The 71,390-nt window shown below is 45.6% G+C and overlaps 2 protein-coding genes across 4 annotated transcripts; both read left to right on the forward strand.

The window, feature by feature from the left end:
• Positions 1-19,613: 19,613 nt before the first annotated feature.
• On the forward strand, positions 19,614-20,382 carry LOC128712954 (uncharacterized). The gene is made up of 2 exons (XM_053807818.1): positions 19,614-19,865; positions 19,930-20,382. The coding sequence occupies exons 1-2, from the start codon at positions 19,614-19,616 to the stop codon at positions 20,380-20,382; spliced, it is 705 nt and encodes a 234-aa protein (XP_053663793.1).
• Positions 20,383-46,458: 26,076 nt separating this feature from the next.
• On the forward strand, positions 46,459-56,404 carry LOC128710968 (tyrosine 3-monooxygenase). Of its 3 annotated transcripts, none has more exons than XM_053805831.1 (8): positions 46,459-46,527; positions 50,643-50,754; positions 51,107-51,161; positions 51,788-51,804; positions 52,641-53,127; positions 53,238-53,570; positions 55,169-55,295; positions 56,003-56,404. In XM_053805831.1, the coding sequence occupies exons 1-8, from the start codon at positions 46,459-46,461 to the stop codon at positions 56,402-56,404; spliced, it is 1,602 nt and encodes a 533-aa protein (XP_053661806.1). The 3 variants fall into 3 exon arrangements, with proteins under 3 accessions (XP_053661806.1, XP_053661805.1, XP_053661807.1); XM_053805830.1 differs by lacking the exon at positions 51,107-51,161 and adding an exon at positions 51,985-52,050 and having other exon boundaries at positions 51,785-51,862; XM_053805832.1 differs by lacking the exons at positions 51,107-51,161; positions 51,788-51,804.
• Positions 56,405-71,390: the final 14,986 nt, after the last annotated feature.

The following is a 71,390-nucleotide window of genomic DNA, read 5'->3' on the forward strand; positions in this document are numbered from 1 at the left end:
TCTCAACGACGGCTCTATGGCGTCTGTACTCAATGCTTCCGTCATCCATCCTTCCATCCCGCAGGGTTGCAACTCTTTCGCTGCACAGCGCCTTGTTTGATGTTGAGAAGCCCGCAGAAAGAGTGATGACTTTTGAAGTGACAGCCAGCATTGAACAAAACGTTTTACGGTGACAGTTGTAGGGAGGATATGCCTTGTGTAAAGAAACTGTCGAGAACATGTCAGTTGGACCGTTGTTGCTAATAGGCAGACGGTGCTCGTGTAGAATTGTGATTAACACTTAGCAGAAACAACATAAACTGCAACACAACTAGCAACAGGGAACGATCTCAGCGTGGTGAGACGGGTGTCTCTCAAAACATATACTCTAAATCTCATAAGCTCTAAATATAATCTGCCCATAAACACATCCCCCAATGGGTTGAACGGCATGAAATGAAAATCTAAAGGATGCTTTTACTGCAACTGCATCGGAAAACACTTTATGTAGGCTAATCAACTGAGTTTTACAAATACAATAGACCTTTTCAGTCAAACGGCACGGAGAACAAGCAGAACTGTACAAAGAAAATGTTTGCTTCAAGATTTATTGATCATCATAAAACGAAAAACATCTCCTTACACGAAATATTTATGCGAAGATTGAAACATCAAACCACGAATACGATAGACTAAACGGTACACCCAGTTACGAAAGAAGTTTTGTGTACTTCGTGTAAACAGATATCCTTCTCCGTTTTCGTGCGGATAGAGTATTCAAGTAAATCAACTGCTATTCTTGTATGTGCCCATCGTTTCCAAATATTTATTGTAGTTTTATGCTAATCACTCCAGTGTGATGATTTATGTTGTTGCCTTAGCCCCTTTTCGTTTCGCTGCGTTTCGAAAGGGTGTGATCCCTTTCCGCCCCGTGCGCCATCACTGCTTCTTTAACAGCTAGTGTCCAATCATGGAAATTGAAGCACTACATGGTTTTTTTGTTGTTGTTGTTTATAGACTATCTACCGAGAAATCTCTTACCCTTCGAGTACATGGTATTGAGTAAGTAATAAAAACACGCTTTCATGCGTTATGGCAGAATGATCAACTTTCTGGAACTACACACGCCTCAACACAGTGCCTCCACACTGCATACGAGGAAATGGTTGGGAAGGAACGTAGTTACAATCCACTTGCGATAGGAGGATTATGCAAATTGCACATCAGCCTAATCGTATTCCGTGCATAACTCATCATTCTAGCTATACCAAGAAAGTACCTCCCACTCGTCTGAACCCACTCGCACGAACTCTTAAAGGTTTAGAATGTAAAGTTCTTTGGTTCGCTGTATATATGATGCCCTATGTTTAGTGATACATAGACTTTCATTAAACAATTTAACTGGAACATGCATGAAGAAACATTCGTGTATCAATAAAAACTTTCTAATTCACTCCACTGACAAATACATCTTCAATCTAGAGGTTATATAGTACCACCAAAGTTTACATCTTACTGTGAAACACAATACGCGCAATAATTTAAAAAAAATACCCAAAATACCTAAATGAAACTTAAACTGTTCAGTGGGATAGGTGGGAAGAAAGTTATACAGTGCAAAATGCTTAAGAATAAAAGAATATTTTCCGTTCTTGATTTAAATTTTCTCTCAACCGTTTCCGGAAAGTAGCAACGTTTTCTTGACACTCTTGTCCTTTTTCAGACACGTACGCAGGGTGAACGTACAAAACTTTCCCTATTACCGGTCCTATTTTGGCATTCCGTTGGGCAAGATCAAAACCATCGAGAAAAAAACCGCCGTACCCAAACTGGCGGACAAACCTTCCTGTTGCGTCCCTAAATGCGTGCGTATGTGTTTGAAGTACAGAGGGCTCGGAACCGTTTCAAGCGATGGGACAAATTACGAACTTTTCTTTTTTTTTTGTTTGGTAAAATCGAAACGCCACAAGCAGGGACAAAATTACGTGCCGAAGGTAGTGGTTGTGCTTGATTGCTCCTCCATGCGCCTCATTGCTCGGACATGTTTGCACTTTTGATCTCGCCTATCAAGTGGAAACACATTTTAGAACAGTTGTAACCATATTACGGTAGCATTTGTTTGCAAAATCCTTTTTTTTTGCAACATAACAGCATAAGAAAATTAGGACCTAAGGATGCAAGCTAAAAAGAAAAAAAAGCATTTAACACATCGCTTAAAGTATTTGTTAGTATAGTAAAGTTAATTGTGTTCCTTGGAGACGTCTCGTATACACAGCATTTTCCAGTATCAGTAAACATTGCACACTACAACACAAAGCATATCAACATCTTTTGCATCTCATGTTCTCCGAACTCGTTACACAATGAAATGCATTTCTGTTGAAATAAAGCACAACGCTTAAGCAAGCAATGCCTCAACCTGTGCAATGTCTTGCAACCCACCAGCAGAATGTTGCTGCGTAACAATATTGCATATGAGGTAATGAAGAAAATTACCCGCTAGCAAACAACAAGAACGTATTTGTTCAGCAGAAACGAGAATGCAAATGTAAAATGAACCGTACAGCAGAACCAGGCTTGGAATTCATCAGAATGAAACTGTGTTTTACAATAGCCTCGCACTGTGCCCATGCAACCCGTAATGCACAAACAAAACGGATGTAACGAGCAGTCGCACACGGCAACGATCGATGGAAGCGTACATCCGTCTGCCGCACACAACAAACAGCTCGGGAAGAAATGTTGATAATCCAGTCAAACCAACCAAATCAACCATCCTATCTGGCACAAAGTCATGCAGCAAGAAACACTCCCAAGATCTCGTGCCCCCCCCCCCCCCCCCCCCCCAAAGCCCACACTTCTTTATGTTCTTCTTCATCTCGCCCCATCATACGGTACACGGTAGTCGGTATCGGTACCAGCCAAAAGGCTGCTGACTCCCCTGTTTCTGGCAAGGCAATCGATCTGTGCGAGAGCGGATGATAAAGGAACAGTCGGTGTCTGTTTGCAGACGAAACACAACGCTTCAAGCCAATTGAAAACGGAATCACTTTAGCTCCACCAACCTGGATCCATCAAGACACTGTTGACACACAGTCTAGATTGTGCCCGAAAGTAAAAAGTGCAGCTTCGAAAACGTAAGCGAACAAAAATATATGCACTGAGTGCACTATGCTAACCGTGCGTCTTTTGCCAGTCGTTTGAATCGGTGCTACCCTGCTGGAAGACAGTCAAAAGTAAGCCAACTGAATTAGATTTGTTCGTGTTTTGATAGGTTAATACACCGCTTTCACGTTAGTACACTGCATTGATTCTGTATATTTCTTTCGCTTGTATCAGCTGTTGATATTATTTAATTGCATTATATTTGTTTTTACATCCGTCTTAGTAAAAATTCTTATACATCCTTTTCAGATTCAAAGATCGATGCGAATATGCGGACTCACTCGTTGTCATAAACTGCACTTTAAGATCAACTTCACTACTAATTACTTGATTACATCCAGCTGCAAACGATCTCATCCCAGAAATAAATATCTCCTGTGCGCCTCTTTGGAACCCACAGTACACTGCGGGAGTGTCTTCTTCATCGTCCATTGTACGTCGCCGGGAAGGAAAAACTTTACCGAACGCAACCTTTTGCTACAAATCGTTTGTTTGTCTTTACAAAACAACCACTGCCCCGCTAGGTAGCATCACGATTGTTCTACCATCTCTTGCCACATAATTCTTGGATGTTCGGTCGGGATTCTGATCCCATCTCTTCATGGACTGACGATTTCTGATGTTTGTTCGGTTCGTAACACATGTGGAAAGCACTATTTATGGCAAATAGTGCAGTGGAAAATCTATCCCCCCGTGTTGCCCTCCCTTTGGCGGCGGTATCTTTTCCCCGGATACGACGAGTTTTGTTTGGATTCGACTTTATTTGCACAAAACAGCGAGCTTAAGTTCTGCCGCGGTTAGTTGGTTTGGATCTCCCTCACGCTTGGATATCTTATGTCACCGGAATGCCAGGAACTAAGTGTCCCTGGAGTGTGCGCGCATGAGACTGACGCCTGGTGAGGATTGCGAAATTTATCCACACTGAAGGATTTTCCCCATTCGCAGGGGACACTACAGCATGCAGGCCTGGTCCAACCATCCCCAAGGGAAAAGCTTAATGCACGGTCTAGTTGCCCGGCAGCCCACAGTTCCAATCTCGAACTTCTGCAGCGCTGTGTTTCGTGCGATGTGTGCTGTGTAGCTGTAGGGCGTTGCTTGGACCACAGCAATGCCTTCCTTTCGCTGCTTGCTTTTGTGTTGGACGATAACAAGATTTTACCGTGGGAAATGTTTATATCGCTACCGCATCGCCACGAAACCCGAGAAAGGCGGAGTCCTGGAGGCCACTAAGCGGAATGTACGAGTGTTGATTTTATGTTGACATTTACTTTTTTTTCCCACTTTCCAGATCCAATAATCTGCCCTATTTCAGGGGCCATTTTCCGGAATGGATAAACCGGGCTAGCTGCACGGAAGCCGCTGTAAGGATCGGTGTAAGACGAGCAGTCGCAAGTGCGATGAAAACACACTCAAACGAACACATGCGATAAGGATGGCAGCGAAACTTTCCCTCCAGCAAATCGTTAAAAAGCCAATACTCGAAAGAGGAAATGAAACAGCGGGGAAAACAAAACTATCCTGTTCGTTTGCTGCCCATTCCACAGCTACCTCCGAAACGAGTGCTCGTAAGACAGATAGCCTTACTTTAATGGGAACGAGGTTTAAAGTAACATCTGTTTGATGCATTTAATAAACCAGCAAGACATTAAAAGATATGAAGAAGAAGTTTGTTAACACAATCAAAGTCTGTTGTATCCTAAAGACAGCAACGTATCGTCACTTCATCAGACTATTTCAAGCAGAAGCACTACAACGAAAGTAATGAAGTTTATTATTCTGTTGTTGCAGGAGACAGTGCTAAACAACTAATGTTGAAAATAATCTGCATACTTGCCTCTATTTATAATAAAAATACCGTTTTACGACCCAAGCTTTTAAACAAGCATTTTTTTTCCGGTGGTGCAAATAAACAAAATGGCTCCAGAAGACATTTTCATGCAAATTTCCAACACCAACCCGCATGGCATGGGCATGGAAGCTTGTGCTCAAAAACGCAATCCCGTGTCGTGTGTAATCTTCGTTTCGGATTTTCTTGCCGTGCGCAGTCCATGTACATGTACCCGCTGTACACCGTACACCACCCTGCGGCGATATTTGAGTTTCAAGGATTTAGACCGTAATGATACAGCTTTTTTGATTTATGGGTGAAATTGTTCCCTGTATTTTGCAACGGTATTAAGGTGCTGGCCCATGCTAGACAATATGTTCCAGGCAGAACATGCTCCGGGACTACCGCTGTAGCAGGACGTGTTCGAGCCCTATCCCGGAAGAGCCTCCTCATTTATAGGTTCCTCTTATTCCTCGCAGGCATTAGGCATTCATTGTTGGTTCTAAACACTAATGTCTGTTACAAGGAAAAACCTGTGACGAGCGGTTGAACGAGAAAGTAAGGGAAAAATAGGGAAAAAGGTAGCAAAGCTTGAGACCATCGGTGAGTGGTAGATCGACCACGAGTCACACTGCGGCGACCACAGACGCAAAAGCATAATCTCCGGTTTGTAGCAGATGGAGCCTTCGGCCTTTAAGGCCAACATCTGCCATTGCCAGTGCCCCGTAATGGTGTACACGCACACTGCGATGGGGAGACTTTCTGTGCAGTTTGCTCCGATATACACTCACCCAGAACGGTTCGTACATCATTCGCTTGTTTTATGCACGACAGTGTATCGAGATAAAGCGATGGTTCTGGCTCTGCACGGGTATGCGGGCTGCATTATGCAAGGACGTACGAATGCATTCGCATGTGCATGTGGAACAGAAACGGTTGGCAGTGATCAGGGCACGGAAAGGAACCACTGCACGGTTAGCTCGCTGCCATCGGTTCGGACACTGGGAAAAGGACAACTTTTCACACCGGAAACACCATTTGCAGCCCGAAACACAAAGAAACCCGAGCATCGTCCGCGTAAATGCAGCCCCGGTCCAGGGACAAGACACACACTTACACCTTGACGCCTCGCTGCCTAGTGAGCTGACAGTTTGTCGTCGCCAGTTGTATCCGCTTTTGCGGTGTTTTCTCGCCTGATGTAATTAGTAGGAGAATGTCGCCCAACCGAATAAATAAGCTCTTTTCCGCATTCATCCGTTATTTTCTCTGACCATAATCCCGCAATTATTCTTCCGGAATTCATCCGCCTTCATTTGCAACAGCATCGTCAACGCTCGGCTCTAAGCTCTCGTTACTGCTACCGTAAACTTGTGAGCGGAAAGTTTAGCCGGTTTATGGTATCTTTTTGTTCGAGCTACTTATCAGCATATTTTATCTGATACTCTTTGCGCGCGGGCTGTAGTTTTTTGTGGCACCGTGCCTTTTTTGTTCACTGCCCGGTAGCGTAAGTGTTGAGGTGTTAAACGAAGTGTCAAAACTGAACACCGAGATTAGCGGTACGCAAAAAGCACTACCACAGATTTTGGAGGTTTCCGGAAACGAGTACTTGCATCGAAGTTTGAAGGAATGCATGTAGCTAATTTTCAGCAATGGAACGGCTAGTAATACCATTGTTCTCGCCACCTAATGTGGATTTCATTCCGGAACTTTTGTTACAGAAATTGGGAAAATCATTCTTTGCATCATGAAATTTTTCGAATCAACCTGGATCCTTTCGGTTCGGCAAACGTATGATCAGTACATCAAACGGAATATTCTAGCCTCCTTTCAAATGCCATGCTGTATCAGACGAACATGATTTTACTCCATCTTACTAGAATCATCCTTTTACTTCAAAGCGAACGTATCAGTCTTAATTACAAAGCCGTAGAAAAAGGACACGAAGCTACCAAAGCATCATGCTAGAGATTGACAGTTTGATTCATTTAATTTTTTTCATACCAATCGATCAATCAAATACTTCCGTAATTAGCAATTGCTTCAAATAGGAGAGACAGCTTTCCTCACAACTTGCTTACATTTTAATGATACCGTAAAACTGTATCTCGAAATTACAGTAACGATATGTGTGCCAAATACGCATTACACTTTTTACTGAACTGGCTCCTAGGTCGAACCTACCCGAACTGTCTATTCAAAGATCGGTTTTATGCGATTCCTTCACAAATAAATTCACAGAAAACATGGGCAGTGCTTCAACACAACCAGTGATAGGTAATACAAGAAAGAAAAACTGGTAAAGCTGGAATTTTATCCGCACGGTCCTCGCTAACAGGATCTCTTTTGTTCCCCAAAGACACTCGTCAGGGAATCCATTCTTTCATTGTTCCAGGAATGTAGGATGAATTTCCAGTGGATTTGAAATAAAAAGTCCCGATTCAACCGAGATGCAGCTAGATTCAATTCGAGGAACTCTATACGAAAGTACGGTCCGTTGAGCATCTATGTCTATGTTGGTGATTCAACCGGTTTAACTCGCTCTAGTTTCCCTTTAGCTCTTCGATGTGGAAAGCTAAAGAATGTAGTGCCTAAGGCGTTAATTCAATACAATTTATTCTCTGTACGCATGCCAATTTTCATTTGTCACCCTCGAGCCCTGAGCCTGACGTGTCAGACAAAACCCCACATTCGGTAGACAGTAACCTAACGCAAAAACATGATGCCGAATCAAGATACACATCCTGTTAAGCCACCTGAACCCGCCTGGGAGCGGACACTTTTACCTTTACGCTTGTCAATTAACATCATCCCACGCCTCCCCGTCGATCTATTTGACCAATTCGGAAAAGGTTCTATGTACCCTAGCAAAGCTACTTGTCGATCGTTGTGGGCGTTGCACTGTCGAACCAACTTTGAAGCAGTGTATTGATTGCCCACTTTCGGATTGCGTTTGTTGTTTTGTTTGATACCATTTCTCTCATTTCTTTCTTTTTCTTCAATCTTTTCTTACGACAACCCTATTATGGCGTATTCAACAGTTCTTTCACCGTGAACAAGTTCAGATGAGAGATTAATTTATCCGCTAAAGCTGCACAATTTCGTGGTCTTATTTTGTTTCTTATGCAAGTTTCACAATCTTACCTTGCGTGTGGTGTGTTTAAACAAACGTCTCTGTCTAAAGCCTTTCAAATATCGAATTCTCTTACCAATATATCCCCTGAAAGCTATCAAAATCAAAATGAATGTTCATATTAAGCCAGACGGCACACCATTGACAAAGGCTTTTCGGCAGCTCTTTCCTCTTCCACATAACAATTCATTTCATTTCAATACCCAAGAGAACAGACAAGGAAAGAATTGGAAAGTAATGATCATCAAACTCCACGACAGCACGTTGTTTCGCGCTTGGCCATATTTGCCTGCTGGTAATTGGTTTCCTTTTGGTTTGTCAGCAGCCTATTTAACATTGCATGAAATTACCTTCCTTATTTCGAATGGTAAGTGTGTAATTTATGCTAAAGCTCATCGTGATGCTGCGTTACGAAAGCAAAGAATAGTTCCTGTCGTTCCAGCGCCTCCACCGTACTCAAACATGCTAGCTAACACAAATTTCCTTTGGCCTTTAAGAATGGAACACACGCATATACTCACACACACACGCTCGTCTCAAATTGTCCTCCGGCACGAAGAAGCTTACCTGGAGAATGTTAAGGTACGTCAGCGCCACTGCTACATGTGCTAAAACTTGTAAGAGGTCGTTCCGGCTTCCAGCAACAAACGCCGACTACCTCAATCACAACAAAGCGGAGGAAGGTGATTAGCCTAACCATAAACACAGCCAACGAACAACATCCAAGATTTGCGTCGTGCCAAAGTGCAGCAATCAGAAACTCTACCACGAAACACCGCCAATCAGGCAACATCCAACTTTGCATATTTTGTCTCCCATGCATGCTGGCAAGTTCTCGAGCACTTCCCGCACTAAGCAGATGATAAGGCTTACGAGCGATTTGTTGATGATTGTTACCTAAGATTGGAATCCAAGCGCAGCCCGAATCGAATCAAAAGCATTTACCTACAGCCGAGACCGGTGTCGCGCGATGAGAGACGGATTTCGAAACTTTCACTAGCGCTTTAGGGATTATGGTAACAATATAGCCTGATGCGAAGACGTTCGACCGTTCGTGCCAAAGCGAAGACACATCCTGTGTGAAGAGCATTATTACCACGACATTAGGCAATTTCGGTCGCACCAGCCAGTTGTGTGCGGGTTTTCCTGGCCATACCTGCAGAAAAGGGGTACGATTGATGAGAGATGGCTTCTAACCGTAATTGCCCTAGTGGCGTGTCCTAGCTGGCTCAAAGCTTTAGAGCTTATGGGCTGATGTTACAACAAAATCCACATTCACGTTTGTTGTTGATTTATTTGGCACATTTTACAACCACCTCAAATCACGACATGCCCCTTCGTCTGGAAGGGCATGCTACGGAAGCCATTTTAACGGGATATTAAATAAGCATAAACTTTAAATGCGTTTTGCATACATCGACACAATAGGTGTGGAGCGTAAGTTTGGACCAACACTACATGACCGAGACGGGACGGGTAGGATGCAAAAAGGGTCGTAATGTCTGTGGTGGTTTGTTACGGAAATGGCTCTCAATTAACAGGCGAGATGCTACACAACTACAAACACTACGGTAGGGCACCTACTCGAGGCCACATGAACCGAGGATAAAGCAGTACACATCATACCCTCATGTTAAATGGATCAATCATTTGGAAACGTCGCCTGGTACGGGAACGGCTATAACAACATCCGGCTAGAATCGGTCCAAAAAGCCACAATGCCTCGGTTCTGCTCATTAAAGTTAACGTAATTTGTATGTCTTTGCAAGGACCTGTTTGCTCTCGTGTTAAGTTCCTAGTTATGTGTGTGTGTGAACGAGAAATAGTCCGTAGTCGTCTAGCTCGAAAAAGGAATTTGCCATTGTTTGGTGGATATTTAATATTTCAATTAGAGCACATCATAATTTACGGGAGGAACTTGATTTACACCAAGATGCCTCGAGGAACCCCGATGATCTATCCGTTGGACAAATTTATTTATAATTTCTGTGTACCCTGCTACCGGAGTCACTAGCGACAATGGGCCAATATAGCCGCACAGCCCCTAGAGCACGTTCCATGAAATAACCGCAAGCGGCGGCAAGACGGCAACGGGAGAAAAGCTGTTCAAAATTTACGTTATATCCCAAACCAACGCCTGCCAACGCTTGATGTTGGAATGCCACCGGCAGCATGATGTACGGTGCCAAAAAGTGTCCATTCCAGGGATCGGGCTGAGCAAAACGCGCCAACACACACGTATCCCCGAGTTCAGCTCGGAAGCATTCCAGAAACCAGCTCGTATGTCAACATAGCATTACGTTGCGGGTGTGTGTGTGTTTGTTTGCAGAAGTATCCCCTGCACCCGGCCAACTTTCATTTTTGAAGATAATATGAAGCATCCACTATGAGGGCTATTCATACGAGACCAGATATACGCAAAGTAAATGGCCGGTTCAGTTTCACCCTCCCAGTAGCGGGCAACTTGTTTTGCTGCCCCAGCATAAGGGTAGCTATTTTTAGGAGCAATTTTCCTGCTACAAACTGGATGAAAGCTTCATTCATTAACCGTACCAGACCACCAGCAGGGAGGTGTCTTCTCGAACGTTACGCTCGAAAACCTCTGACAGTAGATGACGGAACAAAGACTTGTGCCGTTTTTTTGCGTTGCTTTCCCCTGCTTAGTTGATCCTTTCTGCTCTTTCTTCCTGTTCTCTGTGCGCATCGGCCGCCAGCTGGTGGTAGGGCTACAAAAGTGAAATATAGCACCCACTCGGCAAGCGGGAACGGCAAAGCGGTATGATCCGATGGTATTAAATTTTCGGTTGTGAAAGGGCAAGATAATTGGACGACAGAGTGCATAGGGCTGACGGGTTCATTAACAAATTACTTTAAAGCCCTGCTGAATGTGTGTGTGTGTGTGCAGTGTGAGCTATCTAATCCGTGTAATCCCTTTCTTATTGCGCTCAATTTTCACCTTCATCATGAAGGATTGCGTGCTGTAAATTTGTTAAAGTGAATAGTTTAACACCATTCGCGCTGGAAGGGAAAAAGTGTTTCAATACGTAGTGGAGATAAAGAATATCTTATGATTCTTATCTTTCAGACATCGCTTTAGTCACTTGTGGTAAAAATTAGTACAAAAAATAAAAACCGAAGATGTGTCTATCAGCACCCACTAAACCGTCCAACAAAGTGTTCAAGTGGCGTAAATTCCAAGCAAACCGATGATAATGCTAATGCATCATCCGTGTGGTTTATTTACACGCAGACGAAATCGGATTCTGAGCGTAAGTTAAACACGAAATAAATTAAATTCTCCACCGATGCTGAATGCCGATGCCGTACAATGCACCGGATACTGATGCATGACACATGCCAGCTCATTCCTGAGAAACAAATACCACAAAGCATACACGTGCAAATGCTGCTCACTCTCGATACCAAGACTCCATACACTGCTAATGTTGCCTTCAGCCAGCGGTGAAGCCCGAAACACGTTCATATGCTCATAAACAATCGCCCTTACGACCCCAAAAAGCACCCGACACGAGACAGTACGTGTGCGTTCTCCTTCGCACTCGATGCTCCAAACGAGGTCAAGCGAGTATTTGTACGGAAATGCGGGATCCGTCACTCAGCAGCAACATGGAAACAAATTGAATTTTATTCAGCTGAAAATTTCTATTTGCATTCCATTTCGAAGGAGGAAATTGTTGTGGCCCTTGACCAGACCGGTTACTGTACCTCTCGAACTGGCACGTTTTCCTTCGCACCAACACATTTGCCCTGGTAGCGAAACTGCTACTTACTGCCTCAAGGGTGGTGTACAATCTAAGGGAAGATCTGATCTCGGCCGACCCATTACCAGTACAGCTGCCCGAAGGAACTATGCCACGCCGGTAAATACATTCTGTTAGGATGTCGGACAGCTTCTAAGAGAACCTTTCTACGTATATACCCACATCCACCGGATTCGAAATGTGTGTTTCAATCATGAGCCACTGATACGGTAGCGGTCAGCTATTGTTATCCCGGAGTCGCTTGATGGTCTGCAATCACGACAACATCCCCTCGACAGCAAACCCCAAGCTCGACCACCGTCATCAGCATCGATATATCACGCCCGTTTGCCCGCGCACAGGGTTGGGAGCTTACCAAATTTGTTACCGCACCGTCATGTCCTACGGCAAGCCAAACGCAGCCGAAGGTGGTTAACCGCCACAAGGTTCGCAAACAGCCCGAACGGCACCCCGGTCCCGGTCACGCAAACCCACCCATGCAAAGGTGAAAGTAACATATGGCGAGGCAAAATGTTGTGCTGCTTGCTATCGTTGCTCAACAAGCGATCAATGTCGACCGAAACCCAACCGTAACCGTGTTTCGCTCAATCATTCCGAATGCTGCAGACAAATAGTAAGGTTTCCTCGTCGAGCTTCCAGTGCGGAAACGTGCAGGAAAGGGGCTGCGCGGGGGGGGGGGGGGGGGGGGGCAGGGTGTGTTACACGTTTAACGGCTATCGGTATTGCGCAACCAATGCTACCCAATCATGTTGATACCAAGCCTTACAAATGCAAATAATTATTTCCTTCACTGTTTGCTTGGTACTTAGTTGTTTGCTTCCGTTGCCAGCGGTCGAAGACAGAAGACTTTGGGCATGAAGTAAGCGAAAGACGGACGGCAGACGGCTGTGGGAAAAATCTGCTGGTGAGGGATGGAAAATGGTATGCCCCATTCCATCATTAATGGAATGTTGCTAATTGCTTTATATCGAGCTCACCAAACAAACCACAGCCAACACAAACTTGTTAGAGTCTCGGTCGTTCGTGCATTTTGTTCAAGGGTTTGTTTGGCTGGTCAACTCCACGCGGCGAGCACCGTGCAGCTCTGGAATAATTGCTTCATGTTATGCGACATTGCACAATCACCGAAGCAGACGAAATGCTCCTTATCGCTTGAAATACCATTTGGGATTGAAAATGATGTAATAGAACCGGTTGGGGTTGCAGTAGGACACAGGCACTCGGTGGCAAATTTTCACAGCAGTGGAATAGCAACATCAACCCCTATTATTTTGTTTAACTGAGACCAACAACGGAAGCTTTCAATGGAGACGCCTAGTAGCTCACCGAGCTGTAGCAACAACAAAAACACACAATTAAATTTCAATATTTTTACAAACATTTTAAAGCATGTTTGCAATGAATTTGCAGTGCAATAAAACATTCTCATGAGGCAGTAAAACAAAAATACCCCGATCAGCCAAATGGAAAGGAATCACAAACAATCATTACAGCAAAACAGCCGTACACTTTCTCCGGCAATCCGATACGGCTGGATTTCGTGAACGTTACCCAAAAGCGACCATTACTAACGACCTACGGACGGCCCATCTCGTTGGCCGTGTCATCCCGCGCCGTTTATCTTGGCCGCTTATTCCATCTATCACTTACCATCTTATCTAACTTTTACGGTTCCACGCTTTTTATCGTATCCTGTTCGTTTTGCACTCGCACTCGCACCGTCCCAACGCCACCATGGTTGATGGTTGCCGAAATGATTTTTTTTTGTTAGTGTGCGTGTATACTCACACCAGCACCGGAGTCAAGTTTCGGGAACGATCGAACCATTCGAACGATTTCCAAACAGACCACTCCATCTTGTCGCTCCGCACGTCCAATCCGTAACCGGTCGGACGGTTTTCCGATTTATACGATCGGTGTGTTTCATGTTTCACCCCGGGTGCCATCAGCAAAGCGCACATCCAGCCATCCCGAATGTGTACATACCGTTGCTACCCGCCGCTACTGGCCGCTGAACCGGAACCGAAATCAAAATGCGAATCAAACGCGTGCAGGCAAAACTCCCCGGGTGGGCTTACACCAATTTAATAGAATCGAGAAGTGAAGCCAAACGGTACCAAAAACCCACCACCAGTCAATTTATATGATTTAACATAAATAGACTGCTCTTCCGCGTTCGCTTCCGGCCGCCTGCAGTCGATGGCACCGATGCCCGGCCGGGCTGGTCGGTGCTACCGGCTGGCCGGGTTTTGCTAGTCATAGTCGAGCTTTGCTCTATCTATTATCTTTATCCTCATACACATAACGGCGCTGAGGGCTACATGCATAAGCACGATATCGATGCTCTTGTTGTAGCTCGTTCCACTCCGCACGTGCTGTAGGTGCTTGGACTGAAGGTTGGGTCGGTTGTCTGTTAAACAGATTCATGTCAGATTCATCATGTTATATTCTAGGTCCCTACCGTCTATAGCCATTGTAAACCATCGCCGTGCCGTATAAAATATCGTGATACATTAAAATAATGTCGATCGCGTGGAAAGTGCAAAACATGCTCGTTAAAATAAATGCCTCAAACGGTTACGGATACGTCTAACATTGGAAGTGTTGTACTTTGGTTATACAAGACAATCGTCTTAAAACAAAATTATTTTATTACTAATAGATGAAAATTTTCGTAGTTTTTCTTCTGAAATCTTAAAACTCTGAAAAGCTTAATAACTTTAAAATACATCTGAGGATATTAGGCTATTTTTATTTATTTGAAAGTTTTCTCTTTCACTTCAGTTATCAGTTATCTTCATCTTCATACCCTCAGCCCATCAAGGGCGTATATTTATGCTATTATTTTTATACCAATCACTCTCCTTATCTGCTATCTCTCGTTCGGTTTCCTCTACAGGTGATGGATGATCGTTGCGAGAGTAAAACCGAGTGGCACAGAATAATCCCTACGAATAAGAAGAAAGTCACGGAGCTGCTTGATGGATCGATGTGATTAGATTCAACCACATTGCAGTGCACCGTTGCCTGGAACTGCTCTTTGTGGACATCAAGCTAGACAAGTACAATGTATCCGATGGATTCCACATTCTCTCTACCCAAGGGATGCAAGCTCTTGTCTTGTTTAGCTACACGCTACACGATGGTGAGTAACAAATTCGGGTTTTATATCGCATAACAGATCTGTAGTTACTGATGTCACATCATATCTACATCCTTATACCTTAAATTGGGAACTTTGGTCCTTGAGAGTTTGTCCAAAAATAGCAATAAACTAATCATTTAGACTAGAATTAACTAATTATTGTTGACCAAGCAAATAATAATGTAGCGCTTAAAACAAGCTACCGATATGGTTTATTCAAAGTTTTTTGGGGCACCACAGTAAAGCAGAACGAATCATGCCTTTGAAGCAGAAATATTCGGTTCGACCCGGAAAACTCCACGCTCAAATCAAGGCTCGATTTATGAGCCCACAATACATTTTACGGCAGCTTTGTACGGTGATCTTTTAGGCTCATTCAGCATGTATACCACCTTTTCCTTTGCCATAAAACGCAACCTTCATAAACATTTGATGACGCCAAATATTGAGGCATTTTTGTTTTGTTTCTCCTTTTTAGTCTGCAGCACACTAGTTTCGTGTGTGGTTGGTTTTCTCTCCGCATTTTACATCCGACCGACTATTGGCTGCATTGCCCCTTCGCCGTTCTCCCAGTTGTTGAACATTTGCCAATGGTTGCGTTTTGAATGGAATACCTTTTGCCTTCCCCGGGGCAGTTTTTCTTACTGTTGCTTCCCGACCAGGGACAGGTGAAAATTTTCTCCCACGCCGGCAATATTAAACTCAACGACGATGCCAGCCAGTGCATACAGCGCGTGCCTCGGAAGGTCAAATTGCGGAATGTCGTACGGAGTCGAACATTTGCTTCCAATTCTCTTACGTACTGCGAACGGTACAAGACATCAGCTGTGACCACCGAAAAGCAGACGACACACTCAGCACAAACGAGCTAGCAGGGCCCAGCAGCAAAAAAAAAACGCACACACACTGCATCAACTGCACGTAAAATTGTTTGCTTAAACCAGGTTCCACTTACTGTTACCACTACCCATCTGTAATTGTCAGCGTCTCCGGAGGCATAAAAAACGGAACCGACATCATTTTCGACTTCTCGAAACCCCTAGCCTTGCCAGCGGTTGGAAAGCGTTGGCAAACCGAAGGCTCATGTTTTCCTATTGACTCTAGCATGTTTGCGAAACAATTTTGAAACATAGCCCACCCGACCGGTACGGCTACCGATGGCACCAGGAAAACTCGGGAAAGGTCATTATTGATAGGTACTGGAACGAGAAGTAAAACACTGGTGCGGAAATGTCCGTACCCTTGTAGACACATTCCATTTGCTTGCGCAGTAATTATGGTGCCCGGCTCCTCACCGATACCTTAAGGTCTTTGGCGAACACTTTGAACCGAAGAATTGTTCCGAACGTACGCTGAACCACGGCATTGGTCGGAACGGCAGAACAGGTTGGATAATTTAGCCACTTTTAATTATAAACTTAGCACCCAGATCGAAACGAGGTAACCAGCCACCGGCTACCTAAAACATCGATTATTCATACATTCTTTCACAGCAATATGGCTACCGGCAAGCACCGGTGCGGGTTGCTTTACTTGGCAGCCCATTCCCATGACACTGGCTGCCATAGATTTGCCTTGGAATGGAAACATTAGCAAAAAGGCGTATACAGCTGTGGCCGAACCGTTTGCGAACCGGCAGGTTTTGTTTGTTTTTGCATCCCATTTTACAGCACGCCTGTTGGTACATAAATCTAGGATTTCGGCTAAATGCACACGCAAACACTGGCATAAACTTTGCTTGACAGACTCCGTTAGCAGCCTGTCAGGCACACACTCGAATCGAATAGCAGCGGTGTAAATCGTTTATGAGGTGCATGTTTGGCTAAAACTTTTTTCGGACGCTTCGGCCGAACTGTTCCACTTGTTTGTGCAAAATTATCGAATGCGGTGTGGCTGTGAAGCCGTGAAGCCGATTACGGTGCCGAGCGGTACGGGTTTGATGAAAAACGGTGGACACGTCACTGCACGTTGCAGGATTATGACTTCGTTGCCAATATTAGGCGCCGGTACTGAAACTATTATGCTCAATAGCTTTTTTCCCCCATTATAGGTATCAACCTTTTAGCCTGCAATCTATTAAAGTTTTTATACACATTAAACGCTGTTTAAACGCAACTCGTTATCATTTGAGTGCTTTCCGCGTGCTCATTTGCTTTTTGAACGTTAATGAACGATCTCCGTTTTATGTGGCGACGCTTCTGTGCCAATTCCCGCTAATTGCCATCAGCCGCAGTGAATCGGGACCCGCTTGGAAGCTACCGACGGTTGCGATAAATAGCGACGCATCGACGCGACGAGACCACCTAATGCCCATTCACATCACTTGGAAAAGCTTTCCCATTGATGGCTTACCGGTTGGTCGCGGGAAATGACTAATCGTGAACTTATGTGTAATACGTTATCGGACTGAAATGCGCTTAGTGCGTGTCCATACGGAGCGAGACGCACCTATTGAACACTTAATTGAGGATGGAATTTTGATTGCAAACCTTCCACCGTGTCGGAGCCAATGTGTGTTGCGATACACACCAAACGAGCGTGGGAGCTGTCCATGTTGAACGTTCCTCACTCACCGTTTGGGGTGGCATTGTTTATCAACTTCAAAGCACTGTGTCAAAGTTTCCTCCGGTTCCAGCGGTTACTGTCCGTTTCAGGCAAACTATTATATTATCTCCTGCAACTGACAAAAAGTTCGCACATTCTCGCCCTCGCTCGGGTGTTGTGTCCTCAATGTGCCACAAATTCTGACAGGGGGTATATTTCATTAGGTAATCAAAGTACCATGAAACGATTGGGACGCTCCGGGAGCCCACAAAATCCTTTAAAAGTAGTCCCGTGTTTAACGCTCGGTTCGATAGTGTTTTTTTTCTCCCCATGTCTTCGCACTGACCGCAATCATCCGTGCCACCACTTTTTATCCCCTTTATTATTTACCTTTTTTTTGAGTCCCTCGTCAAGGTTAGCCTTCAAACTATTGGACTTAAGGATAAAGGGGGATAAAGAAAGTCCACTTACGCCAACCCGGTGGGGCGAAAGTTTATATTTGAAAAGTTTTAAATTAACTCCCCAGACACTGGGACGATCGCCATTCGATACCACGAAGGGTCGATGCCCCTTCTGCGAGTTTCTTTCGGCTCGTTTCCGAGTTGTGTTATTCTTCAAAATTGTTTTCCACTCACCCTCAAACCTCCGATCACCGATTCTAAACCCCAATTAAGCCACCCAATCGAATCCGATTTTAAACCCCAACCAGTTGTTGGAGTTCATTCATGCAAGAACGCAGAACAGATGAGGAAGATATCAACATTACAGTCAAACCAAATAATCTGCGTGTTAAAGTAGAAAACATATTGATTGTTTAGCATTTTTTGGTAGTATTGAAATAAACAGGTCATTAAAAGAAGGTACAGATGGTTATGGTTATCTTTCAGATACATTTTCTGGTTTAAAAAGATCCCAACCTCCTCTAAGCATCTCCATTATCATCAAACATTTGATCAAACCACAGTCCAGTAACGATCGAAAGGTCCAATTAGAACTACCAAAATCCGTGCCCCGCAGCAAGCGAAACACAAGAAGATTCAATGGAATTCGAGGTTCCTCCTTCATCAACCTGACGATGGAATGCCAATCAATCTCTTTTGTTTGAAGCCACGTATGACAGCCTAGGTTTACTTCCGCTACCTCAATAACACGTCCCGTGCAGCTTCCTTTGGGTATCTGATCAAGGTTGTTACCCTTTTTGCCGATATAATGGTCGCGTGCTAATTATAACGCTAATTAATTTCACTGTCCAAAGGAACGGATACAATTTTGCCTGTATTTGCAGAAGTTTGTTGCTCGAGGGTATGCTTGGAATCCCCTTACAAGCTATTATGCAAAATTGAAGGAACCGGGTGGCTTGAGTTTTGAGCAATTCTATATACTTATATATAATTCTATATATAAGACATGCAAGACTATGAGGTACTTAGCCCGTTTGGTTCCCATTATTTCATTTCTCCGAATCCCCCCCGTTGTGTGAGACCCTTTGTGATGAATTCTGAAGTTCCCGGGGCATCATTATGACTCTCGTGGCTTTGTACCTGGTGGTCAATTCGGATTAGGTTGCTGTTGCATCCGACTCTGCATTCAATACGATCAATTACGATTCAATACGATCCGCTTTGAGCTCCCTCTGATTTCCTTGTTGAGCATTCAAATTTCACCCAAAACCTTCAAACAAAGCCTGCTAGATTCGCTGATATGCTCAATTACTCATGGTTAGCCAGAATCGCTGCTCGTTCAAAAGCTGGTTAGTTCCATAACAAGCACCATTTCGAGTCCATACCAAAAGGAATCTTATCACCACAGCATAATTATCTAATTGCTCAACACACTCAACAAAACATTATGTTGTGTCTAGTTTTTGCAATTTGAAAGTTAATTCAGGTCTAGTTGTGTTATTTGGAACGGTTTTACAAAATTACACATGCTTTAATTTCTGTTCAATCATTGTCGCAACAAACATATCTCACTTCACCGTATCTCAGTAGGCTAATCCCAATCCCTTACAACTATTTTCTTTTCTTCCAGTACATCAACATGGACACCTTTGGAAGTCCTCGAAATCATCAGTTATTTGTCCTGCTGGCGCAGCGCATTTGCTCGCTAGTCATTCATCTGATAAACCACGCGAGGCAAGAGTGTTCACCGATCCAGGAAGCTTTTCGCCAAGCCCTTTTGCCCATGCATCGAGAGTTGACGCAGTTTTTATTCCCTCACTCACATTCATTTGAGCATAGCTTCCAGCTCCGTAATCCGGGTTCATCGTTTCACACTCTACCTTCCATGCCAGTAAGTACAAACGCCTGCCCGGAGTAATTAATTGTTTCTACGTAAATTTTCCGTCTATTTTTAGCACTACCATTTCCATCCAACATCTCAACATTCGACAACTACGGGCCGTTTTGCTGATTTTCGTGGCAGTATCACTCCGCCGGAAGATATCACACCACCCCACCACACACCAACGGGTTCAGTGCTCGGGTTTACCTCGACACCCATCCGGTCACCAGTTGTACGCCCGCGGTCGGAACCCTTCGCACTCATTAATCAGCTATTGATGGCGATGCACACTTCCGATGGCTGCAATTTGTCAAGCGTCACCGACCAGTACACTAATGATCCCGTCTTCCGCGAGCGAATGCTCCGGGAGGTGGACGAGTTGCGATCTTTAATTCTAACTCAATCGGAATGTCCGAGTAGTGTAGCAGGGCAAGCATTGCGAACACTTTTGGATCGAGTAGAACAGGCCGAACTCACACTTTCGTTGCTCATCCGCAACATAGAGCTGTTGCAAAATAATCCATGAAAAAACGGGAATGAAAGAAACAAAATTGGGACTTTTTTCATAAAACGCAAAAATAATGAATAAACAATTTTTTAACATCTAATTATATAACATTTATTGTAGCAAAGTTTTAACTCTGCTTTGGATTTGGGCTTCATTTTGTAACAAAAAAAATTGCTCAAAATTTCCATTAACGATCTATTATAAAATTCATCCCCAGAACATGTGTCCCTCTGGTGGTCGGTATTGGAAGCGACAGCCGATGAACGAAATATTTCATTAGTTGTACTAACAGCACACAGGTGGCGCTACAAGCGCATCGTATTATTCCATCATGCTCAAATTTGACGCGTTTACCAGGACATGTGGGTGTAATAATTTTATTTTTAATTTTTAATCAGTAACTGCAGGTTTCCCGCTGTATAGTAAAAATTATTATTTAAATGTTTAAAAATAAATTTCAAAACGTATGCAACACTAATGCTCAAATTACATGGTCGAACACAAAACAATATGTAACACAAAACGTGTTTCTACCAAAAATAGGCGCTGAACGAAATGTAATTATCTATTATGTTTCCACTTATCAACACCTCCGCTCACAGGTAATCACTTTTTCCACCGCGCATGAAACTTTCCTTCAAATGCAACTTCCAACTTTCGCAACAAACACCCATTGGCACCAGTACAAATGCGATGCGAACCCATCCAGTCCGGGTATTAGGTAAACATTTTTCAATTGTTTGGAAACTTTCCATTCCTCTTTGCCGTCACCCACCGTCAGGCACTGTCGCCTGGAACTGGTTCTAGGTTCACACCTTATTATGGATGGTGCGGCAGTGCGCAAAAGGGGACCAATGCTTGCAGCAAAAATTGTCCAACTGGCAATAATGTGTAAAATTAGTAAACCCATCAATGGTAACACATAATGCAATTAAAGTTCGACCAGTTCCGAAGTCAATAACATCTGCATCAATGTTGGTTTTGGGTCTCGGGGAGGTATTTGCATCCGTTTCGTCAGTTGAGCAGGTTAGGAAACTTCTCTGTAATGGAACCAGATTTCCAACGCTAGAATGCAACAACAAACAAATCGTTACGGGCGAGATGTTTGTGATATAATTTCACTGATTGTTGGAGTTATTAAATGATTGAAATTGAACGAATACATGCAGATACTCATAGAAATATCTCAAATCGGACTACAAATTAAGACGACTGTTGTATCCTAATTACCTCCCATAATTAGCATTATTTCAGCGAAAGGACGAACGCGGCTGGCGTGATTCCAGCGATAAATTCTATTGCGAACCACCAGAACATTAGACGACGGCATCCAGGGACGTTTCAACCAGCGGTAACCATTAAATCAGTGCCCCAGCGACCAGCTCTTGACCGCAATTGATATGCAGTTATCCAATAATCACCAGTTATTACAAATTCAATTCCTTCTCGCTTCACGACGGGGCCCGCCGCCGGTTCGAGTGTCCGGGGCGGCCACCTTCCCGGAGTGCCCCGGCGTCAAAACGCTCACCCGCCACCATCGAGTGGCCCCGTTGACGTGCTAATGACGTGCGTTCCCGCTCTAATAGGTGACGATAATCGGTGCGAGCCCTACGAAACTTTGCCATCACATTAAGCACATTGTCAACTCGGTGGTGAGTTTGGGACATGGAAAAAACACACACACACACACAAACGTATTGACGAATGTCGGTCTGCCACCTTCGCTAGGTCAAATAACCGCAAATTGCTTTCTCTCGCACCGAAACCACCCCGGAACCGTTTGGGAAAGGACGCCGAATAGACGCCGGGCGGCCGCAAAACCAAGCGCTAATGTTGTGCGGTTTACTTTTTTACCTTCGTTTACAAATGGTAAACCGCTAACGCGTCCGAGTTCTGATCAGAACAGGTATCGGTGGGTCCATCTGTAACGCTAAGGTGATCGTTTGTTGTTTTTTTTTTCTTCTTAGCGGCAAGCTCACACTCGGTGCGTAATTTATTTTACCCGGATTAAGCTCAATTCGAGACGGACTCGGTAAGGAAGAAGGGGAAAAAAAGGCAATCCAGCACATTAAAACTATCCGCAACGTCTAGTTACATTTCGCGGTCGTGTCCGGGTGTCTGGAGTTCCTGTTTACCGCCTTCATTTTCTATTTTTTGCCACACAGCACAGTGACGTCAGCCGTGCGTGCAAGGTTCCGCTCGGGCCAGTAGGCAGGAATCACGATCACGCGGGGTTAAGGATCTGTGCACTGCATGCGCAGCACATGTAGGAGAGTGTTGGTGGGTCGGTTTGGTAGCAAACAAATAAAAAAGCAAAGACACCTTTAACGCAAGGTGAGTACGGTATGTTCTATGATTGGATCGTGTGATTGACAAGTTGACTATTTCCGTTGCGACAGATGAGGGGCACGTTAGATATAGACTGCCGAGTTGAAGTGTTAAGATGGGCCCATCCGTGTTCGAAACAGATGCCGGATATATGAAGACATTTAGAGTACACCGAAGGTATTTCAATATTTCTGATAACCAATTTAAAGCATCAACCGTAACTCATCAGATTAACCGCAGTTTCAAGAACATAGGACGTTGAAGTCCTTGGATAGGTCTTTCAGAGTTCAAAACGAATGCCTAGTACATCTTCCTGTTCTGTTCCTGCCGATAGATACTTTGAATATCTTCAAAGTTTAAGCGAAGATATTTTGAATATCTTCAAGGTATTTCACAGTATCTGATCTCCAATTTAAAGAATTCGCCAAATACCAACCGGAATCTACCAGGTTAAGTATGGTTCCAAGAACATTTATGACTAATTATCATTTGAAGAGAAAGGTGCACCGCACACGCTTATCCCAAGCATTCGAGCAGTGCATTAAAAGCTATGATACAGTACCGAGCGCCGCATACCAACTGCCGGATCCTTCGACACGTGCGCTACTTAGTCGCGGCACGGATACCGAAAGCAGACACCGGAGGGAAAGGTCGATTCAACACAATCACCTTTCGGTAGTACGGCGCAGACCAGACACCATGACTCGACACGGGCGAAGGGATGTTTGCACGAATGCGGCAGTGCAATTTTCAATAATTAATAACGTTGATAGTGCGCTCGATAAGTGCAATCGAACGTGGAATGCAGTCACACCGGGTGGCCGTCGAGGGATCGCGCGTGTGTGTTTGCTCGCTTATGTGTCCACCGTTGGCCAGTTTCACACCTGGCACAACTGGGATTGGCCACGCTAGGATCTGGAGCACCTAGAACGTGCCTTCCCCATCGGGTTCTGATAGGTTACGGTGCGATACTGGTGCACTGTGGGGCACGTTGATCGTATCGCCTGTGATCGTGATCATCATTACTGCTTGCTTTATGCGCTATGCCTTATATAATCATCAGCAGTAGGTTCGTCGAATATGAGCCTTTGTTACCGCGCAGCATCTTCATTGCTTTGTGCAACAGGGAAGTGCGATCGTCAGTAATATGCAATTGGACATCCTGCTGATGTAGATGAAGATCGAATAAGGCAAAACCCTTCACCCCACGACTGTATCAATCTGAACCAATCAATACCTACCACTCACCAGTCGTTAACATTCATACACAATGTGAACAGAGGGTGGCGCAGTTAGCATTAGCACTTGCATTTCCATCCACCCGGTGCAATCGCTCCATTTCAAACCGATTGACACTTGAACTGGGTGTACTAAGCGGCCCATTAGTGTCGTTTTATCGATGCCAATTTACGTGTGATCCCCGCCACAAAACCCCGCCAGTATGGAGGTGTACTTAATTTATTAGCAAAAATGTGCACCTTTATTCAAACAATCCATAACTCAGGCCCGGTGGCGTTAATGGCCGCTGCACGGGTGTAACAGTGCTCACGGGTGTAATGAGAGCAGGTGGGAAAATTATGTCCCACTCGCGAGCTGTGATTGAATGATTGGGTGGCCCGGTTAGTGTGTGTGTGTTGCTTGTTTTGCGCATACCCCCCCCCCCCTTTTTGGTTCCGCTTCCGAGCACCTGGAGCACACAATCCGTGTGTGCGGGTCAATGCCAATGCAATTCTTGTGCCGGCGGTGTGAAAGCGACGAACCTGGGGTGATCGCGATTCTCCTTGGTTGTTGCGCCGCTCAGTGGAGGTTGCGCCAATTTCGTTGGTAATTTGTGGAAATAGTTCGTTCTCAGAATGTTGTGACGGTTCCTACTGTACTTACACTGAAAATCTGCAACAAAATATTGTTTTGTCCTTGTGGTGGTTTATAAAACTAGCATTGGCATAAATCTTACCGATATTTTTAGACATATTCATTACCCAGGAAATTGTTACACTTTTATTTTGTTTTGTTTAGTACAATTTAAAACATAGTACTAAAACTTTATTTTTAGCACAACTTTTAGTACAACATAATAATCATACTCTGCTTAATTATTTTAAATTGAAATGATTTTTTTTCTTTATTTAATGCAAAAAATTAGCCGAATTTTATATCAAAATCTAATATACACATAACACAGAAGATTATTGGTTTAATGCATGGAACCAAGCCCGAATGAAACACAGGAGACAGACAAAAGTTCCAACCTACTCCATGTTGCCATTGGATTCCTTTGTCCACGGATTATCCTTAACCTTCTAACGAACGCTTTCTTCGCGCTACTTTAAAGCCGCCAGTCCTACACGGCTCCTCAGCAAGACGTAACAAAGCACCGGAACCTCCTCGACCACCCCCTGCAGCAATGTGTGCCATTGGCAACGGCATATCGCACTAGAAAACCAACTAGAGCAATACAAAGTCCTAGTTCAAGGATTACTCACATTCGACAAAGTCACAAGCGAGTCTTTCCTTCGGGAGATTAAACGTCATTACCGACGCTGCTCGTTCGGTGCACCGCCCAGAAGCATGTCCCCCGCATTTGCCGGCCGGTAATGACCGTGGCAAAAACAAAAACCGATAGGCACACTCCCTACGGCGGTGCGAACTTGACGCTGAACTTGGCCTCATCGAGCCGCACCGTTTCAGTGTCATTATGCGTCTTATGCTTGCCCGGCCACACGCATACTCCAGCTCCGTTGCAGCTGGAAACGCACGCTCAAGCATGTACGGGTCGGGACGGTACCGGTGGTCGGACCGAGTGGGTGGTGCAGGTGCCGGTTTACTGGCGGACCTTCAGACGCGTTTAGATCTCGCGGCTAGCGTCTCGTGAGCACAGCAAAGCAAAGCGAAAAAAAAAGAAACGTGGAAGTGCGGAGCGATCACGATAGTTCATGATTTTTGGATAGTTGCGCGTGTTACTCTTGCCGTTTCCACTGCAGTGCCCAAAAACATTCGCCATATTCGCGCGGTACCGAGGACACGGTCGCTGCAAACATTCGTGGCCAGTTCATTGCCACCTGCCTGATGGAAGGATTTAATGCCGGTGTAGAGCCGAGTTCAGAAAAAACTGAACATTCATAGAGATCCAGACAAATGCCACAGCAGCGATGAAATCGCCTCAATGATACAGATGACGGACCGATTCCTTGGACGGTTTGTACGCTTCTACTCTCTGCCTGTTTCGTGATTCGTTCCGGGGTGACACGCAGTACGGACAGATTGAGTGACTAAAGCGCTGGCATAGAAAAAAAGCTCACTAAATCCAATCAAATCAACGAAACAAAAAGTCGCATTTGGACACATTTGAAACATTGGAGCTCAAAAGTGGAAGTTTGTCCAATCAAGAGAGAAACTTTAATTATAATTAAGCAGGTAACTTCTGTTGTTTGTTAATGCACAATTTGATCACTTGCATTCTCAGTTTAATAGCTCCAACAAAGTCTGTTACTATAAAGATATTATTGACTTAGAATTGTTGAAAACGAACCAGATTGGAGTTGTTGTACTGAGCATCTATTGAAATGAAAATCAACCCGAACTATTTCGATTCGATAGCTCTACTCCGACAATCACAACCGTACCGCGTTCCGTCACGCGATCGTTCTCGATCGTTGAAGCTTAATCCCATTACTTACAAACTATATCGCTAAACAGGCCATAACGTTCCGCGCATATCCAGACGAGGTGATTGCTAGTGGTGCTTACATTACGTGAATCATAACGTGCGATAAGTTATCGGTGTAACCCCCTGTGTGTACGTGTAACGGCAGCCCCACAGCTCATATCGACTCGACACGACACGGAATTGATTTCTTGATTTCTCGTGCCCGTCCGATCCTTGAACGATCGATGCTGTCGGCTCACCACTCAGCAGGGTCAGGGGTGCAAAAACGCTAGTTCGATGCAAAAAAAAAACCCCGAAGAAAAACAGAGTAAACCTCCACATTATTAGACGCGCTGATGCAGGCAGGTGCGCTATGCGGGTGCCGGGAAGGTTTTCCGGCTTGTCGATCTCGATTCTCGAGATCGGCGTCCAACATTTCTGGTCGTTGGTGTAAAGGCAGATCACTTCCTGGCACGGTAGCACCGTGATCGACCTGCAATCGCAGTGTGTGTGTTCCGGCGGTCTTGCGTTTCGGGTTCGCACACGCGATGCTACTACTTCCGCTCGCCAATCTGCCGTCGTGGTGCTGGACGCGAATGAATTTATTTTGCAAAACTGTACATGTGAAAACGTGTACGTGGAACAGATGCAGCTGAAAGGGAGAGAGAGACAGAGAGAGATACACTGTTGATCAAATAAAAACTAAGCAAAACATCCAACAAAACCAGACATCTCATAGCAAAACGTTGGGAAAGCACGAGCACGTCGATTAGCATGCAGCCTTGGCAAAACCAACCGAATGTCTTAACTAGCTTTGTCGATTTTGATGCAACCGTTTTCAACACTTCAAATCGGCGATTCGGCTCGGTTCAGAGAACTTTGGCTGACACTTAGCCAGTGATTGGTGCTAGAATAGCCACAATAAACACATTAAAAGTCCTCTACCCGTACACGATCATCGAACGATTTGATTCAGCGTAATGATACAGCCACCGCTTAATGCTCACCTCCGTATATTGGGTAACATAGAACCATGGCCTTCCAAAAGGGTTTTTTTAAAGAAACGATAATTATACACGCTCTCCCACCCAGTTTTGCTCGGTGATCCGAGACAGGGATTCGTTGCATAATTCAGAACTCAAAGAGCCAGAATCGGATTTATGAATTTATGAGCGTGATTAATAAACACTTCGCGCAAGCCCTTCGAATTCAAAAACCCCCAAAACCCACCCGTCCCATCCATCCCATCTTTGCCGAGGCACTCGCTCCTTCCGAAAGGCCGGAAGTACAATCGCTTATGTCACCGCAAGATTCGTCATATCGGTCGTCAATCTCGCCCAGGCGATCAGGTGAACAGATCTCAACCATTCTAATTTGACCGAAGCACGCCTCCCTTCGCTGATTGGGGCTGGGGTGGTTGAGCACTCATTTGATCACCATCGGCGTAATAAGAAAATGGTGAATCGTTACCAGCGACACATTATCGGGTAATGTGATTGTTTCTGTCGATATAAGCGTGCAGCACCCTGTGAGTGTGTGCAGATCGTATAATTACGCTTAATGCTTTTTGATTGTGGCAATAGCGTCGGTCCGATCTGGACGGGCAACGGGCGCGCTAATTAATCACACGTATACCACCATTTCGCTATAAAACAATCGCACATTATGGCATTGATAAGTGCTGAAACGTTAGAACGTTAGAACTGCTGCACGATCGACTCACACTTTGAAAAGGGTGGATTACGTTACATAATCGATTACAAGTCAGTTACAAGCAGGGTGAAAGCTACCCCCACAGCGCAGAAAGCCCGTCCCTTCCCCATTTCGCATCCATTCGTGCACTTTGCTATCGTGTACTTCCGATTGAAACGATTTCCGTCCTTGAAAACCTCGCGATGACTCGAGAGAAGATGTGCGAGAAACATGCCACATGCAAACGGTTGCGATCGAACCGATCGTAGCAAAGCGAACATTGTATGCGCACCGAGATCAGGAAACAATGCCTTGGCCAGCGCTGGTTAGTCATCGGTCAGAACGACCCAAGAGGGCTTCGATAGACGGGAGGTGGTGGAGGGAGGGAATAATATTTTGGATGGTTTGCTCCTGCGGTCACGTAGACCACCAATCATTGCTGGGTACGCTGGACACTTGTAATCATTACCACCGGGTCTGCCGCCACCCGCTTTGTGCCACGGATCTCCGTAAAAACGCGCCGAACGAGTGAGTTAATGTAAAACAATGGAATTAATAACCCACGAAGGGGCACTCGGAAGCTTGACCGTTTTTCAGAGCCATAAGCGCGGTTCGCCTGACTGAACATTATGGCATTGGTGTGATGATTGAGTTTTATACCGCTCGATTGGTTCGCTGTACCGGTTCGTGTTCGATTTTTTGATTGTGTCCCATTTTTTTTTTTTACTGTTCTCTTTGCCGCCATGCCGCACATTTCCTGCTTTACGGAGCATCCCCGTTAAAATTAGCCCGATGCTCTAGAAGCTTCACGCTGGCCGGCTATTTTTAGAACCATTCCAATCAATTGTGAAGGTTCGCTGTCAACGCAAGGATCACGATCACGCTTGTGGAGGTGTGTCTTACAACATTTGATCTGCATTCCAATTTTTTTTCTCTATCCTTCAGGTTTCTTATGACGCAAATCGAACACACTTGCCGGAGTTCTGAAACAGTGAAACTGTTCCACAATGCTCAGATATGATATGTAGCGATTGTGGTGCGGAATTTTGTCAGATCTGCAACGCCACTATCCTTATGGCCATGATATGTTGCACGTTTTTCCGCTTTGGGGTTTGACGAGCCTCAGACGTTCGTTAAATTTAATGACGATCAGAAATTTCACGTCTTTCGTCAATATCCTTGGATGATTGACACGAGACCATCAATTTCGTACATGACGTCAGAAGCGGTTCCAGCACAGAATTCTACTGAGCTGAGCGACATCTTCGATAGCCTGCCATTGTGTGGTATTTCGCTTCGTCTAAAATGCTGTAAGAAATCCCACATGCTATCTAGAACTATCCAAATAGAACAACAACAAAAAAACACCCTCGATCTTCACAGTCCAGAGAATTAGCTCTACCGTTTACGATGTCTTGTTCCCAGCCTTCGGTCGTCTATGTCTTGATACAAACGACCTTTGAACATCACTATCGCACACCTCCAGAGACGGAGACGGGCTCACAACCAGCTGCAACACAAATTCGGTTGTCATAGGCCAAGTACGGACGAATGGAGCGCGTCGGACACGGCGACACGGTGGAAAAAGTTGTCCTCCAGCGCGTGTAAATGTCTCCACAGCCAGCCGGTTTTGCCTTCCGCCCGGCTGTTGTCAAGTGCGCACTTCCATCGCTGGTTGGAACAGAAGAATGTTTGTCTGTGTCTGCCTATTGAATACAGAACGTACGCACGATACGGCGACCCGGTTTATTGCAAACGCCCATACGAAGATTTGGCAAAATATTTGTTTTAATCCGGTACACCGGTACCACCAAACCATCCCGCCCGACATCCTGTTTCCTCTGTTTGGATCTCATCTGTCAAAGGCGTCTCGAACAATCGCTGATGGAATTTTCGTCTGCAGATACAGACCAAAGTGGTACGGGAACTAATGACAGCCAGAAACGTATTTCCGTTCCACATACCGCTTACCTTCCTGTCTCTCTCTCTGAACCCCTATTTCCGCGACCAGTTGATTGATTGTCGATCATGTAAAGTTCAGCATTGATGATTAACATAATCCCATCAAACAGCAGGACTGCTGGACTGGTTTCGTATTGTCTTTGGTCAATTTGCTGAAAGCGTCCATTCCGCCGATCTGTCTTCCGATTCTGAGCAAATAAACAGTCTGACCCTTGCAAGCGTGATGTACCCCGTCCGGTGCCGTTCCACTCACAGGACCCCACAGACACTCACCACCGAGGAAGCTGATTAATGAGCCCACCCGTTCTAAAAGAAGATTTTAGCAGCAATAACAGCTAAACCGGCTCGCACTAATCCATGCATCTTATTTCCCTGAATTTCAAGATCGTCTGCGCAACGAAGTCATGTAACGGCCCTCGCCAGGAGTCGTTGAAATTCACAACAGTAAGCCTTCACGACGCGCGGCGCTCGAACACGATCGTCGATTAGGTGCGATTATGTTACAACGCTGTTACAACGAGATTTATGGTTGTTTTGATTGCTTCCGTTATTTGCCTGAGGTTTCCGCCGAGTTTCAGGTTTTTTTTTTTTGACCTTTTTTGGAACAAATATATGTTCAGACACTTACAACTGAGATCGCTTACCATAACCTCTCTTTTTTGGTTTTGTGTTTTTTTGTTCTAGATGTAAGCCAAAGCAAATTAAGTAAATATCTCGTCTAGAATAAATGTGCAAAAAAAAACAAGCAAACAAACTCACTACCTTTACAAACCATCCAGGATGTGCAGTCAGTCACGTTCGCGTCGAATGTGGGTTGAAAAATGGTTTAATTTTTCGCAAAATTAAACACCAAAACACCGACACGCTTCATTTCGGTTCGGCAAGCGGCACACAAATTAAATTATGTCGAGTTCATTGCGGTTCAAATTGACGGACCTATCGCGTACCGGAACATTCGGCGTTCGACCAAACACAAAATGACCTCGCGTACCAACAGCAACAGCAGAAAAAAAAAACCTTCCTCCATCCTTGACGATAGCGATTGGTGACGATTCCTCGCGAGAGGAGTTTTATTGGAGCCTTGCCCATCCATCGGACCGCTACTCCGTATCATTTCCTACCGGGTCTGAACCGAAGTGGTGCAATTCGGGCGTCTCATAAACGGTGTTTATGGTGGCGAAATAGAGTGCCCGATGAAATGCATGATAGCTTCATAATATATAGTGTGCAAAAAGTACACCTACAACCTGATATCCCCTTCGATGAAAAGTGAATCACTTTCGCGTTAGACGCTGAAACTCACTCAACCATGATCGTACGGTTCGATTGCTAATCCTGTACAAAAAAAAAACCAAAATTAAAGAACATACGCGCCATTAGTTCAGGTAATTCCCAACGGTTTCACCGTGACCAACCCGTATCCAAACATTTGTGGTTCGGCTGGCGAATCCGATTTATACCAAACAAATCCAGTTTCCAACAGCACCGACTAATCCTCTCTTCGGAACGATCCCGAAGACACTTTGGAACGTTCTGGACGTTTAGGGAACGCGACCGGTCGGAGCGGTGGTATTGTTTTTTATTTATTTATTTTAATCACAGTTCATTAGTCCGGGTTTGTTTGATTCCACCCTACCCTCGGTCATTAAAGGTGCCATTACGCGATCAGGCGCAACTTGAAATTTATAAACTTTGTTTTACTTTTTTTATTCCACAACTTAAACCCCGTTAAATACACGTCTTATTTCTACGCACCAGCAGCCGGCGACAGTGTGGTGCTAGGTGGACAGATATTTAGAAGCCGTGTCGCATCTTGACACTGTGTGGGACTACTTTTGGCAAACCCAGCCCTAGGACAACTGTGTTTGTGTTGATGCGGACATAAATCATTGGATGATAATATCTTTCCCGAAAGCTGAGCAAATAAAACCGGACCTAAGCTCTCGAATGATCTGTCGTCTGATGGGTGGGCTTTACGCGACTCGCTGTTTGGGGGTGGAAGATAATTTTTTTTTAATTTATGGCCCCAAGCGCGCCTGCCATTGTTTCGATTGATCTTTGGGCAGATTGAGCAGCTGACGGTGGGGTCACGAAAACAATTTTCCACCGCAAAAGCTTCCCCGGACTGTTGAAAAGTTTTAGAACTATTACCGAGGATAATATGGCAGTATTAAATTGCGCAGCCATACATTCTCTGATGGAATCATACATGTCCCTAATACGTGTACTAATTTATAGATAATTAAAAAGGTTGAATGGATATTTGTGAATAACACAGTTAGTTAGATTAATTAAAAAGAAAATAATTTATTTCTTTGGAATTCTTTCTGACGAATCTGAAGAACATTATTCCATAATCTTGTCATTTAACTTAAAAGTCGTAAGACACATTAAACAATTCTTTCATACAATAGTATATTCAATATTCAACAGTGATAGCAAAACAATAAGATATTCGTATTTGATTTATTATACTCAAATTCTTCTTCCTTCAAATCCTGACTATTAATAATCTAGCCTGATATTCAGGAAAAATATTGGCATCTAATAAAACTATCTATTCACCTTCACCGCGTATTGCTTTACAAATATAATTGCTCGTATAGCATAATTAAAGGGCTTATTATCTAACTGAAAGCATCAGCCACGCATACCACTAGTATCACAGTTCCAATTTCAACGCTATTCATGTTTTATTGATGGAAATCGTAGCAGAATTCTCTAATCACCATGCTACCAAACGATCCTTGACTATGGCCTGGCCAAGATAGGGTTTTCTGCTAACAGCTATCCACCGGAGGAAGTAACATCCACTCAAGCGTACATGTCGGAACCAAGTAGAGTAGTTTTACGATCGACTATACTGCCGTCATCACCACCCCACCTGCTCTACAGTGGCCAGTCACCCAGAGGTGAATGGCAACGGACCACCACCCTTACGTGGTACGGACAAACGCCTTACTTGACACCGATCACTGTACCTCGGAAGGATGCAGGCGTAGAATCGAGAACGTATCAAGTACAGCCGAATGGACGATCCGCTTACAAACCGTACAGGGGCGGTCAGTAACGTCGCGAGTTTGCAAACCACCAATATGTAGAATGGGACCTTCATAACCTCTTCCAACGTCCGGAGCAACGGGGGCAAATCTAAAAACAAACCAAGCAACAACAAAAAAAATGTCAGCGGAAACAACCATCAGATATGCACTAGTTGGCTGAAGGGTAGGGTAATGTAGCTGCTTACACTACGCCTTATGAAGCGATCCGCATCATTCTACCACATTCCTACGCCAACTTTATTTCTTCCTCGTCGGAAGTAAAAACAAAACCAAAAGCTCTTCTCGCGATCATCGATCATTTCACGGCGAATTTCACAACATTGCTTAGCATCGCGCGCACTTTCGGATGGTTGTGCCTCCCGGTCGGAACCTCAACCTGAATGTGTCAACAACTACTTTTTTCCTACAAATCCGGCTAACTTCTAGAACGAAAACGAAAAGGAAAAAAAACCAAACAAACGATCATACAGGCAGAGAAGGTTAATCTGCTACAAATGAAGCGAAAAAATAGATCATCTATGCTTCAAGGACAAAGCTTTTGGTCCCATCGGTAGGATAGGTGGGTTTGTTTGGTGCGGGACGGCATGGGAACGAAAGTAGCGAGTACGAAACAAACGAGCGCACACGGCGGCCACATACACGGGGCATCGTCATATAATTTAGCAAAACACGTTCTATAGTACACGGCCCGGGTCGGTAAGCGTTTACTACCGGCATAGTCCACTAACCGGTCCATCGACTTAGCGTGCCCGTTAATCGGTACCGCCGTGTCGGCACTAACACGGGACCACGGTGACACCTTTGAACGCACGAACACGCACACGGTCGAGCGCGTGAGGGCGATGGGAGCAGTAGGCAAGTGCGACTCAAAGTGTCTAATGCCAACCAGTGCTTGCACCTGTTCTGAGGCATCGTTCTCAACGAGTTGAGCGCCGCTTGGCAAGCTTTTTTTTTTATTTTTACACGATTCGTTTTGTTTGTCAAACAAAGAGAATATATTTACTGTTTACACATCATTAGAAAGAGCAACATTGTTTTACAGACAGGAATATTTGTTCGGCTAACAAATCTAATTTACAAACAAATACAATTTATAAGCAGCACATTAGCAGTTCATTGGTTTTGTATTTATTCGCATTTACAACTTCCAAATTTATTCGTTTCCATTAATTATACAAATACCTTTAAGAATGGATATATAACCAAAAATTCGACCATTTATACATTAATTTAGTTGTTCCTATAACCCATAAGACTAGTTAATATAATTATATATAAACAGTAATTAAAAAATATATTATATATAATACATATATAATATTGTTCGTAAAAAATTTATAAAATTTTTGTAAACATATTTTAAAACCCGAACCACGCGATCACGTAAGAACGGGTATCAATTTCGACAACATCTGCCATAAAATCAGTACGTCACTGACCGATCTAGAGCGGCGTCTGATCTAGAGCACCTTGCACATCCTGTCTGCATATGCCACATTGTCACTTGCGATCGAAGGATAAAGGAATCCGTCTGGCAGCGGTATCTTCATTCGTTCTGCTATCGCCAGCGAAGTGATAACGTTTCGTTTCAATCTCCCGGTGAGCTGTGCTTTCCCTGCGAGTGTGTTTGTGTGTGTGTGTGCGCGTGTGTTAGCCATTTTGCCGAAATATATAATTGCGTAGTTAGCCTGGTGCTAGCCAACTGTACGACAAGGCAAACTTTTTTTTCTCACACCACCACTAATTCGACTTATCGACGTGAGAGATTTTGCGCTAAATACTATTACCAGTCGATTTCGCGTTTTACATCGTAACTTTAAAACAAACAAAAAACTAAAACTCTCAAACATGCACACCTCGCCATCGAAGATTATGCAGTTCCAGATCTTCCAGATCTTCCTGGAGGAATGCGACGAGGTAAGTGTCCTTCTTATATTGTTTGTTTTATACGCAAATATTAGAGAGAATGATGCTTAATTTTAATTTCGAGAATTTATTCGCAATCATTAGCCCTAAATCTGCTCAATTCCACGTGTTTCTCTGCTCTGACTAATAGCTTCGGTTAAATGACCAATTTAGTGCATAGTAGATTATGTTTCCTTGGTGAGTTTTTTTTTTCCTTCCCACCCGAAAGATTTTAATTAGCTGCATTTTATAAGATTTTCATTTTCGCCTCTGCATCACCGAGTCACCGCCGGGCTTTTACAAAACCCCAAAGCTCGACCATCGAACGTAGCGAACCAAACGGAACGGAACGAAAAGAATCGATATCTTCCCATTGCGCGGGAACCCTGACCCTGCAATAGCGGTAGCAGATTAAAATCGGCTGCTCAAAAACGAAAACCGCCATTTCTCACCTGGTTCGCCAGCGAGCCTCGCCGCATGCAGCCAGCATTTGTCGCGCCCTTCGCGCCCAAGATCGCGATGGTGGATTTCAATGGCGCGCCGTAAATGCGTTTAATATCTGCATCGGATTTCCGAAGCCAAGATCGAGGCAGAGCTCGGAAGGGCAAAATATATTTTATCTAATTGCAGCGTGCACTAATCGTGATGCGAACCGCGTCACACAGCCACACGTGTGCCCGAACAATGGCGTACAAAATGGCGAAAGATTCGTTCTAACCTTTTTGCGCCATTTGCCGTGTGCAATGGAGGCGGTCAATTTTCCACGATGGCCGTCCCACCGTTCCGCCAAGGAGCAAGATTGACCATCTTGGTTCCGCATGGTTTCCACGTGTTCCGTGATGTGGCGGTAGTGACGCTCGATACATCACTTTTCCCCCAACGAAAATACGAAACATTCACGTATAGCTAAACTGTGTAGAAAGTAGGTGGAAATCATGTCCAGAACAATCCAAAGCGATGAAATGATTTATGAAACCGCTCAGTAAACCATTCGTTTTAAATCCTTTTCGGGGTGGAAACACGTTCCTTTCGAAATTAACTCAATGCCAAAGTGCATTAGTGGCATTGCACCCGGAAACACGCAAGCTAGCTGGCCGTTGGGTGAAAGCAAAATGTCTGTACGCTTGCCCGAAACGTCACCACCAGACACATGTTTGGTCGGGTCGGTAAGGACCCCGTTTATCCGCAGGACCCACCTGCTCCCCAACAATACTGCCCAGTGTACATCTGAAGAGCGCAACGAAAATCGATGGCTCGATAGCACTTGACCGATATCAGCTCACCACACGTACATGACACGTATTCCTGGCACAACGTCCCCGGGCGTGAGGAGGGGGCAGCGAAACGAGCGATTTTACCAGCCCAGTGTTTCGTGTGCACATTTGCGGGAAGGCGACATGGACACACTTGAGCCCGGGCCGCCTCTCGATAATCGGTTGGGGGTCAACTTTCGACCAATTACCAACCCATCGGTTCCGTCACACTTGCGCGCTCAACGTCCACTGTGCGTTGTCTTGTACGGTCATCATCACTTTAAAGCTCATCATAATAATCGACTACCGATTCTGGGGCTACTTTTCTTACATGCGCACCCTATCGTCGGGTGGTTGTCAACTTCATCGTAATGCTTTGCCCTGGCGGGGCTTACATAACTCGGAACGGTCGGGTTTACTCCCATGCTCGAACGCGTCCTAGCATCCTCACGCTCTGAGATGGAGACCCTCTTTTGGACGCCCGAAAACGAAAACAGACCGGGTGTGAGTTACCATAACCCTTACCGAACAAGACAAATCGCTCTGTTCACACTCGTCCGACGTGTTTTACGGTAGTTCCGGTGCGTTTTGCTAATTGCAAAAGATTTATTTCTGCAATTTCCATTACAACCGACCAGCCAGTCGGACATTGTTCGGGAAATGGCTGGAAACATCAAGCGAACTTACACGCGTGGCCAAGCAGCAAACGGTGGGGCGGATATAAATTCCGCACATTAGCACCAGCGTTTGCCGTTTTTTTTTGTGAAGGTGATACGCCCGGAGATGCTCGATGGAGACGCTCGCGCTGTTGCACTGTGGCCGGGTTATTGAGGTTAAGTTCAATGATGAACAACCGATTACGGGTGTACGGGGGGGAGGTTTTTTTCCGGCAACTGGACACGATTTCGGTGCTACAAATCCAAACATCACTCGCTGCACACTGTTTTGCACACGCAATTTAAGCACGATATCATTACATCCATCCGTTTGTCATTTACATCGTAACGTAACACGGTTTTAATTGGATGGAAACAATGTGTTCCATGCGCTTGCAAACGAGTGTGTGCTTTCGGCTCATTACAAGCCAACATATCACAGTGCCATACGTGCCATGCCCCGAAGGCTATTTATTTCGTTCGGATCGCGATCATGCCGCTCCGTACACGTTGCCGATAGGATCGTAAAACCATTCTTATTGATTTGGGTTAAGAGAGTCAACATAAAACCTCACCCAATTCATCATTTCGTACTCAAACCGTACCCAGGCTGGTGGGTAATTTCCTTTGTCCCACTGTATTACCGGATCACTCTTGGTTTCTTCGCTGTCCCGAACAATGACACAATAGCGGCCCGATGTTGGTGTGAGCGCATGGTGAGGATGGTATAGTTTTTGCTTTGGCTTTTCTTTCCTTTTCCTTGCCCCGGTTGTGCGGTAATGGTTTTTCGTTCACCATTCCACCCGAAACGACTTCATTTCAATTAAGATCACTTCACGGCGTAAGGATTGTTCTCCTCTTTTCTTGCCTTATTTACACCCATTAAGTGTTGTTGTACTCCATCGTCGCGTACCGTGCTACAATCCAATTCGATCATACTGTTGAAGCATACATATGTGTGTGTGGGTATATGTATGTGTCCGTTTGATGTTTGTTTTTTCCCCCTCTCTCCCTGCTTCACCACCCCTTCACGGTTCCCTTCCAACCGCGGTTTGCTTTCGGTTTCGGTTTCGTTTTCATGTTTATTATGTCGACCTTCAGCCGGATCATGGCTCTTTCGCACGCGGAAAGACACGGGGTGTGTACGGGCTGGAGCGGTAGTGTGAGTTTTTGGCCGCAGACCTCCACCAAAGCAGAAACCGATCCGATCTCGTTACCCACGTTCGCCTACAGTCGAACGGATCGAAAAACGGCACGGCATAACAAACCAAACCAAAGTCCCCAGCGAATCGAGTCGGCGAGAGGGTGGTTTGGTTCCGATTTGGCGTGCTTTTAATCTAGCGTCGATGCTGTGCTTCACACACCTTTCGGTGCGAACGCGTCCCAAGCGCTTGATTTCTCATTAGCTCGCTCAAGGAGCAAACTCATCGGCGCTGGCGTGTCGGAAGCTTGTCAGGAAGAGGCTGAGTTTTTTCGGAAAAGAAGATCCAAACCTTTTTGATGCCTTGTCCCCGGTGCAGTGTGAGTGTGTGTGTGTGACTGGTTTGATCCGGTGGAACAAGCTTCACCTTACGGAACAGTGCTCGAAGACCGGCCCCGGTCGGACACGGATCACCGCCACCGCATGCTGCCGAACCGAAGTCCACCGAAGTTCAATGTCAGTGTCAGTTGGAGCAGTTTCCGTCCATCAGGCTCAGCGAACGCGCTGTTACCTGTGCTGATGTTGTTGATGATGATGATGACGGCGATAATGATGGCGAATGGGAAGTGACCAGTTGGATCGGATCGAGTCATCGAGTCACGTTTGCACGATCGGGCTTCGATCTCCAATCTCCACGGCATATGGCGACAGTCATCTAGCGGCCTCGGTGGCCTTACCGTTGACCATCATCGCAAGCCCAGCGAAAAACCCAATCACCGAGGGTTAACGTACGGAGCAAAGACGAATGTTTTGAAGAAGAAAAAAAAACAACAAACCCACACACACACACACACACACACACAGCCTTATACTCACATGGAGCCAACGCACAAAGTAATAGTAATACTTGGAGCGAAAAGAGAACAATGCACAACTTTGGCTAGCCGCAGCAATGTTTTGGAACAAGTTTTTTATTTTTTTGGAAAATGTGACGGAACAGACATGCTCCGGCAGTGTGTTTGCCCATAAGGGAAGAGACCTTGGAGGGACCGAACTACGACACTTCACTGCCGGGACAGAATGGCTGGCAGGGCTCCACGTCCATCCCCGTCCAACAGTTCGCCAGCATCGTCCAGATCCGTGATCGTGTTCTTAAGCCTCACGATCGCGAAAAAAAAAGCCAATGCTCGTGCACAATCGTAAGAATAAATTAATTAGTCCCACCAACACCAACGCACCTGGTGCAGGCCACGACCTGGAACCTGACCGCTACAGGACGCTCCGGGGGCCGCAAGTTTCTGGGGCCAACAAACTGCACGCAAGCACCGGGTTTGCCGTCGGGGAGAACGTTCTAAACCGACTGCGTTGCACACACGTCCTTGCCTGTTGCACCCTTCGGTGGGCTTCCGCCCCAAGCGTCAACCTCAAGAACCTCGTGCTGTGCACGGAAAGGGAAAGGATACATGGAGACAATGAGACTTGCCTTCACGTCCAAGTCCAAAAGCGCGTGTGTGCAAGGGGTTGGCACCACACACCGACACACACACACATGTACACACAGGTCGGCAATCCTTGGACCCGGTCGAACCTTGAAAGTAAGGAGTTCTAGCTGCATTTTCTTGCACCCGCGTGTGTCCTCCGTGGCGGGTGCTTCGATCTGGCTCGAAGGGTGTAATTTATCTTGCCACCCCATCGACGGTCGCAAAGACCAGTGAGTGATGCCTGAATGAATGAAACGAGCGGATACGCTGATCATTGTGACAAAGCAACATATTGGAGGCAAAACACCTTTATGGCTGATAACAAGATGCCTTAGACATGTGAGCAGGTGACTCGATGTCTGCTACATCAATTAATGCATTGTTGAGAGAATCATCAGTGGAACGAGCATCCCTTGCTTACATGATAGTCTTCCACCACACCATGGAGAATGGCTTTGATGAATCCACTCGCAGCTTCTATTTAGAACAATAAGAACAAACCTGAAATCTGCTACCAGTGGCACAAAACAAATGCTGCGAAAGATCAGCCAAACGCATGATTACAGCGTGTTGCACAACACCCTCGAGAGCAAGGGCCACTGCATCGATTCGCAGCTCATAAAAGTATAATTCTCGTTCTCGCACTCTTGCGATTTTCCATTAGCATATATTCCATTAATCGAGCGAACTAGCCTCTAACGCTTGCCGTAGTACCATTTCAGCACACCTGTTACCAAGAAGCGCTTTTGTAGAACACTTCAAGAAGCGTGCGGCACCGGGTAGTGTCGCACTGCCACCTACACGGCGGCCGGAATGGTGAATAAATGGTAGGAAATACCGCGACACGAGTAGGTTAATTTGCTCATTCCATTCCGCGCCAGCTAATATGTAATCAACGTCAGTCCGGCGAATGATAAGGTGAATCGATTCTGACCGGCTGCAATGCGGTACACCTTGCAGGGCGCTAGAATGTGTTTTACGAGCATCTTAGCCCGACAAAAAAAAAACAAACGCTCCAAACAATGGTGCAGATATGAGCGTACACACTACAAGACCGGATTATCCTTTTATCTACCATGACCGTATGAGTCAATATGGGTTCTAGAACAAACCGATGAATGTCACTGTACGCTATTTTCGTTTCTGAACCGGAAAAGAGCAAAAAGTCTGTCGGAACTTGTCGATCATCCCATCGCGTATGGTTTACAAGCTACAGCGCCTGTGTTAGGGGTAGCTTGGACCGTTTTTTTTTTGTCTGTAGAATTCTCGTTTCAACCTAGAACACCACACAGGTGTTAAGTAGGAACAGCTTCTAGCAGGTTGTTCGGTGTTAATTGAAACCGTTTAATACAGTTAGTGCGTTGAATATGCAATTTCCCGTACCAGGTTTGTCAATACTGCGTGTCTGGTCAAACCTGCTGGTCGGAACCTACGCAAACACATGAGACATCCAAAAACCGGTTGGAGTAAGGACAATTGCAGGGATTTTGTAAGACAACAAAAAACATCCTTGCAGACATTAACCAACACCAATTCGAATAAACAATCAATTAAGCACTCTGGCACGAAATTCCCGGGATTTCCAAACCATTTACAAAAACCAACAACGTCTACGAAGCACAAACGTACGCGACTCATGCCGCGGAATGCGGAAAAGACCCCGCTCTAATGGGCAGAAATTTTGGGAAGATCCCACAATAAAGATGTCATGATTAGGAGGTAACGGCTTTTGCTTTCTTCTGGTTATTTGGTAACGGCGATCTCTAACTCGATCGTGTAATTTTACTAACGTCCCCCACTCATAGGCAACTTCAACGAGTCACGTACCACCGCGCATTACCGCATGTAGTGAAAAACCTGGACGCGGGAAATTTTGGGAACCACGAGTACCACCGACAGCTTCGATCGTTATGCACACACCCCGGTACTTGCGTGCGTTCAGCTCGAAACATCGACGCCAATGGGCTGGAATTACCCGGAACCGGTTCTTCACCTGTGCTGACGATGGCGATGGGTATGACGGTGCACCCATGCAAGTGGGAGGGGTGGTGGGGGGTGGTGGGGATCTGATCGAGCGTCGTCACGCTGCAGTTTGCTACGGCAAAAAGGCCCGTCTTCGTAGTAAGAACACTCCCCAGGTGTTTGGGGTTGTGCATCGCCGACTGGTGGCTCTCGCCGAATCGGGGAATCTCCGAAGACGCTCGCTACGGTCTGTGCATTTTGCAATGACGTACCACGGCCGATATAGTCACGCAGGGGATTCCATCGCGGTGGGCTTGCACCATTCGCCCGTACGGTAACGCCGACGAACGCCGTTATGCTTCTGGTCAACGATCTGGTCTAATGTCATGAATCCGTATCGCATGTGTCAACAGCTCACACCGTGTCGCATCGCCATCTTCAACCACAGCAGATTGTTTAGCATCGTGATTTTCTTCAAGAACACTAAACCCACCGGTCACAAAACGGCTATAAAAACATTGGCATGATTCTTTCAATCTTAATGAGTTTTTGCCGCGAAACTTAGATACGATGGCGAAACTCATCAGTGGCAAACAAGCAAAAAAAAAAATAGCACACCATTTGCAAGGTTATATTGTGATATTACGTCTAATTACGTTTATAATTGCATGGCTTTCGGCTGTCCGGTAACCGAGCGTTTCCTCAAAATAAGACACATCGGGCTTTGGTAACAACAGCAAAAAGTAAACACGCGCACAGGATGATGCAAACTTTCGCTTCTGAGCATCATCCTTACAGATAACCCGCTCCCTGGCTGGAGTGGGTACTAGGATGCCTGAACGCTGGTCTGCGCGAATCTTCAAGACCTAGGCCACACTCTTAACGGCCCATTAGTTTGCGTCTCTGTCTCTCTTTGTTGTATGCGTACAGAATAGCGGAAAGCTCCTGGGCAGCATACCCGAACACGGTGTCCCGAGACACCCCGTCCGTAAAAGTCGACGTGATCATGTTCACGCACCGCACGGCACTCCAACCCGGGCACCGGTGGCTCGCGTGTCGGGACGTCTCGTAAACGCACTTTTAAATCAATTAACCCTGGACTCCACAGCATCGCCCGTCCACCGCACTTTGGCACATTAGCGCTAGGCAATGGCGTCATTCGTGCAGCGGGCCAAAACATTGTCCACCGTTTCTTGTGCTGCCCGTCGTCCTCCCCGACCCCTACAACGTGCGGCACCTCCATCGCCGGTCCGGCGTCGCTACTGATCGTTGTCAATCAACGTGTATGGGCGGCATCCTCTTCAAACCGGCACTTGTTTGACAGTCGCCACCTCGATGGACTTTCGCTTCGGCGTGCACACCCGCGGGGCCTTAATGTGATGCCGCAATATTGGCTCATTGTAATCTTTCACACACGATGCGCCATAATTATGCAGAATTTACAGCTCCGTTTTCTTTCTCGCTCGAATCCGCGTGGTCCGCGCAAGTGTTATTTTTAGGCATCGCGCCGGTTTGAATGGAGCCGCATTTGTTGTTGCTTTTTTTTGGGAGGGGGGGGGGGGGGGGGGGGTTTACACAATGGAGCATAGCTCTTTTTTTTCACTCGCGACTTCAGGTGTTCAGGTTCGAGCACTACCTCGAGGATGTGCACCCCAAACAATGAGGCTTGCACTTGACAGCGAGAAGAAGGTGCCTTCGTCTGCTATGTTTACCAAGCGCACGCAAACACTTTTCTCTCGCAGAGAGATGAACCACCTACAAGTGTCCTTGTTTTGGTGTTTTGGAGATTTTGTTTACCGTTTGGTGAAGAGCAGCATAATTATGGACATTGCATAGGTGATCAATTTAATTGATCCAACTCTAGTTTAGAAAGTGACCAGCAATAGTTTACCTTTACAAACACGTTTTGGGATTTTAACGTCGCACATTTTACTTTTACCATCATATATCTTGCAATCTGCCAGTTGAATAAATTGCTATTTTGAAGCAAAATACCGTTCAGACACATATAAAAACTTCAATGTCATGCAGTAGCAACAGTTTCCAGAACATTTTCACAAAAATCCAGTAGAATAAGCGCAAACAATAGCTTTGCTTTTGTACAATTAGAAAGTATTGCGTAAGAGACTCGTGTCCGAAGGTCACCGCTAGATATCCCAGCCTTCTCGATAGGGACGTGCAAATGCTAGTCTAGATTATTCCAAACCAACCAAAGTGCTTCCTCCATTCTCGGTCGCTTTCATGAATGAAAGTGTAGTCGCACACCCCCAGACTCGAGCTGGCCCCGCTCAACCCCTTTGTTGTCGAGGCGTACAACAATAGTTTTGTTGTTTTATGCCTGAACGGTAGCCAGATCGATGGGAAAGTGATCTCCACTTATTTCCGATAGTGATCACCGAGCGGCATGTAAAGTTCCACTACGCCAGCAAACGTGCCAGCGAGCAACGCTTGCACAAAAACAAATGAATGAGGAAAAACAGCATCTTTCGCCTTCATTCATCAATTCCGGTCGCGTTATCTAATACCAGGCCCGATAATCGCGTGCCTCTGCACAAGTGCATTATCTTATTGTTCCCTTCGCACGCACTAGCCTGGTTTTTGCTTGTGCGCAATAAATAGTCAAATTATCGATCGTAATTGGCTTAAACGAACGCTAACGACATGATTTATCGTTCAAGAACTCAACGGCCGAGCGGCGGGGATGTATCTCTCAAAAGCCAAGAAACTCCACGATTAAACTACAAAACAGAACTTGCAAAAAATCACACACATCCGACAAAATATTCCATTCGCGCCCACCATCTTCGGGGGCGTTTTCTTCCATTACGTGTGTGGTGCGGCTAATCCACCCGGTCGAACGCGCAACGATAGCGTCGGACCGGCCGGAAACGCGATGATTCATGCGCGACATTTGCTAGCAAAGTCCAGCAAACTGGGTGACGCTGGGAGATTCCCTCGCAAAGTCGAAGGGACTTCCCCCGAGTAAGAATGATCAAGAAAGCGATCGATCGGATGGGTCGACTTCTTGGGGCATCTGATTGTTGGGCACAACAACATCGCAATAGTTTGGTTCGTCCCTTCACGTCTGTTTGTGCGAATTTCGTCCAACATCACGTGAACGTCGATAACGTAGCCAAACATCGAAGTTACCGTCTATGGCTGATTCGCTCCACCGCTATTATTCGGTCAAGTGGCGACCTCTTTTCGGTTACGCGCCGAATACTTGAATACGCAACTACCGCTCGGTCGCAGCCTGAAGTTTCGGGGGTTTGAACCTACCATCCCGGTAATTATGGCGAAAAGATGAGTTGATGAAATTATTCAAAATACTCCAGGTAGCGACCGGCGTTTTGGGTGACATTTGGGACAGAAAAACGTGCTCGTTTGCTCGTTTGTATCGTCGGTTGTTTAAATTATGAAATGTGTTACGACGTATTGTTGAGCGGGTTGTTGGAGATACTGAGGACCCTAAGGAATTGAGGGCTAAGACAACATTGTAGGGATGTAAGTGAAACATGCTTGAAATAAAAGCCTTTATTAGGTAACAAATAAAAAGGTTCCATGGTTCCCTTAAAAAAACACGTAAATTCTAACCCACCTACCCGGCTGCGGTAGGCAACTTTCAATTCAACGACTGCAAGAACCATCGAAAAGCATAAGAACACGGCCGGCGTCCGGAAATGCTTTGCCACCTCTAATGTTTATCAAACTTCGGCACCTATATTGCCAACGAACCACCAGACAAACCTGTTTCCATAACCCGACGCGCACAGCAAAACCGAGACGCCCGTTTAGCTCGGAACAGTTTTTGGGAGGTAAAAATCCCACAGATACCGCCAATTTCCGCATCTGTTCTGCCCGGGGTTGCCGGGGTGAATTCCCGGCGCCCGACCGGTCTGGCCATTTTTCGCCACGATGGTCCCACTCGTCTCGTCATTTCCGCGCGCCGGTCGCTACCTGCTTGAATTTTGAATATTTTCGACGCCCAAAAATTATGTTGAACCATCCAGCCCAACAGGTCAAACGCATTGTGCGTAAACTTTTGGCACTGTTGTTTCTAGACGCAGGTGTAAAGGGGCGGCTTCAGGAGGGGTACCAGCGGGGTGTCGCACATGGTGGTTGTGCGTCGCTCTATTGTTTTGTGTCGTGCAGGAGATATATGTTGCACGCGGATTTGCTATGCGCACGCGCTCTCTTGCTCGCACTCTCACCCATCCACGGCCCGATACCAGCGACGCTGTGGCAGGTGTAGCAAAGCACGAACCGGGTCGCACCGGTCCGTTCGCTAACCGTCTCGCTCGCGCGAGCCGGGCTTTTTGTTGCATTCGTGTGTAGCAGATCGTGCCCGCCTGGTGCGTGCCGTCGCGTAACGGTCGGCGGTCGGGAGGGGATACCAGTGCTACGTCGCGTACCGGTGTTCTGCCCACCCCGAAACCGGACCAGCGATCCGGCGCGCGGGTATTTAAACTGATGCAAACCAAAAGCGGCATGCATTCATTGGTTTGCTTGCTTTTTGCAAAGTGCCGAAGTTTCGGAGACAGCGAAAACACACTAGAAGGTCCTGCGAGACGCCTGTTCGCCGTAGTAATTTAATTCGTTCGCTTTACGACAAACGCCCAGTACCGCTGCAACGCGTGCGCTAGTGCGATAGTTGACCAGCAGCTTTGTGCTTTCATAATCGTAACAAGAAAACCAGGATCCCAGTGTCCGGCTCGGTAACAGTCACGACCGTCCAGACCTGATCGAAGCGGTAGCATCGAAACCTGTGGTCAAAACGTCCAGAATACGTAGCGAAATCCTACCCAAAACCCCTGCGGGAGTCGCTTCGAACGAGCTAAAGCGAATCTAATTAGACGACGAATCGAGGTAGCTAACGCACCTTCCGAAACGAGAGCAGTTTTTGCCGAATCAACACGCGTGCTAAAGTGTTCGGCTACAAAAAGGCTACCAAAGCGGTTGCACTTTGCAAACACAAAAAGCTTAATATCATCCACACAAAAAAAAACATGATGGCTGTCGCTGCTGCCCAGAAGAACCGTGAAATGTTCGCGATCAAGAAATCTTACAGCATTGAGGTAAGAAATTTGGGGGTGTTTCACTTAAAAAAAAAAACATAGTGCTCGAAACCGGATGGGTTCTAAGTAGTAAGTTCGGTCGTTCAGTGCGTATGAAAAAGAACCATTTTTACCCAAGGAACTCCAACAGTGATTGAGTGCGAGTGTATGTGTGTTTGTGTGTGTGTTTGTGGCTTTGTGTGTCCAGTGTAGTTTTGCTCCCGTAAAACAGAACCATAAGCGTTTGTAAAGCTATAAACAGTAGAGTCTAGCTGGTCCAATCGCTTTGTAAGCGACGCTTTATCGAGGGAAGGATCAATCAGCCCAGTGCCTCCCCGATCGTACCCGATAAGACAATGTTGAATCGTTACGCTAGCCTATATATGCCTGTGCACAAAGTTGTTTCCTAGCTTCCTTAGCGATGCTGTGTGGAGTTTGCATTACTACACTGTGCCAGAGTGCGATGGATTTGAATAAAAGCACTTATCGTGAACCATAGTTCTAGCTGGAGTGCTGCTCTCCGTGTACCACTGCAAACAGGTGGTTCGGACGGTTGAGATTCCACCACTTACGTATGATTAATTGCTTGGGAACAGATTAAAGTGATTTTTGCAAGGCTTCTGCGGGTTACGAGTGTGAAGTGCTAGATGGAGAGCGAACAGAAAAACAAAAACATGAAACAAGAATTTTTAAACGTAATAGCGATGGTTGATTGGTAGCCTTATCCTTGAATAATCTGAAATCGTGTACAATCGTTCTAGAACGATCGGTACGCTGAAATGGGAGGTAAAGCCTTGAATCAGAAGCTGGGTAGTATTTGTGCAGTGGTATCTTTGTTTTTCGTACGAAGCAGTTTGAAAACTAGCTCCAACAGGTGGTTGCCAACAGTGCGGTACAGTAGCATTTTTACCAACATTAACGATAGTATCTTTAGCAATACGGCCTGGTCGTCCTTATTGAATAAAAAAATAATAAATAAAAACGATAGCCAGTTTGGGTGCTCATCATTAATCAGATATTTTAAAGCACAGTAGATGATGTAGGAGCATATAGGAAAATATTATCGTCTCTAGTGCAAAAAGACGGAATTGACATGCCATTTTGCTAACTTTCAGTTGCATCGCCTCACTAGAACACAAAATTTCCTCTACCGAGAGGTAAAGCCAACGGCTCAAAGGCATTACCGCACGTATATAAAAGTTTCACCCCGATCAGCGTCAATGATTTTAGCACGCAGTAAAAATATTCTCCAACAAACAGGAAAAAGGAAACGATCGTCAATCGGCACTGGCGGGTGGTTGTAGCTTTTGTTGTCGGTACCGTCCCAGCCGAAATCGATTCATCATCGATTGGTCACCGTAATGGAACCAACCTAATTATGACCAATTTCCTTCTCGTCGTACACTATCCTCGCGAGCGCGAGCGCGCGCTCACTCTCGATCGGCTTGAGGTTAAGGCCATGCTGGGCCGCTTCGGAAACGGAAGGAAACCGAACCGCGCAGCACCTGAAGCCTGACGAACAAATGCATCTACCGAAGGTCGGCCCATTTGTTCGCTCGCTATCGCCGTACCATTGCCGACACACGATCACCCGATCGAATGTCGCGTACGGGGGCTTGCTGGGGGAGGGCAGGTTTGTTGGGTCGGTTGGAGGAAAAACGGTCAAGAAAATGATGCTAATTTGCGTTACAAAGTTTTTCCACATATATGTATCCACATTTGATGGTCTAGGAGGCAAGGAAGAGTCAGGGCAAGAATGGTACCACGTTCGTAGATAACTTAATAAAGTCCTTAGGGGTTTCTTTGTTAGCTTTGGAAGATGGTAACTATGTTTACTCGGTACGGTTTCCGTTGAAAGCTGTACTCCCGTTAGGTAAATATTGAGAAGCGCCACTGTTTAAACAGTTGACCTGAGTGCTGTCATGCCAATTTTCCTCCGTTGAGTGTGTTTGAGAGCAGAGTTCTGAGCTAGGTTCTTCGGGACCACGGGCAAAACCGATCACCCCGCTACATCAAAGAAACCGAGCAAAGCCCAGTAAGTAACTCGCCCTGGACGACACTCCTTAGAGTCCGTTCTCCGCAGAACAGCACAAAAAAAAACCAACAAACTCGTTACTCGAGTCCCAAGCTTGCGGAAGTGATTGCCCGCGCACGGTACTTCTGGTCCACAGTCCTGAAACAGGGCAGCGCAAGCTCGCGTGCCCCCCTCCCCCCTCGTTCGGCGAGACGTTCCTTTCACCGGGCGCAACCGAAAATATGGCAAAACCGGCCATAATTGTGGACCGGCGCAGGTGATCGCGCTCATGGCGCGGGATAACTATCTCAAGGTCAACCTTTAAAACTGGACGATAAGGAGATAGGCGGAAGGGCAGACGCAGAAGCCAACCGACGAGTGACTGGCATTGCGACCAAGAAACACACAAGACACACGTTCACCTCGCCTCACCACGCGGGGAGGAACACATCACACATAATCTACTTATTGACATTGAATTTGGCAGAAATCAGCAAAACAGCGCATAGTGAGTGTCATTAAACCGGTCCTCATTACCGACCAGTGCAGGCATGCCTCTAGACCTTCCGGAGCACTCGGGAGTCTTTCGACAAGATCTCGTTCTCGCTCAAGGAACTCCAGTGTGGGGGGTGGGGGGGGGGGGGGGTGTGATCAGATGCAAAACTGCACCAAACAAGACGCATTGCAAATTACGTTTTGAGGGTGGAATGCATCATTCCGTGCCGCGTACAATTCTCATCAGGCTTTTTTTTTACCCCTACCGAGCGAATCCGCATTTGGAGGCACTGACAGCCAACACCTGTCACTGGTGATGTATCTCTAGCCGAACGATAATGCGTGCCTAGTAGCGCATCAAGCGATCAAGCGTTGTAACAACTTATTCGCACCCACACCCGGTGGTGTGAGCGTTGCTCGGTTGCACCTGCCAGCAGCACGCAACTTAGCCCGCTCAGCGCTCCGGACCGTTGCCAATGTCAATGACGAACAGTGCCAGTGCCAGCGCTAAGTGACGTGAAGGTCCCATCCCTCATCCCTTGCCGCACGGTTTGCTGTTTTGCGGTGGGCTAAGGCTGGGTTCCTCGTTCCAACCATACCGTCGCTCTTGAAACACAAACCCCCCAACGTGGGCAAAGCGTTTCGACCGCATCAACGCGGAAATGTAATGAAACGATTTTCGGGCCCAATATTTGCTACCCACAGCCATCGAACTGTCGCTTGAAGTGGTCCGTTTGGCTTGCGGACCATGCTCGTGGTGGGGAACTATTCTGACACCCCTGTGATCGCTGGAACACCACCCGGGGACAGACAGGGGTGGAATGTGTGTGTGTGTGGGGGAGAAGGCTGGGGGGAGGGGGTGGGGAGGCAGCCTACTAATCAGGTCAATCCGTCCGTTCGTTGCGCACCGGTAGATCGCGATCATGTCAAGGTTTCGGCCGTAAAAACCGAATCGCAATCACACAAGATCGCACGATCGCGTACGCATATGTTCCGGTAGCTGGAAATAACCGCCGGTGTTTGGAGGCTCGCAAAACAGCAGCAGCAACATCAACACCATCCACCATTGCCGAGCGCGCACTGCACCTGCGCGGCGCGTTTGCAGTTGCATCGCGGGTTGCGTCATCGCGGTTGCCCATCTGGGAGGGTTACTCCCTGGCCAGCAAGAGGGAGCCAGTAGGGGTTGCCGTTGCATCAGCAAACTCACGCGTACGTTAGCCATGTGCCTCCCCCCCTCCACCAACATTTCAATCACGGCCCACCACACGCTGCCAAGGCGTTAGATGGCCGTGCGATCAGGTACTCTTCCAGCACCTTAGCGACAGTGCGATGGTCATTAGGCTCATAAAACATGCACCTTTTATCTAGCCTCGAGCCACAAGAGTGGCTGGCGGATGGCTTTGACCATTTTTAGCGGCCACATCACTCCCCATTGCCAACGTTACGCGGTGTACTCCGTTCGACCGGGGGATTTTCATGTGTTTTGCGGAGTCACGTCAGCGTTTACTCTCCTTGCGATTAAAACATTTTGATGCACTAAACCCAACTTCATGCACCGTGATTGTTCGATGATTAGCAAACAATTAATTCACCTTCCCATCTCCACACATCTCTGCTCCACTTCCAGAACGGATACCCATCCCGGCGCCGTTCTCTGGTCGACGATGCCCGCTTTGAGACGATTGTGGTCAAGCAAACCAAACAAACCGTTCTGGACGAGGCCCGCGCAAAGGCCAACGGTAAGTAGCGCGTAGTGAATGTCTTCCGGCATATGTGGCATGTGTGGCTGTTTTTTTTTTTGTTGTCGTTGTTGTTAGCATTGCTTTCATGTTGATAGACTCCTGATAATCTCTTTGTCTCAAGACTAAGTGGAAAATCCTGTTTTTACTTATGATTTTTTTCCTTTTTTTTTCTCCTCTCTCTCGCTCTCTCGCTCGCGGCACGGTTATATTTCGGTTGTCCAATTTGGTTCCTTAAAATACACTGTTCCGCATGCAATGCTACCCACCAAACTCGTTGATGGTTTTGTGCGATTGAAAACCGATGACAATGCGTTCGCGAAAACCCGTTCCTTGGCTGACCCGTCTCCAGACTCTAGTTTGGAGTGTACCATTCTGCAGGCCCAAGAACAGCATCAACAAGGTAAGCACGCAACGAATTCAGCCCGGGGAGGGCCGTCCCCCCGGCCCCCTTGAAGACCGAGCAAACCGAACCGGGTGAAGCTGGACGGGAGACCGTGCCAGCCGTTAATTTTCCTAGAACTTACGATACAACCTAGAACGCAGAACCAGATAATGAAAGGGAGTGTTCTTTGCATCTGGCTGCTCGCCCTCCGTCACTGCTAACGAGCGGATAGTTGTCACAAATTGACCAAACCGAACCCTTGCTCGCGGGTAGTACTCGTACGGAGTGAATTTGAACCAAATAGCGAAGGTCACACGATTCCGTTCACTTTCGTACAGAATTGTTGTGTTTGTTTTTTTTTTCTTAAATTTTTAAGTTTGATTTTTTTCCCCCCCGCTCCTAACCTCACTTTTGTTACACTCCGTTGAACAATTTTCCTTCAATTAAGTTCTACCGGTTCGGTTCTTTGTCTTTGAGTTTTGAGTTTTGTGTTTAATGCTTTCGTTTATCTAACTTTTGTTTTGTTTTCTTCATTTGCTTCATTTTATTTTTCGAACAACTTTTGCGTTTGCCAATTATTTCCGTTTGTCCAAAAAACCATCCGCCCGTGTTCTTCGCCGTTGTTGGGTTTGATCCGCGCCGCAGAAGACAAAATTCCGCAAGAGGTTCAACAGACAGTCGAGGATCAGGATAATGACGAAGAGGAGATTCGAATGGTCGCAGGTAAGCGTCGGAATGCTGTTGATTTTTTATTTTATTTTATTTTTATTCTGCATGACATTATTGATGTGCTTATTGTGGTTATGTTTTGTGTGGCTGTTGTTTTTACTCCTACTCCCGCGTAGTTGATGAGCTACCCCAGAAGCCGCAGGAATACGTTCCAAGTGCCGACGACGAGGACAAGGAAAAAGGTACGTTGTGTAGTGAGAGATGGAATGGTGATGGAAGCCGTGAACAACAAGCCAACCCAGAACCCGTAACCCTTCGCTCCGTGGTCGCTTCTCCATATCGTTGCCAAGCAAGAAAGCTTTTCCTCGTTAATAATTCATACTTTACGTCAAAAGCACTCTTGCGACAATGTTCTGTGGTCATTTGGGTGGAAATAAAAATAAGCTCCCTCGAATGGACCATTCTTCCACGAGAAAATGGCTACCCATTAACGCCAGGCCCGGCGTCGACTCGAGTCCGCTCCGTCAACGTCGTACGCCGTGACGTAATCGTGTGTAGAATTTCTCAATCCCCCCAAAAAAAAAAAAAACCTCAATTTCACACATAATCCAACCGGGTCGGAAGTCGTTCGCGTGGGTAGCAATAAATTACCTTTCCAGAGTGGAACGCATTCGCACGTGGAAAAAGGATTTACTTGTACGATTAGAGAGCGATAAAAAAAAAACGAAGGGACACAAGCGGTTCGCTGGGAGTTTGGGGAGGTAGAGCTCGCTCCGGACCGGCAAATACCATTATTAATCGGGTGCTCCTTCTTTCCGCTTCCGCCAACCAGACGCTGGGCTAACTGAGGAGGAGGTTGTACTGCAGAACGCTGCCTCGGAGTCGCCCGAAGCCGAGAAGGAGGTGGTCCGTGCCGCCGTGGTCGTCCGACTGCGGGACGGTATGGGATCGCTCGGACGCATCCTCAAGGCGGTGGAGGCGTACCACGGCACCGTGGTACATCTGGAGTCGCGCCAGTCGCGCAGCGAGGGCGTCCAGTTTGACGTCCTGGTCAAGGTCGATATGGCCCGCTCCAATCTGCTACAGCTGATCCGTTCCCTGCGCCAGACGCAGTCCTTCGGTAGCGTTAGCTTGCTGTCGGAGAACAACGTCAACGTGAAGGCACCCTGGTTCCCCAAGCACGCCTCAGAGCTGGACAACTGCAACCATCTGATGACCAAGTACGAGCCGGATCTTGACATGAACCATCCCGGTTTCGCAGATCAGGTGTACCGTGCTCGTCGCAAGGAAATTGCCGAAATTGCATTCGCTTACCGATAGTGAGTATAAGTTCTTCCGCTGCTGCTGGTTTCTCTATCGCGAGGTGCTTGGAAATATCACATCAACTAACCGAAACCTCCCCCCTCTCCCCCACTCTTACCCATTGCAGTGGAGACCCAATCCCGCACATCGATTACACTGAAACGGAGAACAAGACCTGGTCGGCCGTGTTCGCGCGCGTGAAGGAGCTGATGGTGAAGCATGCCTGCTCCGAGTACATTGCCGTCTTCAAGAAGCTCGAGGACGAGAAAATCTTCGTGAAGGAGCGCATTCCGCAGCTCCAGGAAATGAGCGATTTCCTGCGCAGGAACACCGGATTCACGCTCCGACCGGCCGCTGGTCTGCTGACGGCTCGCGATTTCCTCGCTTCGCTGGCGTTCCGTATCTTCCAGAGCACGCAATACGTGCGACACATCAACTCACCCTACCACACACCGGAACCGTAAGTTGACAGGCTTGCCTTATTTTTTTTTACTTTCCCCATCCTTCTCCCCCCCACAAAGACCCAATCCGGAAGTTCACCTCGGTGCCACTTTAGCTGCCATTAGGGAGGGGGGTGCGTTTGTCTTCCTCGCGTGCACTCAGAACTGAGTCCTTCTTTTGACGAACATCTCTAGTAGAACAATTTATGACTCCATTGTGTGCGAATGTGTGGGGTTTTTTTTGTGTTGCTTGTGTGGCCCTGTCGAGGTGGAAAAGCGACGGAGGAAGAGATGGTGTTTTCCATTTTCTTCTGCTTTACCACCATTTACCACCAAAGCATTTCCCGACAATGGCAAGGACATTTCGGATGGGAGTCAATGTTCACACTGGAACGTTGCTATAGCAACTGTGGGCCACTAAATTCTCGATTAGTTTATTTCTATATCCACATTCTCCGTTTTGGAACAAAACATAAAGTAATTAATTCTTCAACATTCGAATTCGCTAACAAATATTCAAGTTTACTTTAAACTCCAACATATTTTTTATCCATTGACATTGGAACTGTTTCGTGCGACCTATAGTTCACCACTTAACCGTCGCATTCAACCTCCTAGATCCTTCATTCATACCCGTCCAGGGTGGTGGAACGTGTTCACACTCGCCCAACAGCCGCTCGTTCCAGTCACTTGGCTCACAATCAAACACAACCGTTGTGTGAAAGTGGCACAAAAGGCATAAGATGTCATAATAGAATAAAATGATTTTAACGGCAGCTAGTGCTCTTTGTACCGCTTCCGGCCCGGGACCGACTGCCAGACCAGACTTCCTTCTGTTCACTCAGGGACCCGACTTTGGCTTTGGTCCCCGAAATGGGTCATTTCCTTCGGGAGTTGCACGAGCTTCGCCAATTTTCCCACGCACCCATTTGAAGCAAGCGCTCCGTTTGATGTCTTTTGACGGTTGGCGGGAAGTGTGGGGCGGGTGGGGAAACATTTCCTCGCCCCAAACATCTGCCCAGATGGCAAGCCATTTATAGAATTTATAAATGTCTCTTTCTTCACCCCTGGCCAAGCACAACCACGTACGGCGTGTGCAACAAGTGGCCCATCGTTCAGCGCACACTAGAATTGCCGGCAATAACTCGGCTCATGAACTTTTTCGCTTCCCCAAAGGGAAACTCAATTAAAAGCACCAACTGGGAAACAAGGAAGCGCGTGTAAAAGGCTGAGGTCCTTTCTAATTGATTTTTCCGATACGACGATGATGTCGTCGATGGCGCTGATGATGATGGGTTTCAATCGGTCCCGGTGGTCTCTCTCTCTCTGTCTTTTCCTCTCTGGCTGGTTGGTAAATAGTTGCCATCGAAGGACTTCACTTAATGCCTGCTGTATCGGTTACCATAGCGCCAGCATCACGGTAATGAAAATCATCTCCCATGGGCCCAGTAAAATCCCCCGCTGGAAAGATATTGTTGAAAGTGAATTAAAAAATCCTCTGCCAGCGCCGGGTAGCAGCATTGAGCCGATTCCCCCATAAATCTCCAACCCTGCTCGTACGCAATCGTCGACAATTCTTATGCTCATCTCGCATCCAATCTTTGCACTTTCCTTCCAGCGATTGCATCCACGAGCTGCTCGGTCACATGCCGCTGCTCGCCGATCCAAGCTTCGCCCAGTTCTCGCAAGAAATCGGATTAGCCTCGCTCGGTGCCTCGGATGAGGAAATTGAAAAGCTCTCGACGGTAAGTAAACGTCGCAATACGGTGCGCAACCGAACCGTACAACGAACGCATCGCTTGAGAAAACGGTACCACGGACGCGCGTATTGTGCGCACGCAGTAAGCAGTAATTGCGCCTCGGAAACTGAAAAGCGGTCGCAATTTCGCTAGGTCATCATCGCATGGCCATCGCGGCGGGCGGTTGGTGATCGCGTTGGTTGCGTTTCGTTGCGCTGCTCTCGCGTGTGCTCGCACGAGCGCCATCTGTCGGCCGGTGTCGAGCAGTTTCGAGCGGCTAGCAGAAAGGCAACGCTGCACGAACCACCATTGGCGCAGTTTGCCATTGGCATTTTCAAACTAACCAGCAAAAAACCGGAAAGGAGGCCACGAAGGCCGGATCTCGTTCGGTCAAGTTGCGGTTGGCGGTCCGTACTGGTGAACCCGAAGCCAACGGACTTTCGCGCGAGTGGATGCCTACGTAGCTTGTTGCGTGCCCGTACGCGCGTAGTAACCGATCAATGGCATTCTAGCGGTATGATTTATTCGGATCCAGTTATGTGCGCGATCAGAACACTAACTGGCTCGATGCTAATATTAATAGCCGACCGGGCTTTGCAAGATGCCGTGTGCCAGATTTTTTCCCTCCGCTATGCGTTGGTTGTCATTCATCGGCAAGATTCTGTGCTTTAACCTGTTTGTGTGTTTTTGTTTTTCATCCCGCCCGTCGACAGGTGTACTGGTTCACGGTTGAGTTCGGTCTGTGCAAGGAAAAGGACGAGGTCAAGGCTTACGGTGCCGGTCTGCTGTCCGCTTACGGTGAGCTGCTGCACGCCATCAGCGACAAGCCGGAGCACCGTGCGTTCGAGCCCGCCTCGACCGCGGTGCAGCCGTACCAGGACCAGGAGTACCAACCGATCTACTACGTCGCCGAGAGCTTCGAGGACGCGAAGGAGAAGTTCCGCCGCTGGGTCTCGACCATGTCGCGACCGTTCGAGGTACGCTTCAACCCGCACACCGAGCGCGTGGAGGTGCTCGATTCGGTGGACAAGCTGGAAACGCTCGTCTCGCAGCTGAACACCGAGGTGCTGCACCTTACAAATGCCATCGCCAAGCTGAAGCAGCCATTCTGCTAAGTCGCTCCGGGTCTCGAAACGGCGGCACACGCCGGATGCAGACCCACACCCAAACAGCAGCATGTGATCTGATGCGAGTGTGTGTGAGTGAGAACGAGAGAGAGAGATAGCGAAAGAGCGAACGAGAATTATGGAGCGAGTGAGAGAGAGAAGCGAGACACTAAAGCAAAGCAAAAATGGAAAAATGTCTGATCGACAAGGACAATATGCGTAAGCCCCCTCCTGTGGTGCTCCCGGCGAGCGTCCTGGAAGATGCTGCAGCAGAGCGGGGCACGTTAGCTTCCGCCATTCGGTGGACTACGCTCAACTCGATGTATACTATATCCGCTACTTCTATCCACTGCTACTACTACTACTACTACAGGAAACACTACTATTACTACTACTACCGCATACTACTATACGGAACAGTATTCTGCACCCACTCGGAGCACCAAAACTCGCAATGCAAGAATGCTGGTGCGAATATCCTTTTTTTTCTAGATGTTTTATTGTATCGTTTTATACAACCACGTATGCTCGCATACGATCGAATCAGTATCGGCCAGGGGTGGCAAAGCACAAAAACAGCACACAACCCCTGCTGGAAGGAGGTTGTGCAATCGAAGCAGATCGGATAATTTTGCACCGCCCGCAACCAAACCTGTGGAGCCTGTGTGGTGTCCATATTGTCCGGAAGATATGGATCCCACACCGTCCCCACGCAAAGCAAAAGAACAAAGCAAACGGAGAAGCGTCAGGAGTATCCCGCTCCAACGAAACGCCACAGCTGTACAGCTTCGGTATTCGAAGCTCGTAAGCCCTCGCAATCGAAAACGGAAAGGAAGTAAGGCAGCGGGAGAAAGCAGGGTGGAGTGCCGGGGTTGAACCCCGCCGCCGAGTTTCCTGCTCAGCGCTCGCTCTGCTACTACCCCGCCCATTGCCGGAGGACGACGAACGGACGAAGGATTCATCGCAGCAACATCGCAACGTGCCATCGCGAGGATTTCGCGCGGTTGGCACCACACGTTTCAATTCCTCAGACCGACGACTATTCGGTGGTCGAGTAGTGCAATCACCCGTGTTCGTGTTCTGAGCGTTCCCGTTCCTCTTCTCCATCGACTCGCATGCGAGCCGATCGCATGTGAGCCAACAAACGAAAAGGACACGCTACGACGGATGAACAACATTCAGTATTTTAATTTGGTTTCCAACGAACGAATCCCTGCCAGATCAGTCCAACAGGATAGGGACATACACACCAACCATGCCTCCATATCCTGCCCTCCACAGTCCGTTCTTCCCCGTCCTTCCTTCTCCGGGGTGGTGTACCACATACTGCCATCTGGTAACCCCGGTGCATCCTTTCCTCAAATTCGAGAGCTACATTCCTACTTCCCCATCCATTGTTGCTCTCTCAACCACTCTCTCTCTCTCTCTGGCGTACTTCGCAAGTTCCTTTCCTTTTTCCCGATCCTACACACCCCATCACCTAACCTAATACCGTACGATCCCGTCCCATCCCTTCCAAATATGTGTACGTCCTGTCAACGTAGCGTAGAAGAGTATTGTTTATTGAAGAGAACATATTTTTTTATTTAACGTAATTTAAGTATTGTATACTATTTAAAGTTAGTGTTTAAACTTAAATTATTCACTTGACTTGAGCAGATACTTTGTTTTTCGTTATATGCAGACCAATGTAGACGGAATGTTGCAAAACCCTTTTGTCAAAGGGACGGATTTAAGGTATTGCCGAAGGAGTGATCGCGATCGCGGCTCGAATGCGGTGCATAACGGCGGTACGGAACACCTGGGACACCTGGGCAATAGAACCAACCATACATACGGAGCTCGTGCCTTCGATCGCCTGCTGTTCCTTATCCCAATCGTAAAGGAAGTGACTGTCCGATACGATACGCTAACATCAGATAAGGTTGCAAGCGGTGTGAGAATGCGATAGGTCCGTGCGTGTGTAGGCTTCTATTGTTTCTTCGGGACCGGCCGGAGCCTGCCGTTCCAACTATTCCACCGCCCTCCGATCACAGCTAGCTAGTGAGCTTACTTTACGCTTTAGGCTTAGAGATGAAGGTGACAAGCTGTAAGCTAGGTTTGGTAGAGAGATTCCTTCTGGTGGTAACAAACGATCCGCTACACGAACGGCAACATTCGCGGCTCAGGACAGGTTAAGACAAATCCTAAAAGACAACACACTGCAACGAAAATTCATCCTCGACTGTCTGTAATCTCATGTTTGTTTTTTTTTATATAATTGTGTATTTTTTTTATTATTGTGTATAAAGGCAACAACAATGAGCATGAGCGGAAAATTTCTATTTATATTTATACGAGACAATCTAAGCACGCGCACATTTAAGAAAGTGAAAAAATGCAAACAAACAAAAAAAGGATACAGGTAAAAATTTTCCGTCTTCATGAAAAACTTATATGTAAAAGCTATCCAGCACAAAGTAGCGATGCAAATAAAAGAAACAAAAAAAAACAACAAACAAAAGTCAATCGTTTATTATTTATTGCTACTTAAGGACATCCGGAAATATTTGACAAACACATTAGAGTAAACTAATTGATACTTTAAAAAAATATATATAAATCATATAAACATGAAATATATTTGAAAATATCATCCTATAAATTTATATTACAATTTTAATTTATTTAAGTTTAAGCAACTGAAATCCAGTATTTGGATTACATTAGCATTGGAAAATGTTAGAAGAACTCACAAAGAATTCAGGATCTCGTCACCTCAACTCCGTACATGTATTTCTGGTCGTCAATGGCGACGCCTAATGAGTCATGTGTCTCAGTACACATTTTTACAAAATTGTTCGTTTATTTCTTTCTAGCCAATGTTGGTCGATCAGAATGCTTACTAAGCCTGCTTCTTCCCGAAGGTACTATTGTATTGGTACTATTACTAAATTTTGCCATTCTCAAACTCTGTGAATGGCAAAATTTGCCCAAAAATGATTCAGCAACGATTTGTACACATTTATTAGGCATTTTAACGGTTTAAAGAGAGAAGATGATATACAGTCCTTTCCCGAGTTACATTTTACACGAGTTACGTTTCGTGGTGGATTCAAGAAGGTTCGAGGATTTTTATAATTGTCAGTTTTGGGAGTCCAATTTGGAAATAAAACACAACGTAAATCAAATGGTGACGCATGTAAGTGTATCAAGTGGAAGTTCGTCGGTATTAAATCTCATTTAGAAACATTCTCCTCTTGCTTGATGTTGCCAAAAGATTGACTATTTGGAGAGGGAAATAAAAGTAAAATATATTATTGGTCATTTTCAAAGTAAAATAAAAATAAAAGTAAAATATATTATTAGTTATCATAGGATTTTCATTAACATCAAACACTACAAAGTGGGGCTTACTTGCTGGTATGAAAGGTTATTATAGGAAAATTGTTGTCGATTCTGTGACGGATATTTTCTTACAGCAGATTCAGAGCTCGAGGTTTGTCTTTGTTGACGATAGACTTTAGATTATGACATACAAATGACGTATTAAGTTAAATTGCTAGAGTGCGCTGGTCACGGTCTATCCCCTATCACATTGATAAGGCAGTCATGGTACCTTCAACACCATCATTGAAGTTGTCAGTGTGTATAGTGCTCCATTCTGCTGTAATTTCTTCATGTTTCGGAAAATAAAGACTCCAACATTTCCCTGTAGCGATCTCCATTCGCATTAACTGTGGCTTAATTTTCGAAATAATCATCTTGATGTTTTCGGGAGCCCTAAATGAACGCTGTTTACCTGTTGTTTTCCTTAATTTTTTCTCTTATTCTTAATTATTAGCCAAGAATAGAAGCATTTGCTAAGAATATTAAATCATGTATGGAAGCCACGTCACCACCGCATGATTCTTGGAAAAGTAGATTTCTACGACGAACGTTCTCGTACGTTCAACGTGTAACGACAAGTTGCTTGTATTATAACAACAATCTTAACTTTGTTTTTCGAATGAGGTTATTCCGATCCCTTTTTAATTATAATCAGAAAACATAACGCTCTAAAGAGCATACTGAGTACGAAATATATGTAAAGAATTGATCAGTGTTTTACAAACTACCCCACTGAAAAACTTAACCGCCACTGTTGAAATATTTCACACGAAACATTTCATTTTAAAATGACCGAATTTTTCGTTGAACCAAACGATAAGTTTCCTCCTGTCAGCGTTTGGCATTTGTGACAGCCAAGCTGTCAAGAAACGATAAAATGCACAAATTCCGAGGTGAAGATAAATAAATACGCACACACGAAAGTGATTTTCCTCCTTTCGGTAGAGTTTGCGTCCGGAAAATACGCTACGATCGCCCGGTGGCGTTGGTGATTGTGGGAAATGTGATCAAGAGAATGTAAACAGCCCCGCACAACGAGTGATTCGCGCGTAGTGCAAAACCCCGTGTTCCGTGTCGCCGCGAAACAAAGAAACGATCACCATCACAAAACACAACACCCAGACGGGGTTTGCTGTTTTTATTACGGAAAAGCGGGTGGAAACGGGTGGGAGAGCGTATCAAAAGCGGTGAGCGAAGAAAGAAAAAAAAGCAAGAAGTACACAATCATAGAAACTACGAGATAGCTGCGGCTGCTAATGTTTGCTGTTGGTGCTGGTTGCCTTAAGGTTGCCCCCGTAACCAGTTATACACGTTCGTGCCGATCTATTCGCGACCCGTATCGCCGTTGTTGCTGTTGTGTGCCAGTGTACAAGTGTGTGTGTGTTTGTACCGATGTGTAGTGTGTTTTCGTTGCCCGTCGCAAATGGCACAGTTTGAGCGAAACGCAGACCAGTGCTGCATCCAAATAATTGTCCGGAATCGGCACAAAACGCCGGGAATGCAATGAGCTATGATGTGCGAGACATCGAAATCAATCAGTCCAGAGTGTCCTTACTGTGTGGTGCGTTAGTATGTAAGGTAATTGTTTACCCGTTTGTTTGCATCAGTGCGCTTGTAACAGTGTTGTCCAAGGTTGGGATTGTTTTTGTAGGGAAAGTGTCAAGAAAAGAGTAATCGTTGTGTGTCGTACAACACAATGGAAAAGTGTGTTTTACCAGGTGGTCAGTGGCTAACGAACGTCAGTGATATTTCGCTACCATGGTGGCAACAATCAAAGCAACCGCGGAGTGAGACATGCTACACGGAATAAAAAATACACTGATCACATCCGCTGACCTAGTCATGTACGCAATTCTTAAGAAAAAACTGCTTCACCTCCCTGAGTAGAACGTCACCACCTTGCCTGTGTGTGAATGTCCAATTAGAAAGAGTTGTCCCCTAGCACGGGAATGTGGGCACGCACAATCCGGCTATCAAACTATTCCACCGTGTCCCATTATCAACAACTGCTGTGACTGTTGCTGCCGTTGTGTGTCCATCTGCTGATAGAGCGCGGTAACGACGACACCATCGAGCAACGGAAACACGGAAAGCAGAAAGTAAAGCAGAACAAAAAAAAACAACCCCGCAACAAGGCACACAAACACACGCGCAACTTTCAGGGGCCCCCGGAGAAGCTTGTGACGAAGTATCGAACGAAGAAGAGTCGGACCCCCGAACACATGAAACCACGGAAAGAAGGTCAGTTATATTCGGGGGATAGCGATTTTATTGCGTTTCTCCTTCAATCCGCGCGCGGGGGCTCTGTGTGTTTGTGTGTGAGTGTGTGTGTGGTTTGTCCCCATCATCATTCAAACGCGCTCACACCATCATCTCCCACACACCAACACCGCGCTTGCCCGCATTCCGCGTCAAATAAGGCTACGGGCCGCCCGATACTTGGCCGCACTGCGCGGGAAGTTATTGTTTTCCAACCTATCTCAACATTTTTCGGCAACATTTTGAAACATCGGCGCCCGCCACCCGATGCTTATCGTGCGCTTGTATGTGCGCCTTTCTCCGACGCACATTATCTTCCCGCTGGTCTGTTCGCGATCGGCTTCTGTGTCCGTACATCGGGCGCACGGACGCAAATAGGCGCACATGCGGTTGGTGGGATGACATTGAGACGGTTTGTGTTTGTTTATTTTTAGTTCGAATTGCGATCGACGCAGATTAGCGGGAACGGTCCCAACCGCTGATGACGATTTGTGTGGCAGTGGTAGGGGGAAAGCAAACATCGGGTACCAGGATTTCCGATCGCCCGATCCGAGACAACATGACAAAAATGTCGCAGCAGACGCCAACAGAGGTGGCGGTTATGAAAACATTTGAATATGTGCCCCTACCGGTTTAATTATTATCCAGCGGCGAGACGCGTCTGAACGAGCAGGAGCCGTTTTGTCACGAAGAGTCATCGGCAGATCGGCGTGTGCCCCCCCTTCGTCCATACTGCACCTAAAGCCTTGAGGGACAGGTTGGAACAGTCGGACATGGCAGACCCGTTGCATAATCGAGTAGAATGGAAGCTTCCGCTGGCATTTGAGTGTGTAGTAGTTAACCGCTGGCACACGAGCCGTGTACCCCATTTGCTGAACCGATCGATTCCGATGCAAATGGCCATCCGGAACGGATTGTTCCGGCACGACTGTGGTGGGAGTCGCGGTCCATTCGACACCTCACGGTATGCATTTCGGGCAGTCGCCCACTAACCAGGGCCATACTTTCGACACAATGTGCGAATGGAAATCAAAACAGAGCAATGCAACCTGTCGGTGGTTTTATCAATGCATCGCACGGTGGGATTTGGTGTTTTTGTTACGCCGGAAAAATGATGTATTGCCCGTATGTCTGGAATGTTCCATGTTCCGCGAGCCGTTGATGGGCACCTGCAAACTGTTTGTCATCTATGAATTCATTAACGCGATACGGCTAGGAACGGTTTAATTAATGGAATTTGTATCGATATGTTAATTTCGGGGTCTGTTTTGCTTTTGCCTATTTTTACAAACAAATTATTAAAGCCTGCGCATTTTTTCCGCCCTTCAACGCCACAGTTTCTTAAATCGTTTAAAATTAACCACTGATGGTTGGGCAGTTGTACAATCGATCCATGACCAAAAAAGTTCCCGACTACGCATAAAGCCATATATTTTCCTGCTGTGGAATAACAATCACAATAAGCCATATGAAAAGAAACACAAATGAAAAGAATCCTCCTTAACCGGAGCGGACCCGGTGGTTTATTGGTATTGGTACCGGTCTCCACCCGACACGACCGGTTCAAAATCCCATCCGGACCAATCCCCCAATATGCAGGACTGATTAATCCCGGCTACGTGGTAAAATAAGTAAGCATTTACAGAAGAACATTTTATCGTTAAAAATAATTCAAACTACCGAACAAATCTTGTGACTTTTCTTATAGCAACCGACCGTTAAAAATAAGTTTAGCTTTTTCTATAGCTTCCCCCTCAATAAAATTTATACGCTTTTTTTTTAAATGATCAATCTTTGTTTTTTTTTTTTAAAAGCAAAATAGGAACCAAGTTTTAGTCCGGAATAGCTTTTTCAACAATAGTGTATATTAATGTAAAACAATGTCCATTATTTTGTCATAAAATTTGAATATTATGAGGTCCACTACAAGTAAGATATACGACCCAGCCATTTCAAAATGATTTTTTCAAAGCTCACTGCAAGTTCTCGATGTAGGTATCTTCTTTCAAAAGCTTTTTTTTAAGTTTTTAATATGCAATATTTTGTTTTTACTAATCGCCCGTAAGTACGTCACGTTACATTAAAAACATCCCCTTTTTGTTTTTAACTCTATAAAAGCGTTAGAGCGTGTATATCTTCTCTGTTTTAAATGCTTAATTTAGCGAATCAAACCCGAATGCATTTTGACCAAAAACTGCAACTGGCGCAATCACTGTGCTGCCAGCAAATTGTCTAACACGCCATCACCAACGATGGAGTGGCAAAGGAACGTCTCGTCGGTTGGGAACCGACAGGGAAGGAGGACCTCGGTTTCGATGTGTCTATTCGGCCAACTGCAACGTTGCATCAGCAACTGCAACTGCAATCTCACACCATTGCCGGCCGGCGTAATATAAATATAGTCACGACCGGGCACAAACACCAATTAAACTGCCTCAATATCACTGTCAAGGGCTTTATGCAATACACTGTGGGTGGGTAGGTTGTGTGTGCGTGGTGGTGTTTTTTTTTTCTATTCTTTCCGTTGCCATTTTTGCTCCCTCGCTCAACCCCCAATGGTGGGAGAGGAGTTCGGGGTTGTGTTTGATTTCAAGGTCTCGGTTCCGTCGGCAATGCGGCGCGAAATGGCTAGACGACGCTGGATTTTCATGCACCTCCGTGCGGTGCAGCCAGCCGTGGGTGCTGCGGGAAGGACAATCATTTTTTGGCATCCTTTCGGGAAGGCATCGCCGAGCGAAATGAATTATTTTTGGACGAGTTGCAATTAATGCAATACTGTTTTGGGTATTGAAAAGGCTGCCCGCGTTGGGGCGGTGTACGAAACGACAAGCCATAAAGACGTAATTGTACGCTTGGTCGTGGGGCATATAATGAGGAACAAAACAAGTCATAATTGTGAGTATTTGTAGTTTTTCTTCTGTTGTTTTGGTGATTAATTGTGGTTTTAATTTTCACCTAACAATAGAGGGTAATCCGGTGTGGCGATCCGTAACGAAAAGCCATAAATATAATTTTTAAATAGATTTAACTTGTGTTAGGCATCGTTTAAGCAGTCTTCAACATTTATTTTTATTGCATGTTCTGCCGCGCGAGGTGGTAAAGTCAACGTGTCGTGCACTTTTAATGCACGAATGGAGAATAGGTCGGAATAATAAGGCGATGGGATCAGCTTGCGGGATGCATAGGTCAGTTAATTCGCCAAGCGATGTGGGTTTTTCACTGTTTCACTGTAATGTTTTTTACGTTTTAATATGCATTTTAAATCCGCATAATTTATAATTTAGAAACGAATTAAATTCTTATCGCTTAACGCATAGTGCCATGAAATATTTACGTTTATTTACGTTTTACATAATTTCAAGGCTACATTTCGCTTATCACGTTCACGGTTATGGCAATTATGAAATATCATGGGACAAATTCTAGTTTGGCAGTAAAAACAATTGGGTGCGCAATGATAAAAACGCCTGTGATAGAGCTTATCAAAATTGTACCTTTCATCTTCCGGGATGCAAAGATCCATCATTTTGTCAGTGTGCAGATTGTACTATCTATTGGGACTTTCGCGCATTTATGACTTAGAAGTATGACAGTGTTTCTGCAACTTTTTAACTTGTAATAATTTGTTTAATTTGTACAGGCTTTAAGTAAAAGATTTTTTTTTTTTTTTTTTTTTTTTTTTTAAAGTGCTTCAAAAAATTTTTTGCATTATTTTTTTATTAATTGAATGCAAATTTTGGACAGGCAATCTCGTTCATTGTCCGTCGTTCGTTGTTTGTTTTCCATTGACACGTTTGCGTGCGGTGTTGGCGTCTGCCAAGCGTCTTTACACGGCTATCAACAGAGGTGGAAACACAAACCCCCCGCACACTAAAACCATCTCAAGCATTCACTCATTCGCACTGCACTCGATGTTACTACCACCGTAGCCATCACCATTTACTCATACTACCGGCGCAAAATGTTGGACAATGTCGCACAGTCCTGTGGGTTAATAGGCGTATACTGTTATATTGGTTATATACGTCCGTCCGGGGGAATATCGTTAGACCCGCTCTTGTACCCATCCTACCACCACCCTGCACCTCTAAGACCATCGAATCGGTTTTGGTTTTTGCTTGATTAGTGTTCCAATCTGAATAAATTTTGCCCCGACCAATCCTTTTACAGTGCATTGGACTGTTTTCGGTTGCAACTGGTGGGGCACCCATGACAAGCTAGCAAAGAAAAACAACACCACATACCAGCAAGAGCGTATGTTGTTGCTGTTTTTTTTTCAAAACACTTAAAGCGCATGGAACGGTGCAGCTTCTATCACTGCGTCCTCTATCGGGAAGAACGAACGCAGCGCCATCTGGGCGCTTCTCTTGCGTGGAACATTTTTCGAGCAGCTTTCCGGCCCCTTGACGGTGATCGAGCAGTATTGTGGGGTGTTTTGTTTTGTTTCTCTCCCAGTTTGGAGTAAATTAGGGAAAAAGGTGTAAGTGAGGAATGCGGTGGAATATTTCGTTGGAAATTCCTTGATTGAAGGCACTCGGGGCAAGTGAACATCGAAAGAGAAGATGAGATTTCTGGGAAATCGTGAGCTTTTCCGCAGGGATATTTTCCATCGAATCATTTCTGTACGATAATTTCGGCTTGGATGCAGTGTAAGGTTCAAGGTTTTAATGAAAATGGTGTTAAAATACTAAAATAAATTAAGACATATTCAAAATGTACAGGTTCACAAGTGAATTATAAAAAAAAACATATTTTTCTAAGAAATCTTTCTGTATCTCTGGAAAATGGCGAGGTAATTATGCTGAACGTTGAGTAACATATTAATTAAGAGATGCCGTAAGCTTTTTGAAACCAACTTGACACTTTTCTATTTTGCTCACACAATAATATTAATTAATTTTAATAAATACCCTTCTGTGAGTTGAACCTCTGCGGTGGTGCATTGGTAGTGGCACCGATCTTCACGCGACAGAATTGGTTCTAAATCCCATCTGTACCAATCCTCCGTATGCAGGACTGACTACCCTGCTAAATAAAGCTAAATAAAGTTAAAGAGAGCCTAAAATGCAAGCCATGAGCTCTCAAGGTTGTAGTGCCGATGAAGAAAAAGAATTCATGTGAATCTTACGCGAAATAAACTGCGAAAAGCCGAGAAAAAAACAACTGTTCTTAATGAACGTTTGATGCCTCATTTAATGCCATATCTTTGTCCATATGTGGGTTTTGAATATTTTTTGATGGTTATTGATTATATTGTGGACAAAATTCGCCTAACGGCAAGCCGAGGTTTCGGTGCCTTCAAATCCGATTTTTCCGATTAAACTTGAGTCACCGATATGGCGGTGTAGTTCGACGCAAACAGCAAAATGGTTGTGCAAACTACGCACCGCAATTAATCGTACATATTCAATAGCAATTACAAATTACACCTCCCATCGGCCTCTGTTGCATGGCAAAGCTGATTGCCCAACAAGTGTGTATCATTAAAATTATGCTTGTATTTTACAGTTTTCCGTTGCATACATTGTATGTCGGCTTGGCTGGCGAACAGTAGTAGTAACTTCCCAGAATTTAAAACCCATTTAAACCCCATTGTAGTGGCAGGTGATGGCATTCCGTAATTGCGCTGTATATTCACTGCACAAATGATTGTTTTTGCCGCTAGCGATCAGCAATCTGGTACATATCATTTTGCATATATTTTGCCTGTAGTACTGCGTACTGCGGTCCCCACATGCCACTCTGTATAGTTATGCAAATTTTCTTACCGTTGGTGGGCAGGATGGAATTTTCAACTTCAGATTGAATGCATTTTGCAAGCTTTCCGAGCTGCCCTCGCTCTCTGTTCAAGGACTTCATTTTCGGGTGACGTCTGTGAAATGTGTTTCCACCCCCCCCTCCCGCTCTATCCGTTAGCATATGTGGGGTTAAACTCTTCGGTACGATGCACATTCTTCCACCTGCCTTAAGCTCACAAAAGCCTTAAGAAACGGTTGTCACCCTAGGCGTTGAACATTGTTTTTTTTTTTCACTCTCTGTTACCAAACAAAACGTGCATTGCCAGCAAAACTGAAACCAAAGCAATTGGACCTGGCACTCGGCGGTCCAGCCCGTTTGGATGCCCGCTCGTGCGTACATATGTGTGTCTGTGGGTATGTGCTTTCCGAGGGTCCGACCAGTCCCGCAAAGCCCGCGCCCCGGCGGTTGCTGGAGTAACACAAGCAGACCCCCACGGCATAGATGTAATTTGGTGGAAACTTTTGTGCAAGCGTTCCAAATGGAGCAAAAGTAAGAAAAGTTAAGTTCCTGCACTGTGTACGGAAATCCCACGAGCCCATCGGGATATTGGTATACTCCGCACTCCGGATGGGGAAATGATTTACTTAATTGAAAAGTTAGTGCTGGCGAAAAGGGCAAACTTTTCAGTAATTGATCGGTCTCATAAGACATTGCGATGGGTTCGGTGCTGGGGCTGTGGTGTGCGGTCGTGGTGTTGCGATACGGCGGTGGCGGTGTATGGAAACTATCCGGGAAAGCACATGGCAACATGCATGAAACGACGCAGCGGCGACGCATTTACGAAATGCAATGCAATTTGCTGGAAGTGTAACCGATAATAGGAAACCTTGACCGAGGAAGAAGTTCTGGCGGTCGAAAGGGAAGTGAACTACCCTCCCCCATTAAGACCCCCCTCCACGCCCTGTGCACTGTTGTTGCAGAACGAGCGTAATTCAACACGTCGATGATTGACGAAAATGAAATCAAAGAAAAGCCAATGGTTCAAAAGACCACGAGTTTGCATTTACGCAAGAATGTACGGGGTCCCAACGATCAGCAAAATTGTACAAGCAGCCAATCCGACGTGTGCGCAGCAAGCACAATTACGCTGGAGCTTACGTGCATTGGATGAAACCTCCGTTAATGTGGCCTCCATTATTTGTGGCAAAACATAATTGGTTAGCTGTTTTAGAAAACAGAGTTATAAAAATAGGGCTCATTTTGGGCCCGCTCATAACGTTTGGTTGGATTTATTTAGCTTTTAGTTTCGAATGAAGCATCTCGGTGTCTCGCTGCTATTTTCACACGATGACGTTAGCAATTGTCAAGGCCAAACTGGACCCGCCGCCCCATTCCCGGTACGAAAACACCAATGGTGTCACCAATTGTTTCGTGTAATGTTGTCTTATTGCATCCATTTCGGTGCTGTGAGGCACTAAAGTCGCGCGTATTTGTCGTTTTATTATCACCATTATCTCACCCGGTACGTGATTCCGCGGTGGAAACCGCGTGTGTAGCGTCACCGATGGCATTTTTGCACCATTTGGTAGTGCTACAAACTTAGTCAGAGGGTTTTTGTTTGTTTGTTTACTTGTATATGACATTACATTCCTTGTAATTTTCTCTCCTGGCAGTCAGTAGTTTGTGCGTTGATTTGTTTTATGAAAGCTTTCATTGCAAGAGGTACGGTTCCTTAGCATGCATACACTAATAGTGTGCACCGAAGGTTCTGCGATGCGCTACAGCACAGATGCGAGTTCAATCTCCATTTGTTTTGCGTGATTTAATGTTGCTTTGCGGACCGCACTTATCTTTAACTGACTTTTTACGGTGAACTACCGCCCTTTGGACTCTTCGGTAGCTAAGTAGATAAAGCGCTTATTGAAAACAGTCGATGTTATGGAGTTGTTACATGTGTTTTTTGAAATATTTTTAGCTTTATCTAACTGTGCAAGTAAATAGTGTTGAAATCATGTGTGCTTTTTGTGTTCTTTATTAGAAAATCTATGTTCGAAATGTTTTACACCGAGGGAAACATTAGTTTGTTTGTTCTTAACACATGCCGAAAGCCTTCAACTGGCTGTTTATATTGATTGGATATTTGTGTCGTTATAGCTTTATTCTTCTATGATGTCCTGCTGCTAATGTCGCTCTGTTCTGTGTTCTCTCTCGCCATCCAGATTGGTCACGGTTCGTTCAACGTGCGAAAGATCCTCAACGGTTGACCGTTTCCGCTAACGGATGCATGTTCCACACAAACAACCTGTTGGTTATTCAGGGGTTTTTCCCCCATTTGCGTGTCGTTTCCTGTTACCAAGCCTTGTTCGTTTGTCTAGCTATGTGCAGTACGTGGTGACACATTTTGTGAGAAGAAAATCTAATGCTTTGCATTCCCGAAATCGAAACCGATGTGTTGATAAGATTTTATAGCATGTCTTGTTTGAATTTGGCAAACACTCTTTCACGCTTGTATGATAGTGGGGCTGATCGAACTCTAAGTTAGAAAGCTTAAGCTTTTAGCCTGTATCTGTCAAATAATCCAGGTACCGGGCTGTATCATTCTGTACAGATTCGTAAAGGACATAGCATTTTGACATAAAGAATGACAAGGGATCATTATTGTGAAACTACAATTTGAGAAAAATCGAGATTAAAGTTTAAAACTTTAATTTTAATTTCAATTCATTTGAAATAATATACAAGTCTGATAATTAAAATAACCCTTTTTCAATTGTTTTCTTTAAAAAAATTTGTTTACATTTTTCGCACACAGGAAACATGGCCTAAACCTGGCTCACACCAGCTAGCCAGATTCTTTGTTTTGACATTTGTCGAGCTTGGGTTAGCTGCTTTCATTTTCATCTTTCATCTTTCATTTCATCTTTCCTAGGCTTAACTTGGCCTGCCATTTGTATGGCGAGCTGTAAGCGGATAAGCCTGGAAACGTCAAAACGCATACAAAAATACTGGCTTAGAGTATGATTCCGGCCAGTGTTAACATCATTGTTCAATAGACACACTTGATTGTTACTAATTTGTTACGTTTAAGGCAAAACTCATGGGGAAATAATCCAATGTGGTAGAGGTATAATAAAGAAATATTTGAAGTTCATATCAGCCATCCATCAGAACACCTTACAAAGCTTTGCGGTCTGGTCGAATTTGTATCTCAAAAATGTACTCTGTTCAGACGTAGTGCATCCGAGCTAAATGAGCTATTTATTCGTAACTTCTAAAAATGGTTCGTGGTTCAATTCAATCACAAAGTTCTTTGCACCCTATCTTCCAAGGGGTGGCATCTGCCAAGGGTCAGTAACTTCAGAATGGACTGCCATAAAGCAATTGAATTTCTGCTTTTCTAATGCAGCAACAACATCAGTGGTCTAGCACTGCAACCCAAGACAATGTTTCATAGCATGAAACAGGTTGTTTATCTACGGCTAAGGCGTTCGAATGCGTCCTCCGCTGACCTTTACGCTGAGCAATGGCTTGTGGCAGAAGTTGATGACCCGCGAGGACAGGTGAGGTGTACACAATTCTTTGTACTCGAAATCAATGAACTTCGAGATGCGTGTACATTGTCTATACT

The sequence above is a fragment of the Anopheles marshallii genome, chromosome 3 (assembly GCF_943734725.1).
Source record: "Anopheles marshallii chromosome 3, idAnoMarsDA_429_01, whole genome shotgun sequence".
Classification (NCBI taxonomy): Eukaryota; Metazoa; Arthropoda; class Insecta; order Diptera; family Culicidae; genus Anopheles; species Anopheles marshallii.

Coding starts and splice junctions, on each gene's coding strand:
- LOC128710968 (XM_053805830.1), top strand. CDS start 46,459: ATGATGGCTGTCGCTGCTGCCCAGAAGAACCGTGAAATGTTCGCGATC. Junction 51,863..51,984: donor GGAGATTCGAATGGTCGCAG/GTAAGCGTCGGA, acceptor ACTCCCGCGTAG/TTGATGAGCTACCCCAGAAG. Junction 53,128..53,237: donor ATTGCATTCGCTTACCGATA/GTGAGTATAAGT, acceptor TACCCATTGCAG/TGGAGACCCAATCCCGCACA.
- LOC128712954 (XM_053807818.1), top strand. CDS start 19,614: ATGGACACCTTTGGAAGTCCTCGAAATCATCAGTTATTTGTCCTGCTG. Junction 19,866..19,929: donor ACACTCTACCTTCCATGCCA/GTAAGTACAAAC, acceptor GTCTATTTTTAG/CACTACCATTTCCATCCAAC.